The sequence below is a fragment of the Saccostrea echinata genome, unplaced genomic scaffold, assembly GCF_033153115.1.
Source record: "Saccostrea echinata isolate AGI-Se365-2 ecotype Australia unplaced genomic scaffold, CSIRO_AGI_Sech_v1 ptg000054l, whole genome shotgun sequence".
Classification (NCBI taxonomy): Eukaryota; Metazoa; Mollusca; class Bivalvia; order Ostreida; family Ostreidae; genus Saccostrea; species Saccostrea echinata.
The window spans coordinates 7836670-7894698 of record NW_026889803.1 but is presented as its reverse complement, the minus strand read 5'-3'; the positions used below and the strand labels follow the sequence as shown (position 1 = coordinate 7894698).

Genomic DNA, 58029 nt, shown 5'->3' with positions numbered 1-58029 from the left:
AACAGCTGTTATATTATTTCCCATACTAACAACCAAAGAAAGCATTTTATTGTTCAACTTAATACACAGCACGCACAGATTTTTAACCCCCCAACTCCCCACACTCTTGCACGCACTGCTTATTTGAGGGTAGACAGATCCGTAGCAACGGTTTCAAATTACATGTAACTGTCTAAATCCTGGAATTTGTCAGTGCTCGACCTTACAGCAACAAATATTGGGGGGGGGGGGGGGGGCAACCAGCATCTATAGGAAAATTTACTATAGCAAAATACTAAATACTATACTCCGAAAAATTGACCCCTCCCGCGTTCAACGGGCCTGGTAGGTAGGAACGAACTGAAATGCATATTCTTAAAAGCTTCTTGGGAGCCGCCCTGAGGGCCTTAGTAGGTCCCAAAGGTAGATCATCGGAAAACTCAGGGATTATGGCGATTTAAACCTTCTTAAATTAGAAAAGAAATCGAAGAAAATATGATTTTTTTTGCCCCGATTTTAATCATGACAATAATTTTGAATTCCAGTCAGAGAGAAATACACTCCTATTTATCTCATATTTGTAACAATCAAATAAATTATATTCTGTTTAATCTAATACTTACTCCACACTACACTAGAAATGGACAATCTTTCTTATAAAGTAATTTATTACATTTTTCAACGGTGAAATATATATATTAGGGATGTCAATTTTGTCAATAATTCATATTCGAATATTCAATGAAAGTATTCGAATATATTCGAATATGCGATAAAATAAATAAAATCTGTTTTATTTTAAATATGCATCATCCTACTCTCATGAGAGGGTTAGCCTAGGTATACTTATATTGGAAGTAAAATTGTATGAAGACTTTTGTAGGTGTACAATAAGAAATTCCATTTGATATTTGTCAATGTTTGAAATAAATAATTGATTTAAATGTAGAAAAGTATAATTTTAACAAATTAAATGTGTATTTTTAGTAGCTCCAACTGAGGAACCAGTCGTCTTACAAAAGGCAAGATAGTCGTAACGGTATACTGTTCAGATTTCAATACGTGTCGTAATAAATTACAATTATCTGCCTAATATAAGAGATATGATTATAATCTTTGACACATTGTAAACAGATATTTCCATAGACAATTTTCGTAGGTAATTAACTAATTTCCCAATAATGAATATAAAATTCAGGATTATGTACAACCCGAGATAATAAAGTAATTTACACATTGTTCTGAAATTAAGCCCTTTACAGTATTAATTACAGATTAATTCTATCGGACATTCATTCAATGTTCAATTAATTTTTTTTTTTATAAGTATAGTTACTCTTCACGCCTTTTGGACATTCTTAGATTTCATTTGTTGTCCTCGATTCTAGATCCGATCGTATCTAACTAATAAAAACTATGAAAGTACGTTTTGTATTATACATAAAGCATTATTGTACAATTCTTTAACACCTTACTCAAAACAAAATACATGTAATTTAGTAGATTTATAAGATAAGAAAGTAGTAAAAGAAATTAGGCGATCGAAATTGATGGCTTGTAAATTAAACAGAGATAATTCCAGCACTGTTCTAATCAAAATTTATTAATCACAGTACTTCTTTTTATGAAATCTAAAAAACACAGTATATTCGAATCTTAAATTCATATTCGAATATCAACTCATCGAATGAATATTCGAATGTTCGAATATTCGTTGCCATCCCTAATATATATATATCTATATCTATATATATATATAAATATATATATATATATATATATATATATATATATATATATATATATATATATATATATATATATATATATATATATTATATTATATTATATTATATTATATTATATACTCACACACACACCGAATTAAAATGATATAAAAAATGATAAAACAGTTATATTACAGAAAAATGCTCAAGTATTAACATTAAAGAAAAAAATACAAACGAGTTAACTTTATGAATTGATAAAAAACAAAAACAGTAGTTGAGAAATTAAAAAAAAAACCAAGATGCTCAAGGGCCTTAACGGTCACCTGAGTATAAAACAACAATCCATAGAGGATCCATAGAGTATAAAATGAACTGATAGAAGAAGCTTTTGTAAATCTTTGATCGTCCATTGTGACCACACCCTATCCTCAGAGTCATTATTTGAACAAACTTGCATCTATACTACCTGAGGATGTCCCCATGTGAATATAACCAATCATGGCTTTGCTGTTCTTGAGAAAAAAAAATTTCACGATTTTTTTCTATGTATTCCAATGTAGAACTTTCATTGTCCATTGTGGCCCCACCCTACCCCCTGGGATCATGATTCTAATAAACTTGAATCTTCACTACCAGAAGATGTTTCCACATAAGTTTCATCTTTCTTGGCCCAGTGGCTCTGGAGAAGGTTTTTCCAATGTTTTCCCATGTAAAACCATTGTGGCCCCGCCCTACCCCTGGGGGTCATGATTTGAACAAACTTGAATCTACACTATCCGAGGATGTTTCCACATAAGTTTAATCTTTCTTGGCCCAGTGGTTCTGGAGAAGAAGATTTTAAAGGTTTTTTCCTGTGTATTTCTATTTAAAACTTTGATCGTCCATTGTAGCCCCATCCTACCCCTGGGTGTTATGATTTTAACAAACTTGAGTCTACACTACTTGAGGATGTTTCCATATAAGTTTCATATTACCTGGTCCAGTGGTTCTTGATAAGAAGATTTTTAAAGATACCATTTATTTTTCACTAATTCTTAATTATCTCCCCTTGAAAGAAGGCTTGGCCCTTCATTTGAACAAACTTGAATCACCATTACCTAAGGATACTTTGTGGCAAGTTTGGTGGAAATTGGCCCAGTGGTTCCTGAGAAGAAATCGAAAATGTGAAAAAGTTTACGCACGACGCACACCCGCACGACGACGGACGAAAACAGATAGCAATAGTTCACCTGAGTGACTTAGGTGACCTAAGAATCAGAGGGGTTTAAAACTCAGGAAATGCAATGTTATAAAACATCAACATTTTGTGTAATTTTCACGTGTTGGAAGTTCATTCCACAAACTGACAGCCGCCCTACTAAAGTCTGTTCTCCAAAACTCAAGATTACAGCTCTTGCTCCTTGATATCTTCTCACAAGCTTTAAAACGAAACTGATAGATATATAGAAAATGTGATTTCTCTATGAAATAATTTGGTAGCGTGTCTTTTCTTTTCAGATTTTTTTTTAAGGTTAACAAATAATCACTGTAGCCAAACACAATGTAATGATCAATCCAACAAAAAAACCATCGTAAAAGAGTTTATCGTTCTGTTTTTCTTTCAAAGTTTACTTTGCCAACTAAAAATCTGCTACCATGCAGACTAAAAATGGAGAAATATATGCTAGTTCATAATTAATGAATAAAGGGGGGGGGGGGGGCAACATTCAACAATTTCCCTTGAAGTTACCAAAATAAAGTAAGTATTTCAAAGATTGCAGAACATTATAATGTATATTAAAAATGGAAAATGCGTGACGAACATTTACTATTTAGTTTATCTTTAAAGAAAAATGCGCAGGTCTTTAACTCACAATATTGCTAGATGTAAAATGCACATATCTCAACTTTTATTTATATATGTTATGATTAAAATCATTGAAATTTTCCAGAGATTGAATAGTGAGTTTTAAACACAAGTGAATTTTATCATCAGTGACTTTGATATTATAGCGGTTACTACACAGTATTAGGTTCCTTTTAATATGCTAAATTCGTATTATATTTTGCCGTTAATGCAATAAATTACTTTTAATGTAATAAAAACGCAACAGAAATACTTTTGCTAATAATTATTTTGTCAGATAAATAGGTTATATAAAAAAAGATAACATGTAAAAGTTCAGTGGCAGTCAGGTCTAGATCACGCTCGTCTTTACTTCCACAAAGTTTCATCTCCAAGCAAGAATGGAATGAACTCACTTGTAAACGTCTATATAAAGATGTCCAAATACCTTGTTCAGTATTCCCCCTTGACGTCGCTCTGAAAAAATCAAGGTAAGTTAACTTACAATATACAGCGTATGGCCCGCAAGAATCAATTTCAGTTGGGGGGATGGGTTGGGCACAACCAAACATTTTCAGTTGGGGGGGGGGGGCACTACCAGAAAAAACCCAGACGTAATTATTGAGGGGGGGGGGGGGGCAGCATAAAGTAGTTATGTTTTCTATAGTGTATTATCCTAGGGCCATGCTTGTATACTCCGCAGCTTTTCAACAATCTAGTATTTGCGTTTATTTTTAACTTGCACCGAGAAAGACGCATTGTGTTTCATATTGAGATATTAGAAATTCAAAGGATCATGTTTTTCTTTCATTGTCACAAATAGAAATGGTTAACAGAGTGTAAAATCTAAGAGGAATATATGTATTTTTGGTGAAATAGCAACTTAGAAAAATATAACGTTCTGTTTTTCAAATCTTCAACAAAATAATGAATTTAGTTCACAATTTAAAACAATCAAAAGTTTAATTAATTTTCTGAAGTAAAAAAAAAAATATCATTAGAATTTATGTTTTTAGAAAACTTGTACAGTTAATAAACAACTTCAGTCTTTTTAGCTTTTATATGTATATTTATCTAGATTTGTGCTAAAAAAAAATCAGTAAACGATGTTCTCTCTTAGCTTATGCAATTACTCCAACATTTGTGAAATAAGACAAATATGAATAAAGAAGCATAGAAAAATGACTAATATTCCTTAAAATTTGAAGAAAATTAGAGGATATCGGGCTAGTCAATACATATGTATCTATTTTACTTAAATTATTTATCTCAATTTGGTAATGTTATCTGATAGAACTTATGTGCATGACATCCTCTCTCTATGGATATCGAAAAACATTTAATGATTTCAAATAGAAGTAGGCATCACATAATCAGCAACAGTCATTGTTTTGTCCTAAATATCAATGAAAAGAAAATGACCTTGACCTGTCCTTGCTTCTGAAACAAGACGGTCAAATTTCAATGTAACTGATATCATCACTTAGTGAAATTGTCGCCTCGAATCTATGATTTTTAAGTAAATTTCAAATTCAATAAATATGAGAAGACCCCCCCTTAATATAGATGAAAGTTCTTCAGAAAACTGATTTTTTAGAATAAGGTAAAGTTTTCTCCCCTCATTTCATGTTGTTTTGGATTATTGAAGATTGTCATCATATTGCGTTGTCTTACACAGTGTTACATAGAAAATAAAAAAGAAATGAAATTGTATTAGTACCTTACTTTTACCATTTTCCAACTTCTTCCTCTTAAATGGTTGCAGATGTGGTTACTGGTTTTGGGGATAACCTCGTTAGTATCGAGATCCGTATTTGCCATACAGCCAGCAACAGTAGAACTGTACAATGGCCACGGAATCAAATTCTCAATTCCAGGTTGGTTGGGGTGTTTCGGGCAGTCTTTGCACACTTATGATACTCCTAAATTTACACTTCAGGATATAGATTTACGTCTAGTTCTGCATTTACTGTATAACATCTACTTATATAATAATATGATAGAAGGAAGTTTTATCTTGGAAACCAATTCATGTATATTTTTTTTCTTGAAGATGATGGTAACTACGACTTTGTCGCAGTTCACTATTCCATCAATCAACCCATCGCCGGCGTAGGAGCTGGCCAGTGGGGCTATGACGTTCACAACAAAGAAGGTATTACTGGCATTTTTATGATATTCTGAATACATGGTGAAATTTCAACACAATATTCTCCAGTATCTGAGATAAAACAAAGGATAAAGATAATTTAGCTGTGACGGATGATAATAAGAAGGGCGAATCCCAACCAGTTTGCCGAAGTTTATATGTCATATGACAGAAAAACAACTTCCACAAGTATTTTATAAATAATAATTTTTTTTGAGTGAGTGAGTAACGTTGTAATAAAATTTTTATTACTTCTTCACTCACTCACTCAAAAAAAAAAAAATCTAAAATATTAAATACAATTAAGGGAAAAAGATATTTTCAAGTAATAACTGAATATACACTGATAATAAAATTGTAGGATCTTCGTTCGTCCACACCAATGATCTGCCTGGTATCCAAGTTCATAAAGGAGACACGGTTTACTATTGGTTACATGCTCAAAAGGGTGGGGCACCGAGTGAGTTACTGGGACAGTCTGCTGTAATTGGAGGTAAATATCCCAAGGTAACATCTCTTGTTTTCCTCAGAATCTAGTCTTCTTTTTTTTTTTTAAACGTAGACTAGTATATTGATCTATGCACATCGAATTAGCGCTTTTTTTGTTAAATAGCTAGGACTCTTACGATAAGCATGCCTTTAATACATGGAACATAATTATTGATATTATAACTTTCCTTCAATTTGATCCTATTCTCAGGGATATATATAACGTCCCAACTCTTCTCAGTTAAGTAACGATAGAGTCATCGTCGCAAACCACGGCCGAAATGTACGATCCTCTCCGATTCCATATGCGGACTCCGGACCGTGGCTTGAGACGATGCGATAGAGTACGAGATATTGAAAGCTTTAAAGTCAAATCTGAAAATTGCTAGTGGTCTATGGTTAGAAATGGTTAGGAAACTATTGACTGTCAACTCTTGTTGAAGATATGACAACGACCACTACATCAACTACAACCACCACAAAGGTCAGACCAGTGGTGACCTCTACCACCACTGCTGCTCCCTCTGGCGGAGGTCATGGCCACAATTCTGGTCATTCAGCAATGGGAGGGATTTTAACACAGACCATGATTGACACCCAGGGAGGAACATCAGGGGGACAGTCTCATAGTGGTAGCTCTGGAGGTTCATCTGCAGGATCTCAGCAAGGTATTTTTTTTTCTTATAACTTATATCGAATACGAAACTTTTTTTGTATTTATCGCAAATTATGATTCATGGGCCAGGAAAAAATATTACACTGTTTAATACAGTCTACTCCGGTACGGGATACACACAACACGGGCCGTCCCAGCAGACGTGCGCGTCGTATCCCTGTCTTATATTTGAGGACAACTTTGACTTCTTGAACTTTGAAACCTGGACACATGAAATTACAGCCAGTGGAGGCGGGGTTCGTATATATTATGAGAATTTTGGGAGGGAGACACAAGCCAGTCCTTAACTAAAAAGAGTTTCACTGGTGGTCTATCATAAAGGGTCATTTATATTTGTCGTAAAACTTTCGAATGTTTAATTAAGCATATTGTGACAAAACGTGGAAAGTTTGATTTGATTTGGAAACTATTAATAAATTTCAGAACTGGGAGTTCGAGTACTATACAAATAACCGAACAAACAGCTATACAAAAGACGGGAAACTATTTATCAAACCTGTAAGTACATTATATGATTCTACAGTAAAATGCTACGAAACGAGGATATATCCTATAGATATTCTTTAGGTTTTTTTTCCTACATAGACCCTAACAGCAGATAATTATGGAGAGAGATTCCTGTCATCGGGCACCCTCGATCTATGGGGTAAGACTTTAATTCACAATTATTGATATTTTCCTTAATAATCAATAATACTGTATGGTGTTTCTGAATTTGTAAAACAAACGAAAGCAGATTTTTTTTTCAAAGTAATTTTTCCAAATCTTAGGAGCGGAACCTAATTCCATGTGCACTAGTAATCAGTTTTATGGATGTAGTCGACAAGGAACTCCTGAACATATCATTAATCCCATTCAGTCCGCTAGACTCCGAAGTGACAAATCCTTTAACTTCAAGTACGGCAAAATGGAAGTTAGGGCAAAAATGCCAAAGGGAGACTGGATTTGGCCTGGTTTGTAAACTACATGTCGTGATGATTGAAGATTCAAGTATTTATGTTGACTTCTTACCTTTTTTATGCTGTGGTTTTACTTTTTTTCCAATAGCAATCTGGCTGCTTCCACACAGAAATGCCTACGGAGGATGGCCAGCTTCCGGTGAAATTGATATCGTAGAATCTAGAGGTAGGATTTTGAGAGAGAGAGAGAGAGAGAGAGAGAGGAGAGAGACTCATCTTTGATAAACCTTTGAAAGATTAATTTCCATATGCCTCTGTATTATAACATGTATCGTTCTGCTGTTTTATTCATTTGCCAAGGTTGTATGTTTGTCATGAATTTGTGTCTGAATCTTTTAAAATGCTTAAAAAAAGAAAGATGTACCTTGATTTTTTTTTCCGTTTCGCCTTTTTTAAAAACAATTTTCACCCCGAATCTCCATTTATTTACAAGTTTTCTTTACTTCTGAAATCATCCTGCTCAAATAGGCAACTTAAACTACCATGACGAGAAAGGTGGCAGTCAGGGTGTGGATAGCTTTGGGAGCACTCTTCATTTTGGGCCGGTGTACGGATATGATCCTTACGAAAAAGCTCACGCAGAAAAGTGGGTCTGACATTCAATGTTGCACATGTTTTTCATTATAATTAAGGTTAAAGAAACTGGGGGGATAAGCCGAGCCATATGCCTACATAACGATCGATAAAAAATCAATAAATTCATTTTACAAAAATTTCACTTTTTGTTGAATTAATTTAATGCTTATTACCATTTGCATATAAATTTGACAAAACCTGAATACTGTAACAGCGAAAATGATTCTGATTAACACAACAAAATGGCATCACGCTCAATTTTCACAGAAACTGACGTAAATTGGATTATATAACTACATTTTTTAAATAGAGTGGGTCATCGTACCATTTTTTTGAGAACGATTAATGAAAGGCAATGGAAAGATGTTGCTTTTTACACTTGCAAAAATTTGGTATGAAGACCCACTCTACATAAAAAATTAAGTTAACTTACTTAAATTTTCACCGTGGTCTTAAAAAATTCTGAGTCCAAAAACGCTTGCTAAATATAGAGAACTGTATGCTATTTAAATGGAATTGTTAGTGTGACTCCGTGGTCTAGTGGTTAGCGATGAGCTCTTTAAAGGGATGTTTACCGAGGAAAGTGTTCGAGTCATGCTCTGATTATTTTTTTTTTGTTGTTGATTTTTTTGGTTTTAATTTTGTTTTTCTTTATAAAAAATGTCTATAGGAATAACATATTTTTCACTGGAAATAAAATGTATACATGTAGTAATGAACTTATTTACAGTAAATTATTTAAAATGCCGGATAAAAATTATAATAGATATTTGAATACTTTTATTCCCGTTTTATTTATTTTAAATAAAAGCGCTTCTAGATCACCATTATCATTATATACGATGTTAACATTTTTATAATATCTCTCCACAATAAGTGTAAACACTCAATATGCAGATTAATTAATAGAAATCCTTACCCATGTTAGACATTTGTGACAGTAAATGAAAGTCAACTGTTTAGCTTGTTTAGAATATAAATATCATTTTGAAAACTACGGTAAACATTAAAATGCTTAAGTAAATTCGAACAATTGAGAGATTTTTTCCAATAAATGTTCTTGCATAGCCGAAAAATGGGCATGGGCACATGGCTCGTCTTATCCCCCCAGATTCTTTAACTATTCTGAACTGGTTCCGGTTGGTCACTTTGGTGCATATAATTTTACAGGACTCTTTCGAGTGGAACACTTAATGACGATTTCCATATATGGACATTAATATGGGACGAAGATCACATCCAGTAAGTTGCACGGTGACAGTAGTTTTCACTCCCGTACACTATCTACATGATTCCTTGTTTAAAAAAAGCTTATTAGCAAATAATTCGTTACAGTTTTCATTAGCATTTTGTTGCTAAAACGTTCCTGATACTTCACAGCATTGAGATTTCTAGGCAATTCACGATAAATAAGACGAATGCAATTATAAAGTCGGTACAATGCACATGCAGTTTAAAAAATGGAAAAGTCATAAATATATATATATATATATATATATATATATATATATATATATATATATATATATATATATATATATATATATATATATATATATATATATATATATACATTGTATATATATATATATATATATATATATATATATATATATATATATATATATATATATAGGCCGTCTTTATCAGCCCAACATTAATCTGTAATTTTTGCAATGCATACAGGGTTTCATTTGATGGACAGCAGATATTGAATGTAGTTCCACCCCCGGAAGGATTCTGGAAACTTGGAGAGTTGGAGAAGACTCATATAAACAACCCCTATAAATACACTACTAACAAAATGGCTCCGTTTGATCAAGAGGTAAGATTAAATTTTATATTTATAAAACTGACATATGAGAACATTTCATTTCAATAACATCCTCATCTTTAGCACTGAACGTCTGGTTAGGTATATACATTCGGGAGTTGCATTATAGAAAGTAACTAAAATGCAGGATAGAATATATTTAATTTGTATCCAGTACCAATCTCCTGACATAAATTCAGTTTTGTTCCTTAAAAATCGTGTTTCTTGCTTTTTAGTTTTTCATCATATTGAACGTTGCCGTTGGAGGTGTGGGATTCTTTCCAGATAAATTCAGAAACGCCCCCTCTCCAAAACCGTGGACAGACAAGTCCGAATTTACGGCGCGTGACTTCTGGAACCACAAAAATGACTGGTACCCTACGTGGAATCCTGATCAAAATGACGGCGAGCAGGCGGCCATGCAGGTGGACTATATCAGAGTTTGGAAACTGAAACCGTAGAGACAGTTTACTATAATAAAAGGATATTTAAATTATTTTCATGGATTTATTTTTTTTTTTCATTCAAATACTTGAGTCTGTTTCTCAAACTGTTACGTGGATAGATATGATAAGCCAGCGCAAGTTGCATCATAATAAGAAGTAAAGAGTACAACAATACATTAATTGACTGGGTTCTTTTTTTTTAACCGAACTGATGCAAACAGTTTTGTTCATGGGTCCGTCAAACCCTGTCAATAAATAAATCTGGTAAAATTTACACACAGTGTGGTTCAATTAAGAACAATATAACGATCTTCTGAACGTGATTAATTTTCTGCCCAGAGTGATATGATCAGGCAACGCTTTAAAAAAAAAGGGGGGGTCATGTATAAAAAAAAGTTGGACTAAACAACTTAAATACCACATGGGGAGGGGGTTGTTCAATCATATTCAACCGAAAAAAGTACAAAAATTGACACGAATAATACACATTAAAGGGAAGGGGGGGGGGGGCAACGTTTGACCGAAAATTTTCAAAGAAAATTAAAAGCGAAAGACTCTTTCTAAAAGTCTTAGGGGTCAGGGCCCCTTCCCTTTCTTAATACAGGCCTGTAGTTCTACAATTAATCCCAAAGAATATCTAAAAGTTGATTTTTACTGCATGTTTACTTGAAAATATAGCCCTGCTATTCAATTGAATTTTAAAATGTATTTTAACATTACATTCCTATGTAAATTTAAATCCCTATCCTTCCGATCTATAGACATGGATATAGCTGCAATTATGTAGCCCTCTCCAATATGTTTATCTGATGTTTTTGGGAGAGGAAAAAAAAAGTAGAGAGGGCTACATTATTGCAGCTAACATGGATATATTTTGAAAATACAATATAGAATTAAAGGTTTTACTAAAGTTTTGTCTTTTTTTGGAATCAGTGGTTCATCATCTGATTTTGAAATGACATCATCCTGTTTTTACTACCTATTTCATAATGGATCTCCTGCTAAGAAACGGTGTATACACTTGACCATTATCCAAGTAAGCTTTGTGGCAATATGATTTTAAAAATTAGACAAGTAGTTCCAGAGAAAATGAAAATGAAAAGGTTTTCCTTGACTTGATTCACTTGAGAGTTGAGCTGTACTAGGATGCTCTAAAACACCCTTAAACTAGAAACGGTGAATCATATACACACTGAAGACATGCTTGAAATTTGCACATATTCAGTCACTGTGATCAGCTGGTGATAAAGGAACCACATCGTTCACCTGAGTCAACTTGGCTCTGCCATCCTTCATTATATTTAACAAACTTAGATTTTCCCTGAAAATTTTTGCCTCCATAATATGACAGGCGTCGAGTAGTGACTTGTCCAAATTTCAATCCCCCCCCCCCCCCCCCCCCCCCCCCACATGGCGGTTCCGAATATCAGTACGACAAGTATGGAATTTCTGTTCTGGAGATTTTTAAAAAGATTTTCCCCTGTATACACGTGTATTATGTACAAACTGTTACTATATTTTAGTCCCACTCTAAGCCCAGAGTCCATAATTCAAAGAAACTCGAATCCACATGACATGCCATGGAAAATGTTTGTTTGTATGTTTGTTTATCGTCCTTTTCGATAGGGCTTCACACATATTGAGATGCCACCAGTTGCCGCTAGAGGGCTGCAATTTTTTTTTTACCTATACTCGGCACTCAAGGCCATTGAGCAGTGCGTGATCTTTTTCGTGCCAGCACCTACTGCAATACGACCTCGGGTTATACGGTCTCATCCGACGTCCCGCAGTGGGACTCGAACCCGCGACGTAACATGAAGCATTGTTCAACACTAATGAAAAACTGACTCTAAACCAGGAAATAATGATTCACTAAAAATCATTTCAGTTGATACATAATCTTTTTATGCTTAATAGCATTTAGTTACCATTTCATTCATAAGAATACAATTTTGTATGTATTTGTCTTTTTATTTATAGTATAATGCATAAATGAATATTCACAAGAGTAAAAAAAAATAATTTGAGAAAAACCTTAAAAAAGATGAGATTGCATCACTAGATTGCAATTGTCATTTTGCTATCAGACACTTGACTCTCTCTACAAATATTTATATATATACAGATATATATGGCACTAAGAACTGTACCCCGTCTGGTACAATTATGCAGAACAAGACATCCATAACAACTGAGCCTTATTTGATATCCTCTGTCCATTCTATAAATGGTACATGTGTTTGACATGATTCAAATTATACAACAGCTTTATTTACAGATTCCATCTCTACGTCATGTTCAAATCTTTCTCCTGCAATAAAAATTTACAATCAGAATATACAAACTCTGCACATCCCTATCATTTACAAATCTACATTATATTCCAGCAGAATTTAATTCAATTTAAAATTATCAAAAACCTAAATCTACATTCAGAAATTCAATCAATGTATATATATAAAAATATATAGGATCTTTCACGTTTTGTAATTGGGAAAGATTTTTACCTAATACCATGTGTGTTGTTTATCCCAGAGCCTTTGGCGTGAGGACAGAAAACACACCAGGAATTAGATAAAAAGCATATCGAATCACAGAAAATGAGAGATTCTTTTATCACATTTTTACCTACATTTGGATGTTTTTTTCCCTTTCCCTTTCTTGTCGGCTGCATTACGCTGTATAACAATGTAAACAATATTACATCGCTAAAAGTAGTGCATACTGACATCAAGGCAAAATGCCCTTTTTAAAGAAGTTGATTCTATAATTTCATTTATTATAAAAATTATATCATTAAAATAATTTTACTTTTATTCTAATGTTTACAAATGTAAACATTTTTTTTTTTAAAAATACTTAATTTGCTTTGATACTAGAATTTAAGAGGTACTGAAATGCAAAGTGTGGGATATAAAATATTAATGACTGTTTCCATTGAATAAAGGGGTAAATTTTATATAGGAAAATATATAAAAACACATTTAAAAAAAATATTATTATGAAATTTACAGTTTATAAAATTATAAATTTTATTTTGATCATGACCTCGTTTAAGAGGCTTCTTATCTGTCTTTAACTCATACTTTTTTTTACACCTCATATTCTTACCTCTTCTCCGTAATACATATCTAGGATGTGGTTAGCACTAGTCCTGATGGCATCATTGTTGTGGTACTCCAGTGCCTCTAACTTGGTTATTCCTTCACACTCCTTCTCAAATATTTCTTTGGCCTGCAGAAATTAACAAAATAATTATAAAGTTAGTGGGGGAGTCAATGACTCCTTCTCATACAAGAGAAAAAAATTTTAAAAATATATATATACATTTATCATGATACCAACTTCTTGGTAGTATTTGATACAATATAAAAATCTTTTATCTGGAATTACCCCATGTGTGATCTAAGTGTTATAATGTTATACATCACTGTTTCAGTTAAATCACACGCCTATTTGCTAATTTCTGGCATATTTGGTATTTTGTCATCAGCCACATGCATAAAAAGCATGGAAATATTTTAAAGAATGACTGAAATTATGTCTGTGCTGTGTAAAATATGTGAAATGGAATTAACACATGGATGGGACAACAAATATGCTAAACCACCTCAAACTGATCATGAATTTTATTTTGAAACCAGTTATGAAAAGGACATCCCGCAAAACAACCATTTATTACGAGTATTCAAGAACGAATTAAATTAGAAAATGTTGTTTGTAATTATAAATAAAATTCATATGCTGTAATGCAGTGCATTTGTGTTATGTATATACATGTACGGTATACAAATGATGAGATAAATATAGAAAGTATAACAATGTTATTTGATCTAAAAAAAATCCATCCCAGTAACCAGTTACTCTTTTGGAAAAGTAAGTGAGTAACCTGTTACTAAAAATTGTCCAATTTGACAAGACTACATAAAACTAATTAAAAAAATTTTAATCGAAAGTTGACATTAACAATTTGAATACAGATACTGTGGAAAAATATTACAAACCTCATTTCCTGCAGTATTTAAAAATTCTTATAAAAATAATGACTAACAGATCATGGGTTGAGTAAGATAAATTTTACTATGTTGTATCTAAATACCTTTGGGATCATTTTCAGTGTCATTTCACACATTGTCAGAGCCAAATTTAGGACTTCTACATCATGGGACTTTAGTGCAGGAGTCACACATTGTAACATTCCAGAGTTGACCAGCTGGGTACAGATGTCCTCACCATGGCAGGCAAGATTACACAATACATACAGAGCCTTAAAAAAATAGTGACACAATATATCTAAGAATCTAATATAAAAGGAATTGAAGATTGATGATAGCTAAGATACAAATACATTATACATATACCTGATCCAGGATTATAATTACATGGTACACAGTAATATCAACCTCCAAGTACAACCAAAATCACTGTTTCATTTATTAATTATTCTATGTCCAGTTAATAATTGGAAATCAATTTATTGTAATAAAAAAGTAAGGAACTCATTATAGAAATGAAAAGGCTTTCAATTATACTACTTCCTGTTGGGACTGGATATGACTGAATGAAATTCAAAAGCCCTCATTTTCATCACTACACCTGTTCTATGTTTCCCTCAGGCCCTGATTTAAAATGTTGTTGAGGAAACATATTCGAACATATTTGGCTTTTCTGTTACATGATGAGAGGTTCATCAGCTAGTCTACTTCACTTGTGAGATTTCTAAAGCTAATTTTTTATTACCTGGTAATCTTAATGTCAGCATGCATAAAATAAAAAATCTCTGAGAAATCATGCCCAGGGGACACAATGAGAAATAAATCGAGAAACAGCGCACTTTTTTGTGCGCAATAAATATACACTTTTTTCAATGGGTGGCACTGTAGCTCTCTGGTCGTCCATCCCAATTTTTTTCAGACCAGCGAGCTACAGATCTGCAGCTAGATTTGAACAAACCTGATTAAACACTACCTGAGGATACTTCCATATAAATATGACTAATCATGGGATTCCTGTTCTTGAGAAGATTTTTAAAGATTTTTCCTAAGTATAATGTAAAACTTTGATTGCCCATTGTAGCCCCACCTTACCCCCGGGGACCGTGATTTGAATAAACCTGAATAAACACTACCTGAGGATACTTCCATATAAATATGACTAATCATGGCTTTCCTCTTTTTTAAGAAGATTTTTAAAGATTTTTCCTATGTTTTCCCTACCCCCATGGGTAATGATTTCAACAAATTTTAATCTTCACAATGTTAGGAAATGTTCACACTATTTTCAACTTTTCTGGCACAGAGGTTTTTGAGAAGGAGATTTTAAAATCCAATTTTTGCTATTTCTTCATTATCTACCCTTGATAGAAAAAAAATTCTTGGGATATTATTCTCTATCATCTGTGAAGGTTTCAAAAAAATCCATAAAATCATCTCTGAGAAATCCTGCCAACAAAAAAAGGGGGGATAATAAAAATATTAATGAACAATACAATCAATAAATTAAGGTCTTCTGTCTGAAACAAAAAACCTTTAAAATGGTCTCTTAAAAAGGAGGTACATTTTGCTATATGTGTTTATATATTAGGGGTTCAGTGTACATTGTAAAATAAAACCAGAAGTCTCTGATGAGACTGTAGCTCTACTGGTTGTATTTATAAAGGAAGATAAAAGTAGCACTTGGACTTGAAACTTTGCAACAGCAATAAATAGAATAATGATCCTTGGTTTAGTCTCTTTTTGGCAAGATTTATTATTATATCAGACTAAAACTGTAGGAGGAGTAGCCTTTTAAAACAATTTTACTGAAATTTTGATTTAAGTAACCATGGCAACATCATTCAACAAAATCAAAAAACAATAACACCAATTATGTATCTCTGTAGTCTACTTGTATGCCACATTATACTGAAATAAGACAAAAAGTGTAGGAGGAGTAGCGTTTTGAAAGTATTTCAAGAAAATTTCTATTTTTAGTAACCATGGCAACACCGTTCATCGAAATCAGAAACTGGTACAGAGAATTATGTATCTTAGTGTAGTTTACTTGTATGCTAAGTAATACTAAAATCAGACCAAAACTGTAGGGGTAGCATTTTGAAGGTATTTCAAAGAAATTTCTATTTTTAGTAACCATGGCAACAATGTTCATCGAAATCAAAAACCGATACATAGAATTATGTATCTTAGTGTAGTCTACTTGTTTGCCAAGTTATATTGAAATCAGACCAAAACTGTAAGAGGAGTAGCATTTTGAAAGTATTTCACAGAAATTTCTATTTTTAGTAACCATGGCAACACCGTTCATTGAAATCAAAAACCGATAAACAGAATTATGTATCTTAGTGTAGTCTACTTGTGTGCCAAGTTATATTGAAATCAGACCAAAACTGTAAGAGGAGTAGCATTTTGAAAGTATTTCACAGAAATTTCTATTTTTAGTAACCATGGCAACACCGTTCATCGAAATCAAAAACCGATATACAGAATTATGCATCTTAGTATAGTCTACTTGTGAGACAAGTTATATTGAAATCAGATCAAAACTGTAGGAGGAGTAGCATTTTGAATGTTTTTCACAGAAATTTCTATTTTTAGTAACCATGGCAACACCGTTCATCGAAATCAAAAACCGATATAAAGAATTATGTATCTTAGTATAGTCTACTTGTGTGCCAAGTTATATTGAAATCAGATCAAAACTGTAAGAGGAGTAGCATTTTGAATGTTTTTCACAGAAATTTCTATTTTTAGTAACCATGGCAACACCGTTCATCGAAATCAAAAACCGATAAAGAGAATTATGCATCTTAGTGTAGTCTACTTGTGTGCCAAGTTATATTGAAATCAGATCAAAACTGTAGGAGGAGTAGCATTTTGAAAGTATTTCACAGAAATTTCTATTTTTAGTAACCATGGCAACACCGTTCATCGAAATCAAAAACCGATAAACAGAATTATGCATCTTAGTATAGTCTACTTGTGTGCCAAGTTATATTGAAATCAGACTAAAACTGTAGGAGGTGTAGCATTTTGAATGTTTTTCACAGAAATTTCTATTTTTAGTAACCATGGCAACACCGTTCATCGAAATCAAAAACCGATACACAGAATTATGTATTATATTGAAATCAGACCAAAACTGTAGGAGGAGTAGCATTTTGAAAAATTGTTTACAGACGGACGGACAGACAGACGGACGGACGACGGACACATTTCTATCACATAAGCTCTTCTGGTCTCTGACCAGTAGAGCTAAAAAACTAAAAAATTTTAAAAATGTGCATTGTATTCCCATTAACATGTACATCGTTAATCAAAAAAGATCACTAGATTCCAAAATTATAAATGTTTTATTACTTAAGTCAAAGAAATTTTATTTAATTCCCTTACCTCTGTTTTGATGTCAAATGCTGCAGGCACCTGCTCCAGGACATGGGGTAGGATTGGGCCAAATGCAACTTCCTTACACACTCCAAGATCACCTGATAACAAGGTAAATAGAAATGTTCTAATGAGTATTTCAAAGTTAGAAAAATTAATTCTTCTAATCTAAATCCCATATATTGTCCAAATGACAGTGACTTTTAGTCAACACAGACCATCTAGACAAGGGCATTCAGTGGTCAAGGATGACATTCCTTCTCTATGTACAAATAGAATTTACACTTCCAAATCATGTGACCTTGACCTGATCAATTCATCTTGATCTAGAATCACGGTACCCTAAGTAAGTATGATCTTCTAATGTTCCCCATTTATAAAACTATACCTAGACATGAAGTGGGACAGACAGACATGGAGATTCCTATCCACACCAAGATTCTGTTTGTATACAATTATTTATCAATAAAAATTTTTGTTTAAAATTTATCAATTGCGATAAATGCAGAAACAAACTCGTGACTAAAAGGATCCACAGTATACAAACATATATTCCACATTTTCACTTTAACTACAGTGAATATGTTAATGTATATGACATTTATGCAATTTACATGTATGACTTCCATTGTTTTCAAGTTTACAATTTATAACAGAGATTTGCAATTTTGTCATATCCAGTACACAATTATATCTTAACAATATAGGTTTACCTGTCATGTTGGAGAGAACCCACAAGGTTTCTTTGCGAACATGTCGAAGGTCAGAGGTCATGTATTTACAGAGACTTGGTAGCAACTCAGCATTCTGTTTGGCCTCAACAGTGTACTGATCTGGTCCACTGCATATGTTTCCAAGACAGCGAAGCAAAGGGGTCACGACCTGATGACCAAATATTTTTATGTTTTTATGAAAATGAGATCTTTTCTTTTTCTAATAGATATCAAAAAAATGAATGTAAAAGATGATGTGTCCCAGCATGTATTACAATGAATTCAAATTTTGATTTTCAATTTCTACCCTAAGGTCAACTTTGAATTTAAAGAGCAGCCATAAAGAAACTAATATTGTAAATGTGGTACATTAATATTAAATTACCGAGTTTTTCAATTTCTTCATTATAATAATCTCTTGAGTGAAAAACCTCAATGATCTACCTTTTTATGATACTGACAATTGAACACACTGATGATCATAGCCAATCATCATTTTCATCAATGGTTCTACATCAATGTATTCATACTGAAGTAACCCCTGCTACATTCTAACATAGTATCTTTGCAAATTATACAAAACCTAAAGTTTTAATGCAAGAGAAGCAGGCTCAATGAACTTTCTTCCCCATCCTACCTTTATATTATATAATAATATAACATTGTTTTATGTATATACACATATGTACACATTCATTACTATTTTTGATTCTTAACATTGTTAGAATTAATTAAATAACATTTCATGTTAACTTCATTAAACTGCATACAAGTGTCCCAGCTTCTGTGTTTATCATACCTGAGCTTTATGAGGCATTATGTCTGACAATGTCACCAATAAACTAACAGTTTTAGTTATTACACCATTTGATGACATTTCCTCCAAGAAGAGTCCACTTAAAAATAAAAAAAAAAATCCTTTGTAAAACATGCAGTTCATGTCCATCATTTAAATGAATCTCAATTTGACCTTAATTTTTATATTTTAAGTTAGAAAATCTGTGAGAAGAAGGTCAAACACAGATCATTCTTTTGCAAATAAATACATGTACATGTGTATATGGGATGAGGCAATATAGTAAGATAACACTTTTAAACAACCACATTTTTAAGTTACTGATGTCTTACCTAGTTGCAAGATAAGTGAAGACCCATGATACCTCTGCCAAAACATCTAGATTTTCTGGTGAGTAGGAGAAATGTCGAAGAAGATTAGGAATGACGGAGGCCTGAACCATCTCCCTAAATACAGATATCACAGAAAATGTACAGAAATAAATCATTCAGTCTAATGTATTCTGATAGGGTTTTATTTTACAAACTTAAGAGATTTTGGAGAGTGACTTACTTGCAGTCTTCCACTGATTCTTTTGCCAGATTTGATAGAGCAAATGCTGCAGACTGAACAACTGATGAATGTGGACTCTGTGTGAAAAAAGAAAAAAAAACATCAAGGAAGCTCTAAACACTGAAGAGTTTTAATTCTATGGTACATGTAATTTTATGTGATTTGAGTGATCGCCCTCTGATGTAAAATGGATTAAATCGAAATCTACAGTAAATGACATAATCTGAAATAAACTAGCGGTAGTGTGAGCACCGCACTCACAAAATGATACCCCTTACTCCCACATTCCTAGCCAATGTGTTCAGGTGAGAGATGTGGCCCATGGGCCTCTTGTTTGCTGTAGGAACCCCCAAATTTCTGTCCAATCGAAATGTAAAACATGAGAAGCACAATGGCACCAAGAAATAAAGATTCTGTGAAAGTTCCCCCCTCCCCAATTTTGTAGAAAGAATGGCATGTCCATGTTTTCATATGGAAAACCCCAAATTTCTGTAACATTAAAACCAAAAAGGTTTAATACCAAATGTGCTTGAGAGTAACAAGATTTTTCTTGAGCACAACAAACCCTCATCATGCAGGATCAGAGCAATATTCAACCTACTAATAAAGATCTACCATCCAATTTATAACGATAGTCTTACATATTATTCACAGTCTTTATCTGCATCTTCTCATATCCTTTTTTTATGACAAAGAATTTTTTCTAGGAGGGATTTGTATACGCTTACATATTTACTATTATACATAGAAAAAAAATAATGTAAAAAAAAATTTAGCCCTACCTAAATGAATGACAGTTAGCTTATAAAAATTAAAATAATTTACATGTAATACAATGTAGATATTAATACAGTTTCAGCACCACTTACCTGTAGGAGTTGTACTAGTGGTGGTATGACTCCTTGTTTCTGTAAAATCTCTCTACATTCCGCACTATCCCCTGCTAAATTCCCCAGAGCCCAGGCACTTTGGTCCTTCACAAAGGAAAATGTACTCATAAATCATCAACTTTATTAAAACTTTAAATATGTTTAAATTATCATTTAGCATTAGATACCAAACATTAATCAAAAAATTGTATTAAGTACTATTTTAGCAATGAATGTTTCACAATTAACCTGTAACTGATGGACACCACTGCTTAGATAGGTAATCAGGTATGGCGCCACATGTTTGCAGATGGCCATTTCATGTTCCGCAGTTCCTCCAGAGATGTTCGTAATACACCAAGCTGCCTCAAGTTGTTGTTCAGAGTCCTTTCCAGTGTAAATACCAACAAGAGTGTCCAAGGCATTTTCAACCCTTTCAGAAAAGGATCATAATTATGGAAATAACACAGAAAACATCCTAAAAAGGTTAAAATCTTATTTTCTAGTATAAAATTATACAATGTAGTTAAAACCTGATCCAGTTTAAAGTTTTAAAGTTCAATAAACAGCTTATGTGTGTTCTTCAGAATAGTGAGCACTCCCCCCTTGTGAATAATAAAACAAACCTTAATCCTTTGCTAGCACTTGCGTGCAATATCAGTCATAGATGTTAAGTTTTAAAGCAAAATTTTAAAGCAATGTTGAATGTACATTAGGGGTGAAAGGTACGCCTCATTCACTATATGATACATACTCAATAATTTTGTCTTGGTACAGTTATTTTCAATACGATATATTTTGATAATAGGAAACAAATTCAATGTAGTTTTATGTTTTCAATCACGAAATCTAGTCACATAATTTACTTGCAAATTGACTACAAGAAACTGATTAAAATGATTTGACTGTTAAAGATTAATTTACAAACCATCAGTCCTCAAAAATTTACGCTTATAATACTTAATTATGCCAAGTAACATGTTTTTACCTATGCTAAACTGACTGAATAACGATCCTGACCAAAAAATGAACTGAACTGAAAGTGGAGATTTAATTTGCACTGTGTATCAAACTGAGAAAAAATACCGCAGTGAATCGATACCGCGGTGAACCGTTTCACTCTTAATGTACATGTATTTGACATTCCGAGGCAATCTCATTTTTCTAACTCTTAGGGTTCTTGCTTTTGTTATGAGCTTTATTTTGCAATAGAGAGGAATATGAGTAAGAAGCTTGGTTAATATAGTATAATCCATCTATATCATGTACATACTCTCTATTATAATTATTAGGAGAAATGATTATTGGAAAAATAACACATTCAAGTCGGAAAAAGGGTACCTTTCTGAATTTGGAATGGGTCCTTTGAATGGCCCCATGCAATTATAGACATTTGACAGTCTTGAAGAATCTTTATTTTAAGCTTAACAACATACATGCCAACTTTTTAAAATCTCCTTGGGGGAGATTGCACGTAACGACATTTTTCAAAGGTCTAAATTCGCGGCATTTTGTCGTGAAAATAAGTATTTGTTGGGTTTTTTTTTTAATATTAGTCTAATACCTTGTATCATATATTATCACTACTTCAAAAAGTTTTTTTTCTCTATCAACTTCAACAAAAACACACTATTATTTGGAATTTAAAAAAGGAAAATTTTAATCAAAATTATTTAATATGTTAATATAAAGATCAACATTATCCCCCTGCCCTATGCAATGTCATACACATACAGATTATTACATGGATAGGGATGTTAAACTTAATTACAAATAAGCTAGAGCAAGTTACTAAAAGAGTTCATGCAGTAACTGTCTTTGTCTATCGGTAAATTACACATTTTATAAAGCTACTAAGTCATCACAGACACACAATTTGTATTTTTTTTTAATCAAAGGGAATACTAAGAAGAAGTCACTTTTAATGTTTTTCATACAAAGTCTGTAAAAGGCCTTCATTACTTTTTGTAAACCACTCCTGGAATTCTGCTAAGAAACTAACGGTTTGTACTTGCAGACGCATCTTTTCAAGTTGGATTTTGGCAGTGTCTTTTCCATGATCAATGACGTAGTTGTAATTATAGTGCGCAATGCCGTATTTCCTAAACTTGAAAACCTTTTATTAACAGCTTATATGTATATTGTCAAATTTTGCTGTGAAGTGTGAACTCGTCACAAGTTTGTATCCTGTCGTGTGTATTTCTAAAATTTCCACATCTGGCATGATTGTCTAGGTTAATATACACTGTTAATGAGAATCGTGAGCAATTAAAGCCACAGTAATGACTGGTAGCACAGTTGACACCTTGTTGATTACCTGTTATCAGCGGCAATAAACAGATATCTACCGATAAACATTCGAACTGCCATCTTTTTTCACAAGGAAATGCGGTATTATTCAAAGCGGATCGGTAAAAAATCCGGAATTCCTAAAAATCGGTAGAAATGGGATTAAAAAATAAATCGGTAGACAAGCGGTAGATGGGGTTAAAAATCGGTAGACTCCCGAAAAAATCGGGAAAGTTGGCATGTATGTAACAATAGTTACCAGTACTAAAGCTACAACTGAATTTACTTGAAAAATGTATCAATAAAAGCTGATCCCTGGGAAAATGCTTGTCGAAGTGTCTTCAGGTTTTCTAGTCTATGAGCTCCTGGTTTCTGCAGACTTTTTGTTGCCTTTGTGACCTGTAATGTTGAATTGGAATATAAACTGCTCATCAAAACAGCAATATTATCATACTAGTGTTTTCCACACCACTTTTAAAAGCTACCCTGTGACCTATCGTCAACATATTGGGATATTGGGAATAGTTTGCTGATCAAGCTACTTTATGGGATGGTTTCAGAAATTTCTGGTGTCAGTGTCTAATGTAATAGCTGCATGATGCTTTTAGCACAATATGATGATTTAATTTCAATGGGAAATTCTGACAGTTTGGGAAATTTTACATAGAAGGAATCAACCATGCACTGGTGGATTTAGAAGGGGGGAGGGGCAGCCTCCCTCCCCCCTTTTACACAAAAATATACATTAGATTAATAAATCCATTTTTTGGTGGGATATTGCAATAATTATACGTAAAATATAGCTAAAATAAGTCAAATAAAACTGTTCCCCAAAACACCTGAGAGCTTCTAGAGGATTCCCCCTTGTATCCCCACCCCAAGTCCCAAACTGGTTGGCCCCCAGGCCCTTTTCAAGAACTCTGGATCCACCTGTACTGCTACGCTTTGCTACACTGCAACTATATAGGATGTATTCTAACTGATGTGAGGGCTTGTACCAAGACACAGATTATTTTAACCAATTAAAACTTTACACACAAACTTACATCATCATGTGAGATTTCATCTGTCAGTTCATCACCATCAACATAGCGAAATCGTTTTGAACTAAGAAGTTTCTCTTTTCTGTCCTTTCGAAGGGCTGAAATACAAGAACACAACCATGCATCAATCAATTTGATGAACTGAATGAATAGCTTGAATAGCTAAATAAAGCTATATAGCTAAATCAAGAGATTGTGTCGGACCTGTTCAGTTGTTTATTTCTGCCCTAGGTTTAGATCTAGTCATAGAATATAAACACCACCTGCAGGGTAATTTGAAGGGAGAAAGCGTATGTGTCACCCCTATATTTTAAGTCTCCAAAACACTTACTTATTAATTATCTTACCTAATTCTTCTGCTTTATGTCTCTGTCTTATATTAGCCACATTCTTAGCTCTATTTTTGTACTGGGACTTTCGATCCATGCCGCTCATTATGATGCTGTTGATTTCGAGCCCGACACAATCTGGTGTCATTTAAAGGAAACATTAAAAGTACTTCAAAAATGCAGAAATATTTTATAAAAATTTAATGTTTTAAATATACACATTGTGAACCTAGTGCTATCCGAGCATATGAAACGCTGATATGTAGACTTATTTTCAATATTTATTTTTTAAATCGGGAACGGCATTTTTAAAAATGAAAGTAGACGAGGAAGAATAGCGCCAAATTCGAAGAAGTTCTGATCAATTAAAATATGGTATGATGGTAACAATGATGAAGTTATTCCCTGCAATATAAACAGAGTTTAAACTGTCTGTGCGAATTGCAAAAACTTACAGAAATTCGCAGATTTTTTTTTTCATTTTAGACAGATAAAAATTAACAGGTTATAAGTTACTGTTTGAGCAATTGAGAATATCAAAACATTCCTCTCAAAACTCTGCATGAGATCTTTAATAAATCAAGTACCATTTACTCCCATTGTTTTTATTTTAGTCTAAGAAGCGTGGATTAAGTGTGGAAGAGAAAAGAAGCAGAATGATGGATTTCTTTTATGAAAAAGTAAGTCAGTTGTGCCCTGTAGAAATAAACATCATTAAAAAAAATTCATCTTTAAAAGCTTGCATTATAATCTTCTAGGTAGCAATAAATATGTGAATTCTTATTCTCAAATTTGGCATAAACAGGTGTGGATCCAGGATTTTGCTTTAGAGGGGGAGCTATAGACGACTTTCACATTTACTAAAGTTATTTCCCTTTGCGGGGTCAATCTGGGATCAACCGGTGTAAAGACACTGTTTTCCCTCTGTAACATTACCAATTTTACGGGGCAATGTCTTATAAATGAATTTGTTCATTATTTTTTTTATGTTGCTCCATACTATGGCAATACAAGAATGGTATGGAGGGTAATTGTTTTCAACAATCCAGACTTGTAAGTTTGTAAATCCAAAGTTGCAATATTGTATCAGTTTCATAGATTACATTTATAGTATATAATATTCCAACATCCAAGCATGTAGTTTTGAAAATACAACTGTGTTAACTTTGAGTTTATACAATGAATGTGTGTAAATCGAAATTCGACAATTAAATGTGCAAACTTTACATTTGTAGACTTGTGAATTGTCTTTGTATTTCATTTAGAGCGCGGTGATACAGATTCCGGAAAACAAAGTTTACAATATAAAAAATACACACATTAATAGTATAAATCATGGCCAGTGATGATTCTGTTCTGATGTTAAAAAAACAGTTTAGCGGTTCCACTAATTTGAGTCCAAGAATCCGATAGTTAGGAGTGTTTTGTGATATTTCAGTACTTTCTATTTTGCTTTTATGCTAAAATAAAAATAATACCTTTGTTTCCCCTAACGCGACTGACCCGATTAAATTTCGCAGACTGAAAAGTTTTTTTGCTAAGATTATTCACATATTTTTTTAATATTTATATCAACTTTTATAAAATGCAATTTCATCAAAATCTGTTTTTATCAGAAAGGCTGATTTTGTTCTGGTGTGATTTTTCAAGTATTTGTTGGAAACAAAGTGGCTTCCACATGTGATCACAGAGTAGTTTTGTTATAAAACAACAGCAACGTATCAGCCTTATGCCTTTAGCTTATTAGAATCTGACACTCTTAAAACATTTCGTTAAGAAAATATACCATGGCTAATTAAAAGTGTTTCGGTGGTATTTACAAACTTGTCTTTTAAAATTACGGTACAGAGTAAGCATGGTAAAGTCTGTCTCACTAGCAGACAAGCTAGGGGCTGCAAATTTATATCTATACTTGGCATGCAGGGCGACTGAGCAGTAAGGGATCTTTTTCGTGCCAACACCTACTGCGACATGGGACCTCGGTTTACCAGTCTCAACGTCCTGCAATTGGATACGAATATGGAGCCTCGGTTTATATGGTCTCATCCGAAGGACCAGTCTCCATGTCCCGCAGTGGATTCAAACCCGAGACGTAAGGATCAGCTCCTTATTTCTCGACTCTTGAGCAGACGCTCTAACCAGTGCGCCACTCTGGTGAGCAGACGTCAAGTGTTTGGCTCTTGAAGATTTGCTGCTTCTTTAAACTGCGTTAAATTTTTGAAGGGCTCCAAACTTAGACTTGTACTTGGCAATATTTACATATACCACTGAGCAGTGAGGGATCTTTTTCGTGCCAGCATCTACTGTGACACTAGACCTAAGTTTTTACGTCCTCATTCAAAGTTGCTGTGAGAAAAAAATATTTACCTACCCAACTTGAGAATTTAGGGTCGGGTTAGGGGAAACAAAGATATTTTTGATGATGGCCTTATCTATTTACTATATGCATTTATAGCCAGGTCAGGATGCAAAAGCAGTTGAACAAACTGTCACACCTCAATTCTTAACACTCATTTAAACCTATTTTTGGCTTGCTAAAGCCCATATTTTGTCAGCTCCTAGACCTGCAACCAATTTGAGATATTTTGGCCAGTTCACAGAATCATCACTGATAAACTGAAAGTCAACAAAGTTGTATTTTCAAAACTACATGCTTGGATGTTGGAATATTGTCTACTTACAAATGTAACCTATGAAACTGATACGATTGCAAGTTTGGATTAGTCTGGATATTTGAACACGATTATCCTCCATAGAATGGATCAAAATTGTTTGATACAGTTTAAAGTTAAAAAATATTTACAGGTAATTTGCAAAGGATATAGTGAGAAAAATGAGTGTTATGCCGACAACAGGAGATATCTCTATGAATGTGAAATATATCTATTAGATAGTAGGGGTGTAATGATTGATATACATGTAACTGCTTACCACAATGCCCCAAATTACTGCACTGTATCACAGTATAAAAATTGTATACCTATGTTTCAGAATATATAAATTTTAAGCAAATTATGCTATTTATTTTTAATTTAACCTAATAAAAGTGATTTTCTTTATTTACTTATGCTGTTTATATTAGGTCACCTGAGTCACTCAGGTGATCTATTGCAATGTGTTTTTGTCCGTCAACGTGCATCATACGTCGGTTGTAAACTTTGAACATTTTCTGCTTCTTTTATACTGCTGAACCAATTTCAACCAATTTTGGTATAGAGCATCTTTGGGCAAAGGAGGACAAAAATTTTCAACATCATGGTTCCTTTGGAATATTCTGCTTATCATTATAAATCTTATTTTCCTCAAATGAAATATACTATGCTCTTGCATGGAAGTTGTTTAGTTGATACTATTTATTTCTTTGAATAGTTGTAAAGGACAATGATGTCATAATATGTATTGGCTATACCATGTCATGGGTACTTATTATGTATATTAAAAAGTAAGTTTAAACCTTCTCTGTATTGTAATAGAAAAACCTTTTATTATATTTTCAACAGTGAAATACTGTGATGTATTTACTTAGTATTGAATAAAAGTGATGTTCTCTCACAGTGTGAAAGGATATCAAAATGGTATTCTGTCATAGTGTGCAACAGACCCCTATTTCTCTATCCCCCAAACTTTGTTGTTAGATGACACATAAAGAGCAAGAGCCACTTAGGGCCTTTTTTGGCCCTGAGAATTTCTGAAAAATCGAAACTGCTCAGTTTTGGTTGAAAATGCAGTATTTATAACTTGGACCCTTGGTGACTTTGTATCTATTGAACATGACGTAATTTTCTCTCTAGTCAATGCATTATGACATCATAAAATGCGTCATTTTCCCCATTTCCTCTAAATTCCCTTTAAAATGGCCAAAGGTTGAGGTATTTTTTCAATATTTCATATACAGCACAACCTCTGATCCAAAATATGCAATTAAATAATGAAAGATCTGTTTCTTAAGATCACAAAACATGTTTTAATTTTTGGATCGTGGGCTGTGCTCATATTTTAATTCTTTGCTGGTGGTAGTCAAATACGCATGTTTTCTTCAAAATTCAAGAACATTGCATTTTCTCAAAGCCTGTTTTCCAATACCTGGATTCTCAAAAAAAAAAATTTTTTTATAGGAAATGAAAGCATTAAGACTCTACTTTATTTTGATATATGAAATGGGACAGAGGGTGATAGTAAATTAATTGATATAAGGACAGGGCCATTTTATGCATAAAGTGAACCTAGCTCTTTATGTCTTGTTTTGATACATATACATTGGTTTTATTCTTATTGTAGAATGGTGTAACTCTTCTCTTTTACTAATATAAGTACAAACTTCTGGTTATTGAAGGTTCTGCCATAATACACTAAAAAATAAAACTGTTTATAAATCTAAATTAAATGAGATGGCTGATAGTGCATAATGCACACAAAAGTATCAAGTCTTCACTCGTATATCTACATGCAGTCTCATCAAACTTTTTAAAAAGTACTGGGTAGTAACTAAGTTTTCAGACTACTAATACTACCGGTACTAATACTAATAAAATAAATATGATTATTTACTGTACTCTGGAATCATTTAAACTCATGGGGGTCAACGTAAACACCAAAATTTTATTGATTTGATGGAGAAGCAATTTCATTGATAACTTGCTTATACAGAAGATTCAGTGAATTGATACACTGAATGTTCAGGGGAAAGTAAATTTATGTTTAACAGTGATTGACCCATAAAATCCATGAATCCAGTAAATCGATATACTGAATGTTCAGGTGAAAGTAAGTTTATGTTTAAGGGTGATTGACTCATAAAATCCATGAACATTGGGCCTCCATGAAAAATGATGATTCCAAAGTATTAAGCAATATTAAACAAATCTATAATCTCTTAATCTAAATATATCTTTATAGAAGGACTTTTTCCAACTTAAGGAATTGGAGAGACTATGTCAAAAAGAGAAGGGGATCACTTCAATGTCTGTCAAAGAAATTCTCACCAGCCTAGTTGATGATGGAATGGTTGACACAGATAAAATAGGAACATCTGTGTATTTCTGGGCCTTTCCCAGTAAAGCGAGTCAAAATGTAAGTTTTGGTTGACACAGGTAAAATTGTAACATCTGTGTATTTCTGAGCTTGCCTCAGTAAAGCAAATCAAAATGTAAGTTTTGGTTGACACAGATAAAATTGGAAAATCTGTGTATTTCTGAGCCTTTCCCAGTAAAGGGAGTCAAAATGTAAGTTTTGGTTGACACAGGTAAAATTGTAACATCTGTGTATTTCTGGGCTTGCCTCAGTAAAGCAAATCAAAATGTAAGTTTTGGTTGACACAGATAAAATTGGAAAATCTGTGTATTTCTGGGCCTTTACCAGTAAAGGGAGTCAAAATTTAAGTTTTGGTTGACACAAAAAAAAATTATAATATCAGTGTATTTCTGGGCCAACCCCAGTACACCAAGTTAAAATGTAAATGATATGTTTTTTGAAATGATCTGAAAGAAAGTTTGTGCGTGGATCCTTTTTTTAATGAACAGTTTAAAAGTGGAGTTTTTATAATGCAGCTTTAATTTCATAGTTTTAACTGGTATTATTGTACTGCTTATTTAATTCCTTGTGACATGAATTCTACGTGTCCAGGGAAGGAAGTTCTCAATATATTATACAAGGAAGATCTTATATCATTGAAAATCTAGTTAGATAAAATTTATATCCATGTGTACTTATATTCCGTTCAACTAGATAGCACTTATAGCATACTTCTCTCAATTTGTCTTTTTAGAGACATATCCTCTGAAAATTTTAAGTTATTAAAGGGTTTTTTTTTTTTGGTGAAATTTTAAGTTCAGCCCATTCTTGTAAAATATTCATAGAATGGAAGAATCTATTACACTTTTATTGGGATTTGCAAATCTATAAATACATGAATTTTAAATTGTTTTACCATTCTTTCCTAAAGACACCCTTTAAAAAGCTTCATTTCATATTTCTTAATGTCAAACACCATGAACATTTGGCAGATTGAAATAAATTTAGATTTAATTTATTCTACCTTGCTCCAGAATGCACCTTTTCAAACAAAAAAAAAAGAAAAAAAAGAAATGAATTAAATTGAAATCCAAGTTATTTCTTGTGTACAGAATAGCAGGAGGACAGACGGATAGGCAATGTAGATGAAAATGTAACTTCCTCCAAATGTCATTAGTAGAGTTAGTATAGTAGCAAAATTATATGAATGAAATAATTTCCAAGACATTGTATTTCTTTTGTTATTGACTAGGTTTCACCACAAACATTTTAAACCTTAATTTATGTAAAATTTGCATGTCCAAATGAAAATTCACTTCAGTATTCCTTCTTGTAAATGCCTCAGTTTGATGGCCAGATCAGAATTATACATTATTCCATATTGAAGGAAATGACATTCTTTTGTACAGTTTTTTTAAGAAAGGTAAAATATGATACAAAGACAACTGTAAATGTCAAAAGAAAGTTATTTTGCTGACACTTGAAAAAAAAAACTTTTTTGGGTGGATGGATTTTTTTTTTTTTTTTTTTTTTTTTTTTTTTTTATACACATTTTTATTATGGGGTTGTTAATGGGTAGTATATTAAATATAGGTAGCAGTTTCCAGCTAAGAAACCTCAGTTTAAGTCTGTTATTTCCAGATTGAATTTGGAGGTCACTGAATTCTGGAACACAATTGGTGATGTTTTATCCACTTTGCTGATGATGCAAATGTTAAGTTAAACATGCCTAACTGAAATATTTGCAGAAGCAAATTGCATTTAAGCATAATGTTTATAATGTTTTAACTTTTTATGATAATATGTTCCTAGGTGACAAGGTTCCTTTTATTGCAACCAAAAGTTTCAGTGTCACAATTGAGAGTCATTTTCTCAGTAGTGCAAGCAATACCTTTCATGTTGTTTATGTATTTTTTTCCTAGCGAAAACGAAAACTTGATGATTTAACAAATAAGATTAAAGAATTGGATGAAAGAAAGCAGTTTTTGGAGGACAGTGTAAAGAAAGCCAAAGTTGGCAAAGAAGATTCTGTGAGTTTTTCTCAAGTTTATTTTGTCATTATGCATGTTTCAGTATAGTTGGTCATGATTTGTGACTTTATACATGTAGGGATAATTAATTTTGTAGCAGCCATTAATGTAAATTACTTTATATATTATAGGATAAAAGATCTGAAATACTCTCAGAGTTGGAGGAGAAAAAACAGGAAAAAGCCTCTTTACAGAAGGAAATTGAAAAATATCGGGAATGTGATCCTGAGGTGTTAGAAGCAGTAATCAAACAAACTGGCGAGGCTAAAGAGGCAGCTAATCGCTGGACAGGTATGACATAAAAAGTTAAAAAGATTCTCTTACACTAATGGATAGGAAGTTATGAATGCATGTTATGGAGACTTAAATTTACTTAAAAAATCCAAGTCCAAGCCTGTGGGTTGAGGCTAGGGCCCAACAGAATTATAAAATCTTCACAGGATATAAGGGGAAAAAATTTTGATGAAGAAAAAACATCAAAGTCAAATTATTATTCTATCAATTCTAATCAAATTCGATCAATACCTTGGGCTTAAAAAGGCAGTGACGTGCTTATATTTACATCACACTGAACAGTCAAACAGTGAGATAGGCTGTATATTTCATACAAGAACAAGCATTAGCAGAGGAAATTTCACCGAGTTTAGTTGGTGAAAACATTGCTTACTATGATCATTAAGTTAATTTTAGTCAAAATGAAGGGGAGAAGGACACTTGCTGAAAGTTTAAATTTCTGTGAAATATAATTGCTCACATTCTGTACTCTCTCTTGCAGATAATGTTTTCTCCATTAAGTCTTGGATTAAAAACAAATTCCAGTTTGAAGAAAGTGTGATTGATAAACAGTTTGGAATTCCAGATGATTTTGACTATATTGAATAATACTTCATATAAATAGATGATTGTTACTGTTATATTAAAAATGCTTGATGTGATATTTTTATGTTTGCTGTTTTTTTTTCAAATAAAACACTTCATGACAGAAAAACGAGTAATTCTACAATCGAGCAATAATTTGTTTGACCAGAACACCTGCATTTGTCAATTAATACATATGCAGTGAATTCCGATTTGATTAGATAAAGCAACATCAAAATTTTGAAAGAAAGAATATATAAAGCAACATCAAAGTTTTGAAAGAAAAATTCTACTTTTAAAATTTCTATCTAAATGAATGATAAAATGGATAGATATAAGTAATAAAATCTTTAATTTACACCTATGAATGTTATCATGAAACAAGTATCCCCCCCTTAGTTCAATAGCTATTATCACAGGCACTTGGGGTATGGATCCCCCCCCCCCTTTTACATTTTTTTTCCTTTTTAAATCTTGGGTCGAGGCACCTTTTTCCTATTTTTATATTCTAATATACACTATATGTTATGTTTGACGTCAGTGGGCGGGGACTATTGAAATTGACATGTGAGGGTAATTTAAATCTATTAGTCTACATTTTTAAAATCTAAATTTACAATTTTATTTCAAAATGAAATGGAAATATAAGGAATCACTGTCTAGTTAGTAGAGTATGCCAGGGACATCAACGATAGTTGGAAACGTGGGATAATTTGTGCATAACGGGCTTCGCCCGTTATGCAAAGGAGATGGGCGAACATAGCGTGCAGAAAGCCTATAGCTTCAGATATATAAAAATCATGTTCAGTTTGTGCATTTAGTATTTAGAGTAAAGTTCTCATTATTGAAATTTATGAAATTATGATAAACAAAACTTTTCTGAGGAAAACTTTCTCGGCAAAATTTATTCTTTTATTAAAAAAAATAAATGTGGTATTCGTGGGGTTCGAACCCTAGCAATAAAAATCCTGAGTATCATTTTCTTTCGAGACTAGCACGCTAACCACTAGACTACACAAGTACTGATTAAGGGTGGCATTTAAATCATGTTTGTGATATGATCCTTGACTTAATGGACTTAAGTATTTCTCGAAAAGATGCGAATGTTATGTCATAAAAGTATATTTTTAAGGTATAGTGGGTCATTGCTCCATATTTTTGGTAACCAAAAAATGTATATTTTCATGCAAACTTTGAGGATTAACTTTCAAAAAGGTGGAGCGAAGACCCACTCATATCGAAAAATAGTGTTATAGTATTAGAAAACGACTCTTTTTGCCCGCTTTAGTGTGTGTCTAATATTTCACAGGCAAATAATTTCAATCTTTGAGGGATTTTTGCAAATTGTAGAGATTTTACATAAAGTATATTTTAATGTTAGACGAAATATCAAGGAAAATTTTGATATAATTGAGATTTAATTTTTCATCTTCATGTTTGTCACACTATAGGCTTATCGCACGTCATGTTCACCCATCTCCTTATCCCACGTTTCCAACTATCGTTGATGCCCTGGCATACTCTACTAACTAGACAGTGATTCCTTATATATATATTTATTACATTTTCAACAGTGAAATACTGTGATTTATTTATTGAATAAAAGTGATATTCTCTCACAGTGTGAAAGGATACCAAAATGATATTCTCTCACAGTGTGAAAGGATATCAAAGTAAGTAAAAAATAATTTCTGGCCTGTCATAAGATAGAGATAGTACCTAAGCATCTTGATAGAGCTAAAACTGCAAATTTCTTCATAAATATGTTGCTAAAATCCGCACTATGTAATGTTTTCAATCACACAACTGCTAAACTATGACGTCTCAACCGCTCAACTATGACGTCAAGCCTATGACACTGTGTTAAGATAAGACAGAGGCAAAGGGAAAATCAAAGAAAATGTAATAAACAGAAAATTCAATGTTTTGTAGATGAATATGGAATTTATTTCACTCGTGAGACAGGGTTTTTTGATATTTTCACTCGTGCTTCGCACTCGTGAAAATATAAAAAAAATCCTGTCCCACTCGTGAAATAAATTCCATATTCATCTACAAAACATTGAATATCCTCTATATATATATATATATATATATATATATATATATATATATATATATATATATATATATATATATATATATATATATATATATATATATATATATATATATATATATATATATATATATATATAAAATTTACATTTCTTAAATTAAGATTATGAATTAATATAATATGTATCCTTACAGAATTGACTTGTAAATTTACAATGCAGAGGAAAAATCATAAATTTTATTGTTTGTTTTGTAAGTTTTTTTTTTTATTTTAAACTTTCCCCAAATTGTGTATTATATATTTAGTGGAGCCTCGTTAACTCGGATGCTTGTGTTCCCGAGCAAATCGTTCGGAATGATGAAGGGTCCGGATTAATGAAATATATCTTTTATAATTGGTAGATATAGAAATGTAAACTATGTTCGTTCGAAAGGCAAAGCGTCCGGATTATTGGTGTTCGATTTAACGAGACTTGACTGTACACAAATACATTAAGTAGTGTCCACCTATATCTCTTTAATAAACGCTCGATTTATGAATTTTAGCTCGACTGTAGAAGACAAAAAGGTTCTATGCCATGGTTACTTGTCCGTCCATTTGTCTAGTTGTCTGATTGTAAACAATTCATCCTAAGACTATTGGTCCGATTTCCATAAATTTTGGTACACATTTAAAGTAGACTACACCAAGATACATAATTCTCTTTATTAGTTTTTGTTGTACATGTATACGAGCGATGTTGCCATGGTTAAAAAAAATTCTGTGAAATTAGTTCAGTATCCTAGTCCTTTTTTTCTGAGTTTAGAGGGTTTCATTGTTTATTTATATTTTGCCCGTCAGACCCCCCCCCCCCCTCCCCAGCATGGAAATATTGAAATATCATACAGGAATCATTTGCTCGTTCTGTGTTTTAAAAGGAAAATTTTCCTACATTGATATTATTTATCAACAGATTGGCAGTTAATGAAAAATCCAGAGTATTCTGTATTTAATCTTTATTTAATTTGCATCCGGTATCAATAGATTATATTGATATAATGGTACAGCATGAACTTAGTTCACGTATTTCGACTAATAGCAATTAAAATATATGTATGTATATATACATGTATATATAACAATAAGGAAATAAAATTGTATTCAACAATCAAGTTAAGAATGCTATTTTTGATTAGGTTTATAACTGTATTTATTTAGTATCCTCTCGAAAAACATTTTCCGATCGACGGATGCTTACATAAAAGCACACAAAATATACACCAAAAGAACATGTCAGCGTAAAGATGGCAACGTCCTTAATACTGACTTTTCTAGCTCTGTTGTGTTACTCTTGGCAAGAAACCACTATTTCTTCGAGGAGTAACTGGTGCATGCATCCTGAGTAAGTAGCATTTTGTCGATCACTAATAATTCATAAAGCGTCTAGCCTCAAAGATATAACCTTCAACAGTGTATATTAACTTCTTAGATAGAGGGATAGATAGCTATTAATATATCTGCTGTTAAATTCCATGATTGAATTAATGTCATGGAAACATTTTTGTCCTTGTTATTTTTGCCATTAGAACTATAGATATTTACTATTTTGAAAATAAAGTGTACGCACATTACCTCTTCATTGAAAAGTATTACTTTATTCATGTATTAGCGCGGGAAATGTTCAAATCTTACATGTTGCCGCAGTGGCGTATCTTCCATATAGGCAAAAAGGCTGTAGCCTACACCTCACTTCTCAGGGACAAAAAAGGGGGAGAAGAGTTGATAATAAATCTCTTTTATAAATTTTATTTTGTTGCAAATGCCAAAAAAGCATTCTTAGCAACCCGCACTTTTATACCTATCCAACGTTTACAGTTTTACTTAATATTTAATGACAAAGCTATTCTTATAGTTGGCATTTTGTAAAGCCGAAATTCAAGTGTTATATTAAGTCTGTGTCAGAGAATTCAAAACCACCGACAGTAACAGAAGTCCATGATTAGTGCAGGAAATGATATTAATTACTGGAAATATTTTTGGTTAGTAGAAAATTAAACGTATTGTTCGTATTTGGATTACTCAATATTTTCGGAGCAGAGTAAAAGGATAAGTTTAGAGTTCTCAAGTGCCCTACATATCATGATAAGTGTTAAGTGGCCTACAAATTATAATATAATCTGAAAATATGTTTACAACATTATTTTCACTGGTAAAATGACAATAGTCGATGTATTCGAGTTCGCAAAAATGCTCCCTTCGCCTCCATTCCTTATTGAGAGGGGGGAACTCACTCCTTGCCTACACACACATTGCGTCGCAGGTTAGCATACACATTAGCAAAAAGGAATATACGCCACGGGTTTGAAAATGTATAGATAAATGTTAAACAGTTTAAATGATATCAATCTTGTAGTTGCATGCTTGTCCATAGATACAAGTCTAACTGATCCAAATTTTCACGGATGATGCCTCTCAAACTGCGTTCAGTCTGTCTTGTTTCCGATGCTGAACGCGGCTTCCTTGTCATGCTTGTGAGTGATCTGGTTATACACGTATCTCACTTCAGAGGTCGCTTCCAGGTAATAGTAATCATTATCTGGTGCAAACGTGTTCGAATAAAATCGTTACATGTTTGAATGTTTTAGAAAAGCCAGGTTTAAGCCAATGCCAAATGCATAACCTAACACATCTAAACTAGAAATGAAAGACATCATTGTCTGTCACATCTGTTTCATATTTGGATGTTTACTGACTATAAACGCCAACTTACACCTTAATTGTATGACAAACGAATTGACTTCAACCTTTTCATCGTCAACTTTCCTTATTTATGTAGAAATTTATATTCTGCTATTACGTGCATATAGAGTGTTAACGTCACCTAACTTATTCGATACTGAAGGGTATGCTCTGAGTACGATAAAATTTTATACCAAGGCAGGCTACTGACAGATAAGTTGATGTTACAGGGATTTCAACAACCTTGTTTAAATAAGCATTTCGTAAATTCCATATTCGTTATAATGACTTTGCGAGTAAATATAACCTATCATTGGGTCGTATTTCTGCCGTCATGTTTCATACCAATTCTTAGGCCTTTGTTTACGGAAAAACTTGTCACCTGATCAATTTATAGGGATCACGGCGGGTGTGTCCGGTCGACAAGGGATGCATACTCCTCCTAGGCATTTTTGTTATCATTTGTAAATATAATAAACAAAACAAAAATTCTATAATAACTGAAAATGGAGAGAGAGAGAGAAAGAAAGAAAGGCACCCGATCCCACCTCTGGAATTTCTGGGGTTCGTGTTTTGTGCCCTATTCACAGATTTGTATTTATTTATTTTTTTTGAGATTGAGCAATATTGTTTTCACTAAACACATCCTAGTCAAAGCATACAATGTATACCTTTGGCGCTGCGTGTGACCTATCTACCGGCACTGGGCTTTGCATCACTTACATAGTTCATATTTCTTTGAAGTGACCTACATATTGTGACTACTCATGTTAACATGTATACATGTAAATTGACAAAAGCAACTGAATATCAAGAGCAATTCTTAAGCATATGATTCATGAGATTTAAACACCAGATTACACCTGTTTTTATTTTTAAGCGGAACTATGTCCTGTTGCACCAGTTATTTTGAAGAGGATGGTGCTTGTTATGGTAGGCTGGACATCAATATATTTCATTTCCGTAAAAGTACACTGGAGATTTTGATTATTCAAGGCACTTTTGCCATCATAAAATTAAGAACAAAAGTCAATCACGGGTGATGTCATTTTTGGGATATTTTAATACTTTTACATGCTTAAAGAACCAAAATACGTAAATAAATATATAAATAAGATAAAAACATTATCTATCAACTAAAATTCTTAAACATTCCTTCACAAGCACTATAAATACCAAAACATTTTCTTCTCAGAATGTATTGGATCACATGGCCAAAATTGTTCCAGCCCGTGTCCTCAAAACTATTTTGGACCAAAATGCACAAGTCGATGCCAGTGTCTAGAATCTGAATGTGATAAAATCTATGGCTGTCCAAAAGGTATATGTTATCCATCTATCCATCCATCTGTATCTATCTAGTTATCTATATTCATCCATCCATCTATCTATCTATCATCTCTAATACACTGTATAATTTCAACAGACACAACTATCCCAATTCTTGAGACGAGTACTGCAAACATTTTTGACATCAGTCGAAGGAACCAAATTTCAGAAGTTTCAAAGAGTGCAGCATCAAAATTAGTATCCTTCATTAAAAATCTCCAACTTCGTCACTGGTTTATCATCTGTAGTATTTGTCTTCTGATAGTGTTCGTCTTCTTAGTTATTGCTGGGACCGTCAGACATAGAAACAAGGGGTAAAGATTTGGATAACTTGTCTATATGTATCATCATGATGTTCTGACAAATCTGCAAAAATCTCTCCATTAGATAAATAATATTTATATCTGTTAAGGCTGTGTATTGAGCAAAAAATGTCGATGCGATTTTTTATCGTTATTTTTATTTTAAGTGAACGAACTATTGTTATCATGTTAGTGAATAAAATTCTTTGCGTATCATTGATCTTGAATTAAAATTATTACTGAACAACGCTTTGATCAAAAGAACAAAGCCTCATGGTAACATTTAGCATGTTACCAGTAGATTCATTTTATAAAAAGGTAAAAATGAGCGGACAACGGAAATTTATATTTATATGCAAATAGATAATTATAATGTAAATATATCTCAATGTTTGATAAGAAATAACGTTTTCTCGAAATTGTGGGGGAAAAAAAGATTGAGAACTATGCATATTGATGTATGCATATTTTTATTTCGCAGAGTTCCTGGAATATGTATGAAAGAAATAACTCTCTACAAACAAGTTTGTTTCAAAAATCCTGATACGAAAATCAAAATATGCACTAAAGAAGATGGGCGTACTTGGCGTGCAATCTGCAGGAATCATGCGTACGAAACATTTGTGGTTTAAATGTCCACGATTTGGTCGGCTGACCAGAAGTGGACAGACTTTACAAAATTACGCACATAGGAAAATGTTTAGATTTACATTGAAATAGCTTTCGAATTTGAAATATTTTAGTCCTGTGATCTTAATAGTGACGACAAAGCAGTCAATTGATACTTCACGTAAATAAGAAACACCTAACAAGATAATAGGGTATGATATATGAAATGAAGTTTCAGTAGGTCTGAAAAATTGCTTTCGCTCCCCGTGCAACTGAAAGAACGAGGGCGCTTTTGATTGGCATTCGGCAGGAACCTGGGCGCACTTGAAAAGTGAAAATTTCATTGATCTGTCACATGGAATTTTAGCATTCTTTTGATGTATCGGGTTCCTGTGAAATAGGAAAGGGAAATATTTTCCCGATATTATATTTTGATTTGCTAAAAAAGAACTTGAAAGTTGGCTAGATGAGTCATTTGGTACAAAATGTTACATTTTTAAACACGTTTTTCTAAAGATTTACTATCTCTGGGTCATCTCTCCATGATTTTGAAACGTTATTTGTGTGCATTTTAATTCAAAGAAACTAACAAACATTTGTAAAAAATGGAGAGAAGACCCAGAGACGATAAAAAATGAACTTTTTCCAAAAAAAATTCCAATGTTTAAATGCGGTGCTTCATTGTCGCTTTAAAAACCTTAAAGTGTGTTTAGCGGTGATGGCTCAGTTGTATGCGTTACCCGTCCAGTGCAATAAAAAAAGAAATATTTTTGGTTCGATCCTCGCATGGAGCGTTAATAATTTTTTTTTGTACAAACAATCAATTCTTTTGTCAGTTTAATTTTATGAACTGATTTATTTTCAAATAGATAAATTCTGGTTCTGTTGCACCGAAAGCGAAAGCAATTCTTCCAACCTACTGATACTTTAATATATACAAGTATGTACTTGTAATTGGATTTAACTATACCCTATATGTGTTTATTATTTATGTGAAGCGTTACTAAGTTTTAGATGTAGTAATTATTAAGATAAGCGGACTGATATATTAAATTTGGCAAACTATTTCAAACTGAATGTAACATTTTCCCATGTGCGTAACTTTGTAAAGTATTTCCAGCTGTGGTCAACCGACCAAATCGTAGACATTTAAACTATAAATGTTTCGTACGCCTTATTCCTGCAGATCACACGCCAAACACGCCCATCTTCTTTATCTCTTTTAAAACTTATAAATCAGTAAATAAAACTCAAATGATAAACGACTTGATTGTTTGTATAAAAAATTAAAAAAAAAAAAATAAATAAATAAACTGCTCCATGCGAGGATCGAACCAAAAACTTCTCGATTCCTTAGTGCGCTGGACTGGTAATGCATACTACTGAGTTATCACTGCTACACAAACAATATGGAATTTAAAATGACAAAAAAGCAACGCATGTACACATTGGTATTTTTTTGGAAAAAGTTCATTTTTTATAGTCTCTGGGTCTTCTCTCCATTTTTTACAAATGTTTGTTCGTTTCTTTGAATACAAATGCACACAGATGTCTTTTTAAAATCGTGGAGAGATGACCCAGAGATAGCAAATTTTTTGAAAAACGTGTTTAAAAATGTAACATTTTGTACCAGAATGACTCATCTAACCATGTTTCAAGTTATTTTCAAGGAAATCAAAAACACACTACAGGGAAAACATTTTCCTTTCCTATTTCATGGGAACATAATACATCAAAGGAATGTTAAATTTTAATTTTACAGTTCAATAAAGTTTTCACTTTTCAAGTGCGCCCAGATTCCTGCCGAATGTCAATCAAAAGCGCCCTCCTTCTTTATATCATATAAGTTTTGTTTTGTTTGTTTGTGGTTTACCGCCCCCCTCGAGAGTTTTTCACTCATATGGAGACGCCACCACTCGCTGGTGGAAGGCTGCAAATTTTCAAGTCTCCCAAAAATGTCCTATAAAAAATAATAAAGAAAAGTATAGATTTGTAGGCGAACGTCAAAAAAAAAAAAAAAAAAAAAAAAAAAAAAAAAAAAAACAACAACAAAAAAAAAAAAAACAACAACAAAAAACAAAAAAAAAAAAAAAACGTGAATTTTGTTGAAAGGTAATCCACAATTTCTTAAATTCTAACCGAAAAATATATACCATCCATGCCTCCATTTTTTTGTTTGTAGAAAGAGTCTGTAACTTCGTGACAAATGACCAACTAATTAACGTAGGCATCGATTAAAAGAAATGCTACTCTTAGAGAAAGACTTTGTTTAAATCAATGTTTATTGCATTTTATATGTTCTCTATGTTGTAATTTCGAAGAAAGATAAATAAAAATTTATTTCTCAAGATTATTAATTGATGAGATACATTACATTGTGAACTTCCATTTTGATTTTGTAGGTTAGAGAAGTCCGTTCCTTAGCTTTTGAGCAGATTTTTGTCTTCACCTCCATTTAAAAAGATTCTGCATAATGTTTTAGTTCTTACTATAAATTTGGATTCTACAATACTAATTAAACTATATTCAATTAAAAACCCCATGATTAAATTCCACACCGAAAGCATTAAGTGAGGAACTATATTTTGTTGCGGAAGGGTTTTTTAAAGAAGAAAAATGGTCAATTAATATTTTTCTCTTTCGAAGTATTTACAATATTGTTATTAAGTATTTTTACATGCAGCCTGCACACAGATTTATTTTGTGCAGTGAAATGTTTGATGCTGGTCCTAAATTATATTTTGAATTAACTGTCTTTAATTCTTTCATTTTATTTGACAAATGTAGCAAATATATTGTATAACTCCAGAAAAAAAATTTACTTAATTTAAGCTTAAAATCAACACTATTTTAGTAATATCTAAAATTAACATCACAGATCTCCACTTTTAATTTTCTTTTCTTAAATATATAAGATAATTTTAACCATTCTGCTTAAATTCAGAAAAATGTCATTACTTTCAAATGAATGTTAAATTTTTAACACTGTTTAATGCCAGAAAAATGACATTTTGAGTGCAGAAAGGTCAAATAATTGACTATGCGAAGTAATTTGAAACTTTTTTGTTGACACAAATTTTAATGTGACTATTCAAGATGAAAAAAGTCTGCATGTGTTTGTTCCCATAATTTATTTGGATAAAAAATATTAGAGAAAAACTTTGAAAAAATTAATTGATGTGTTAGACTTAATTACAGTGCAAAAAGGTCATATTAAATACTCCGTAGCGCCAAAAGAAGCGCATTGACACCCATTTTTTGTTTTGATTTTTAATTAAGCTTTGTGTGTAGATTCTAAAAAAATACTTGATAAAAAAATTCTCAATACTTATGATAACCTCCTTAATATGAAATATCCGATATTTCAAAGATCATTACTCACTTTTTTTTAATAGGAAAAGAGAACGGAAAGAAAGATTAGACACTGGAGACAATGGTGATCTAGGAACGGGAATTACCCCTCACTCCTCAACAAACTTTCTACATGTTTCCTTCCAGTCAAGACCCATAGATGATATCTCTGGACAAATCTGAAAAAAAAAACATCTCGATAGGAAGACTTTTGAAACTTTGTAGAAAGTGTATGTTATTGATAAAATTAAGACATATAATGGTGTGGTTTTGTTTAGAAATTAAATGACGTAAGAATTTAAGGTATAACGACCCTATGATAAGAGAGATAACTTTCGGACAAAATAATCCATAAATATCCGAAAGTTCGTTTTATCAGGTTTTCGTTATGACCAGTTCAATAATTCCATATCATATTTGCATTTTAGAAATGATGAAAACATTGACTCCTCTTTTCTTTTGCCAATATTTTTGAGGAACTTTTCTTGCATTCGACCTAAAATTTTTGCGCACATTTTTTTTACTTGTTACAAATTAGAGTATATACATCTATCTCTTTCTTAAAAAAAAAAAACAAAAAAAAAAAAAAAAAAACTACAGATTTTTTTCCGACTTAGATAATGTATATTCTGATCTAAATATCACCGCTTCGTTATGTTTTCTAATTTGATTTTATTATGTTTGACATTAATTATTACCTTATATATACCTCCTATATTTAATTTTATGTTATGATAGTAAATTGCTGCTCTTTCAGCTCATTTTGTGAAAATGTTCTTTATTTCTTAGTTTGACATAAAATTCTTTTCTAAAAAGTTAGCACCGCTTCATAATTCAAACTATTTCCACTTGAATCTAATGCCACAGTTGTTGATGGAAATTTATGTTGGGAATTTTAAATATAAGATAATGAAATTCAGAACAGAGGGTCATTATACTTTAAATCATTCAGACTTGATTTTGATGCATGCTTCATAAATGTTCTTAGCTGAAAAGCAGAAATTTCACATACATTTAGATTTTTAATTTCCTTAATATAGTCTATTTTGGTAAATACAAAAATAAACAAATAAATAAACAAGGGTTTATTTCCCTAACACATCCCTAAACGCTTGATTAAAGTACTTGTGTTCCTAAGTCTTGCACTTTAAATAACATTATTGGTGTGAAATTCTTTGAAATACAGAGTATTACAACTGTTCAAAAGACAAATAAAATCATACAGTAAATGACATCAGGCATTTATGATCGATTTATTGAATTTTGTATTTGAATATATTACCTGCTGAACCTAATTTTGATGATTTAAAACAAAAACATTCAATATTCCTTTAAAAAGAAATATCAATCCAAAGTACATCCCGGTGACATTTATTTTATTATTTTTTTGTCTTTTGTTTTAAATTTAAACATTTAATGAATCAACTTTAAAGATAATTACTTCTTTATTTTGTTCAATATCTATCTAGAAATATAGGGGAATTTCCTTCATTCTTAAAAGACCATTGTATTAGTTCTGAGTGGTAACACAACACGGAACTTTTATTAAAGTAAAGATCAAGAAAATGTCTCAACACTATCTCTTATGTGTTGGATCCGTTATAAAGCCATCAATTTTCCCTGCACTTTACAGCTATAATTGAAATATGTAGAAAATGAAGCGTGATATTTTGAATCATGTTAAAAATATTCTGAATATTACGGAAGCCCTGGAGGGACACTGACTTACTTGTTATGACTTATTTGTTATAGCTTATCTGTTGTGACTTATTTGTTATGACATTTTTTTTTCTGGTTATGACTAAGTGTAACGTAGCTATGAATAACGTGTATCTTGACTTACGTTTCTTTGAAAATGATATGTTTAGTCCTAGTTTAACTATGTTTTTCTTAATTAATTAATTGTAGTTTAATGTCCAATACAGTTGTGATTACTTAATTCTTATCTGTTATATCTTGTCACTTAGTTGTTATAACTTAATGGTTATTTGTTAATTCTCATTTGTTATTTCTTGTTACTTAATAGATTTTTCTTAATTCTTTTTTGCAACTTCCAATGTGCATAATACGGAAGCCCTGGAGGGACACTTACTTACTTGTTTTGACTTATTTGTTATGACTTTTTTTGTTGCTGGTTACCACTAAGTGTAATGCAGCTATGGAGAAAGTGTATTTTGGCTAAAATTCATTATTAAAATATGTTTAGTCTTAGTTTAACTGTGGTTTTTGATTGATGAATTGTAGTTTAATTAATTCTTATCTGTTATGATACTTTGTCTCTAAGTTCTTATAACTTAATTGTTATTTGTTCATTCTTATTTGTTATTCTTTGTTACTTAATAGTTAATACTAAATTCTTATTTGTAACTTCCAGTGTGCATAATGATTGAACTCATGAACATAACTTATCTTGTCATTAGAAATAAATTCGAGGGCAAAATATTCCATTCTTCATTTGTGAAACTATACGTAGTCTTCATCTTGTACGTAGGAATATTTTGCCTTTGAATTTATTACTATTGACAAGATAATGAATATTAAGAAACAAGAAATACCAAATAAAGATGAACAAATAACAATTAAGTTAAAACATCTAAGTTACAAGATATATAACAGGTAAGGATTAAGTAATCATAAGTGTACTGGACGTTAAACTACCATTAATCAATCAAAAACAACATGTACAGTTAAACTAGGACTAAAACATATCATTTTAATAATAAACGTAAGCCAAGCTACATGTTCTCCATAGCTATGTGAAACTAAGTTATAACCAGCAACAAAAAAGTCACAACAAATAAGTCATAACAAGTAAGTCAGTGTCCCTCCAGAGCTTCCGTAGAATATACGTATTCTTTTAGCATTTTAAAGAAGAAATTTTAAAGACATATATTAGATACTGCTTTCTGAGAAACTGTAGGGAATCTGTATTTCATTTTTTTGGTATAAAAAAAACACCCTAGCATATCTCTACCCGTATATTTCTTAATTTTTCATTGAAAATGTCAGCTTGAAGGTAATTTTAATGTATTGACCTTACAATTACGCCCGATACATCTTATTTAACCAAGCTATAGTTATATAGTTATTGAGCATCCAAAAAAAAAAAAAAAAAAAAAAAAAAAAAAGAAAGAAAGAAAAGAAAAAAAAGGAATTCATTTATCAAAATTTAAAAAAAAAACAACCTATAGGACCCTTCGTTTGTAAGATCTTCACCTTAAAGTGAAATATTTTATGATAATAAAATATGTACATGTACATAGATACGAGTGTATGTTTTAAGAAACGAACATAAATCATTTCTTTAAAACGGGCAGTATAGTATAATTAGTGAATTCTTTTTTATAAACATGTATACCCCCCCCCCCCCGAAAAAAAACACTCAAGCTAATGTTCATAATTATAAAATATGTCTATAAACTTTGTTTTTGTTTTGTTTTATTTTAAGGCAGACTTATACGACCTTTCACAAAGATGTACATTCTTATTTTTTTTTGATTAAATTTTTACTCGCTAGAGGAGAAAAAAAATCAAGAAATGCACGAATTTTACGTCACATAAGTTTGAGCAAGTATTTTAAGAAAAAGAGTAGCTCCAAAGGTTTAGTTAATAACGTAAGTCATCCCATAGAAATTTTTTAAACAAAAAAGGGCTAACAGTTCTCTAGCCCTATCGGTCTTCAGTGACAGAAAGATGTGAAATGATTTAGATTAAATATGATTAATTAAGAAAAAACAAGTTGTACCGATATTGACTGCAATGTGTTTGTACATTAGGTAAATAATTTTAAAGGGTTTTTATCACGTTTCAAAATTTTTTGATATGACAAAGTTTACATGCTATTAAAATCATATATTTAAAAATCTTTGCTAGAAAATTAATATTTTTGATGTTTCAGCGATTCAAAGTTTGAATTTCTCAATATGCATATTTTGATCGCCAATGTTACGCGCCATTGCTCTGACGTCATAGGTGTCAATCCTGGTCAAGCGAAGTACTTATTGTGTATACAAAAGGGCTCATTTGTTGTGTCTTTTAAACCTGTTAGAAAATAATTAAGTGATAATTGAATAATTGATAACTTGTAAGGTATAATTTATGGCTTTATGGTGCACAAATGTGCACAAGAAAGGTTTTAGGAAGAATTTTTTCCCACATTTCCTGGACTTGGTCGAGAGATAAAAGGGGGGCCTTTCTCTGCAAATGCGATTGCGTTTATCTCCATTCAGAACAATCGTTTATGCCCGATCGATCACGATTTTTTTCTGTCCTATAAAATATTTTAAGGAAAGATACTTTTTAAAAAAAATAATAAATGAAAAACATGCATTTTTTAAAAGTTGCACAGAATCTAGTAGGAATGTTGTGAACTTCGTAATGGCGTACGGCGCTATTGAAGAAGTGTCATTTCTAGTACATGATATTCACTGCTAGAACAGATAGAAGATATACAGGATTTATTTATTTATAATTAATTAAAATAATAATGAAGATGAATTTAAAATTCCCATATTTATAAATGTTTACGAAGTTAAACTTTAGTAATTCGTTCTGTTTAGTTGAAGTCCCGAGTTATCAACGGCTTCGTCTTCGGTAACCTCTCTCCAATTGTCGGCATATTTTCGGGTTTTTTCTCTCTGTTAGACGTTCATACCTAAAATATTGACCGTCCATAATCAAAGGAATATAGTCTATGTCAAAATTTCAACCGGCCATACTGTGTATTCTATTTATTTAGCGTAAAAATCTATTCAATATATTTTTTCTTACGATAAGCTTTACGAGTTCTATTGACCATTGACACCTATGACGTTTCAGTACCACGTGACCCCTATCTAATTAGTGGAGATTTTTACTTCGAGGACCCTATATTACGGGCGTTTTATCGTCTAATTACGGCCGTTTTCAACATTTTTTCATAATTAAACGATAATAATATGTTTCAAGAACATAATAGTGTTTCATTTTTAAGAAATTTAGATGCGTGATAAAAACCCTTTAATATGTACACATAATTAATCTTATATTTACATGTACATTAATAATAGTAAGGTTGATGTTGATACAAATACTTGTGTGTTTGTATCATGGTCTGAACAAATCCCCCCCTCCCCCGCTTATTCTATCCGTATAATTACCGAAAGAAAAAACTTGTCTATAAATTTGTCTATTTTTTTCACTTTGAATTGCATGTCTAAAAGAGGTTGCATTTCTATGCATTACAAAACGAGTACAACTTTATTTTCATATTATGTTTTTTTTTATTAGTACTATGGTATTAAAGAAAAAAATATATTCAGTCTAGACTAAGATCGATGTTTTTTTCGATGTAGAGTTTTCTAAATACAGTTAGGTTCACTAGCTTTGAAATACTGTTGTTTTATGGCAAAAACTGAAGCAGCACTGCTGATCTCACCAAGACAATATTTATTTCAACATTCTATAATGTTTTTCTTTATTTAACAAAGTAGAATATCAGTAAGTTGTCTTTTCAAAAGCTGGATTTAAAATAATTACATTTATTATAAAAATAAATTTACTTAGAAGCTATGCTGTAAGTCCAAGTTTTACTTTTGAAATCAAACTCTTTTATAATATCTTAACATAATCACATGTTTGTTTAACGGATGGAAATCAGCACACTGTACACGTGAAATAAAATTCCCCCATAGCCAGCTCCCCCCCCCAGAAATTGTACACTAGAGTAGGATCTGGTGTGGGATTTCCGTTGGGGAAATCCTACTCTAGAGTCATCTTTCCTTGGGGGAAATCCTACCCTAGAGCCTATTTTCCGGGGAGGGGGGGAATCCTACTCTAGAGCCAGTTTTCCGGGGGGGATTTTAGAGGGGAAAGCCTACTCTACAAGACCTCAATGTTGGTTTACATGAAAGTGAGAGTGAAAACTTTGATACTATAATAAAATAGCACTATAGTTTACTTAACCTTTTGAAAATACTAAGCTGACACCAAAATACTTAGTAAAATGGAAATTTATAGATATAAGTATATGTTTAAAGTGCATTTTATTCCTCAATTTTTGCAATAAAATTGACATATCTCTTTAGTTTTTAAAATACCCAGAATCATATTTCAACATTCTAAACATGTATTTATATATTGTAACTAAAATGGGTTGGAACATTTTCCATATCCGTTGTTTCTAGAACAAAATAATCTAAAGAGCAAGGATATGATAAATTGTATTTATAATAATAAGGAAATTTTGTCTTGTCCAGTCAATAAAGCTTAGTTATATTAATTGGAATATTGGAGTTCATATGGTACCTTATATAATGAAGCTATGCTTTATCATAAATTCCCTTAGGATTTCCTAACGTTTCAAGGAATACGTAAAACTGTAAATCTTCTTTGAAGGACTTGTAGGACAGAAATATGGTACCAAATTTAGTTTTGCTCATTTCAATTCTACTTAATATCTGTTCCTTTCTGCAAGCCACAACCGTATCTCTCAAGGATAACAAGTGTTTGCAAAAAGAGTAAGTTTTAAGTTTATTAACTGATACATTTATTTGAATATCAAACAGTTTAATTAAGTCAAGACAAGTTTTCATTTTATATTTCTTTACAGTGGAACAAGACAATGCTGCACAAGTTTTTATGAGGAAAATAATACATGTCATGGTAGGCCGCAGTTATATGTAACTTTTAATAAAGCAATGATTAATGACAAATGTTAATGGGGAACTTCAATACAAAAAAATGACTTCTATGATGAAGCCTAAGATGAAAGTAACACCAGAAATATGTATTTTTCTTAAATACAGTGTTTTTAGTATGTGTATGGTAGCTACTAGCTTCCACCTGTCTCTGTTCTTCCTCCCCCGAATAAGCAAATCCGCTGCAGATCTGATGTAATATTTTCAATTTACATTCCTCGTCCTTTCCCAAGTCCTTAAGCATACATGTTATACAGATATTTCATTTCTAAAGTGTTGTCCTGTAATTTCAGTTCATATTGTTGTTATAGCAACTGATTCATTTGTTGCCATCCATAATGTTGATAGATCTTTTAAAAAAGACGATGTCTTTACAAAAAGTTGAGGATCTTTCTTTACCTTCAATGTTTCTCTTTTTCACAGAGTTAAATATTTTTTTTTAACGCCAATGATTGTTTTGCTACCCTCATCCTTGTTTAATAGTTTTATCTTTTACAAATTGGCAGTAACAAAAGCAATATGTATCAGTCGATTCTTACACCATTAAACGTAGCTTCAGTTTGGTTTACCCTGAATTTTTTTTCGTCTACATTATTTCTACATTACTAGTATTACGTTTTAGTCACTTGCATACTTCATAAGAAAAATTGTTTAAGGTATAGCTATTTTCATTAAAAGCATCACTCTAAAAATACTTTGAATCAAATTTATGAAAGGAAAGACCGTTTGAAAAGATTGGAGGTACTTCTTGATAAAAATCAGCAGAATTTACTTGACCTGTGTATAATTGTCTTTCAGAATGTATAGGATCATATGGTGTTAATTGCTCACATCCTTGTAAGCCGGGGTTTTTTGGCCCAAAATGCGCTTTTGAATGTCCATGTTTGGAAAGCAACTGTGATAAAATACAAGGTTGTCTGGAAGGTAATTGAAAGATTTAAAATATATTAACACATGTCAATTTTTGTTTTGAATAAAATATAATTGTATATTACTATTACAGGAGTAACAGAAGGCCCGGTAAAAGAATTTGACTTCATCGGAAATCTTAAACTAAGTCACTGGATGGTTTTCTTTGTGGTTGTTATCTTTACATTAATCCTGCTCGTATGTTGTATTGTGACTGTCAAAAGTAGAAATATAAAGTAAGAATTCAAAATTAATATTTCATTTACTTGTGTCAAATTTTTAAAATTTTAGGATTAATTTATGAAACGTAATTAGACATTTGCAATATTTAAGTAATTTTCTTGAAAAACTTTACAGTCAATTATTCTTAATTTTTTTTAAAATATTTATCTTCGTGCAAGATGTTTGTTTTTGTGATACGGTATTTGAAATTAATGAAAGTGTACAATTCCAGGGAAAGACAACAAACCCCAAAAAATAACTACACAGTGCACATTATTCCTGATCAAGCAAGTAGTTATACAGAGATGGTTGGCACGCCATATGCATCAACCGAATATCTAAATGCCTCTTTCCAGTCACAGCCAATTGAAAATGTATCAATTTCTGTTTCACCTGGTGAATATCTAAGAATGGATGCCACACCACGTGCATCTACTGAATATCTGAATACTTCTTTTCAACCAAAGGCATTTGACAATGCTTCTGAATACATTTGAATAAAGAAAAAACAATAAGTTTTATTGTACTTTTAAAAGGACTTACAGACTGAAATCCCTGTCGCTTGTTTCAAAATTGTAAATTCCAGATTCAAATAACCAGAAATGTCATTGTTTTCATATGTTCTAATTGTCTTTTCTTCCACTTTTTCTTTCGTGTCAACTGTTCTATTAGTTTTACATTATTATTACATGTATAATAATAATTATTTTTTTTATATTTTAAAATTCCAATAAAAAAGTTCTTTGCATTATGGATTTTTATACCTTCTCCTCTTTTGTTATCATACCGGTCGCGGTAACCCTGTTGTAGGGCGCTCGCTTCGTGACTGGGAAGCACCAGGTTCGATTTTCGGCGTCTCGTCAAACCTAAGACGTTAACAAGAAGTTAACGTAGGTAGTGGCTGTTCCTTCGCCAAGCACCCAGTAGAGGTGAAAATCACGGGTCTTTCGATGAGAGCATATAAAATGAGGGCCCATGTCACGGTAGGCGTTGGCGCGAAAAAGAACCCTTACTGCCCAATGAACCTGAGTGACGAGTAAAGGTCTAAATTTGAAGCCCTTCACCAGCATATGATGACGTCTCGTATGAGTGAAAAATTCTTGCAAGGGACTTAAAATCACATAAATCATTCAATCATTTTTAATATAACAAGAACTGGTAATTGCTTTGATTAAACAGTTTCACAACTTTTGCTTTATTGTTTTTATTAGATTCAATATTGAAAATGCAAACTATCTGTTTTTAATGATTTACGACTTCATACATGTTTCTGTAGCAGAATTCATCTTTTTGTTATAATGAATTCTTTTGTCTTTTAAGTATAATTTGGCCTATAACCTGTATACATGCATTTCGGTTTGAATATCAATAAGGAAAGTAAATGGATGTATGTTTTCTGAGAGAGAGAGAGAGAGAGAGAGAGAGAGAGAGAGAGAGAGAGAGAGAGTTACTGTATGCATTATTCGCAATAAAAGTGACACCAGTCGCATTTATGAAGCATAGATATAGGAAGTGTATTTCTTCGATTTTTACTTTTTTAAAAATAATTACATATATATAAAAAACAAACTAAGAAAAAAAAATGATATGCTTTGTTTTCTTTTCAAAAGGGTTTTTATATTTTTAAATAAATTTCAATATTTTTGAAGAAATATCTCATGTAATGTATTTTATTGTATGTGAAGAAATGATACATGCATATACATCTCTCCTTGTCAGAGTTTCGATCTCTAATAATTTTGACCGTTAGTAACATTACAGACACAACAAGGCAATAAGACTGTCTAAATAATATCAGTTTTAAAAATCATCAATACTTAAAATGAATTCTAGAAATTTGAAAATTTCCTGAGATATATAATTTCATCCACACAGAAAGCAGAAAATGTTGTTCAAATAGAGACAAATAAAAGTGATAATGTACAAATTACCTACACACTGGTTTTGTTCTTTTGCTGAATGAACATTTTGTCATTTCAACATTATTTCATTTTTTTTTTAAATTTATATTGCTATTCTTTATAACACAATAAGAATGGTATCATTAATGATAGGATGACATAACATACTATTCAAATTGCAAGTACCAAAACAATTGCAAGATATCAACTGGAAACAACAATTTTAGAAGTGGATTGTATTGCTCATCATTGCTCTTATCTTCAATAAGTAAAAACTCTTGTACTCAGGTTTATGTAATAGTAACATAATGGAAACATAATTTTTCCCAAGTAAATAGTTATGATAAACAATGGCAAAGAAATTGAAACTAATTCTGAACCAAACAATGTACTCCTACATTATAAACAGCCAGAGTCCGAGGTGTGCAGAATGATGCAGAGTAAACTGCGGCTGACAGCTAAAATTTACTCGCATTGAGTCATGTTTTATTTCCGGTAATTAAGTACGCGTAAACTCTAGATGCTTAAGTTGAATAAACAATATGACATAAAGACAATAAAATACTTATATCTAATCTTGTTGTCATAAATTACTTTATTTTGTTCATAAAATCAATTTATCGGTCGATAGTCTAATTTTGCACATATATGATACTACTATATCAGAAACATATCACTTTAACTAACAGCATTTGAAAATATGGAATTTTGAACATGATTGCAGTTCCTTATCTTCACATTTATGTATTTAAAGCAAAAACCAAGTCGTAAGTTAATTGATAAAAATAAATCTTATGCTACCAATTTTGATACACCAGGTGCGCATTTTGACAAACTATCATGTCTCTGTTGCTCATGCCAAAACGTTGGAAATCCGAAATATTTTGAAAAAAGAACTTTGAAGACCTGAAAAAGGGTATGCAAAGACTAGAGCCAAATACGTCGACGGATCAGAGCTTTGCATGAGGGAGATAATCCTTAATTTTGAAAATTTCTAGATTTTACAGCAATCATATATGCATCCGTATTTTCAAGCTAGTACCAATCGTCGAATACTTACGTGAAAACACACATGGTAAAGCCGAAAAAAAGAAGTAATATTTGATATTATTGTTATATCTACATTATATATTTTTGATTTTATATATTGATAATAATATGCTCTTTTTTTCTCTTTGTCAAATTTTCTTTATATCATTGTTTGACTTAATCGTATGCTATTTTTGTTGATGAAAATCAATGTTGGGATTTTCAAAAAAATGAAATGCAGGGATTTCACAAAGGATATATTCGTTATAACAAAAGATTTGACCTATGGGAAAGAACTATTTTCCGGAAAAAGTCACATTTAAAAATCAATGTTCTTTAGTTGTTTTCTATCATATGTCTATTGTATATTTGTCTAAAATTTTTCAAATTTGCATTTTAAACGTAATTTTTATTATTTGCAACTTTGAAATTAACCTCCAAAGTTGGTCAAAACAGTATTTTGTCCGTTAAAGCACTAATTTTTGTGTGAATTTTGGCATAGAAGTCCTTCAAGGCAGGCCTGCCCCTAAATTAAATTATGAAATTTTGATAGATTTTGATCTAAAGAATGATTTAAAACGAGATTTTTTTAGGGGCACCCCTGCCTTAGGGTCGAAATTCGTGAAAAACCTACAAAAATGCGAAAAACCTAGTTCTATCATACTGGATTACATTTATGGAGTGCATTTTCATAGTCATTATAGGTCAGAGAGATAGACCGCAGTTTCTTACAATGACCTTTTTTATGTCCTGGTTCGAATCCACCTGTTGGCAAACTTTTATTTTTTTTTTTCAAATTTTACACCTGGATAAACACGAACTTAAATTTTTTATACAGGCTTTTGCATTTTACTTCCACTTTCTTCTTTAAATGTATGTTTGCTGTTGATATAAAAGACATTTATGGAAATGCAGATTATAAATTCTCTTTAACCAAACACAATCAACCGAAACTGTATACCTCAGTGTAAGCACACTTTGTTCGAGGACACGAATCATTCACTTTGTGTTACTCGATACTGCAGGTCTCACGAAAAAAAAAATCACGACGAGCAAAAATTGCTGTGTTTGTCTTTCAAGAACATCTCTGGTTAGTAGTAGTGTTGTGCCAGTGGGAGAGATACTGCGCTATGCAGAGTAGATGCAGTTCATTCCTCGGGAAAATTGAGTGCATTGGCGACATGTTATGTCAAAAATGCAGGAGGAAGGTTTACAGATTAGAAAAGAACGTGGTAAGGTCATTTAATGTTTTATGTCCCGTTGCCATTACCCAGGCATCAAGTAAGGATTCATACAAAGGATGTATATGTAAATACCGATGTAGGGTCATATGGACACACAGTTGACTAGAACTAAAACGATACATGAGAAACAAGAAACTACACGCATGTGGCCTAAAGTCAGCGACCGGAACGGATATCGATAAGCTTTTTCTAAAGAATGAAACCAATATCGGCCCTATAGGTCAACACATATATTTACCTAGAAGTGATCCTTTATATTTTTATTTCCCAATATATCTATTTTGATAAACACAAAAATACACAAATAAGCAAGGGTTTATTTCCCTAACATATTCCTTAACTCTTGATTAAAGTATTTGTTTTCCTACATCTTGTACTTTAAATAACATTATTGGTGTGAAATTCATTAAAATAAACTTATATAACAGTTCATAAGACTTTAGAGAAATCTTATTTAAAATCAAACATTTAATGGTATCACGCATTTATGAACAATTTATATTGTATTTTCACTATTTTGTATTTGAATAGATTAAACTTTTTTTGGAATTAAAATAAAACACTCAATTTTCTTTTTAAAAATTAAGAAATTATATCATCTAATTCGATACGCTAGAGTATGCTCTAGGTATGAACAATTTCTAAAACTAGGCAAAGTACTGTACACCAACTTTTATTCGCGTGCGAGAAATATCCGCGAGTTTCGCGACCTACTTTAACTCGCGAATTTTAATCGCTGCGAACCATTTATTTTGCTTTGTATTTAGAAAGAATGTTTCATCAGTCGCGAAAATTAATCGTTGTGGATTGATTTCAAACTGACGAATCGCGAATAAAAGATGACGCAAAAAATAGTTGGTTTACAGTATTGACAAATAAGTTAATGAAACAAGAGTATCAACTTTCTCGAATATTTCGCAAATTCTATGGTTGATACAATGCTTTTATCGGCAAATACAAGCTATCATTAAATCGAATATTGACTGATGTTTTTCATACATATACAAATTGTTAGGCCATTATTTTCACATTGAAATGTCTACGGATTTTTCAGTTTGCCCGATCAAGGAGCACACGTGACCAGTCAACAGGAGAACATTTCTCGTCGTGGGACATGATCATACATGTACTTCTGATGTTTCCAGAGATCCATGTTTGCTCTCCTTCAAATTTGTATTGTATAAAGGGACTTTTGAGCTTAATTACTGTTCGTTATCTTCATATCTCTCTCTGCATGTGTGTATGAGAGAGAGAGAGAGAGAGAGAGAGAGAGAGAGAGAGAGAATTCTTAATAACAGTGACACCAGTCACATCCTTGATGCACAGATAGGAATTTATTTTCTATTATTATTTTTTTAATTAATCATATCTTGAATAAAAAACAACTGAAACTCTATTTTAAAGGCATTAGAATTTTAGTGTTTCTTTTAAAAAGAGTTTTTTTTTATTTTAAAGAATTTCAAAATTTTTAAAGAAGAAATATTTCATGTAATTTATTTGTTTGGATGCGAAGATACATGTATATACATTTCACCCCGTTAAACTGTCTTTCCAATATTGCTGTCAGTAATATTACAGACACAGAGAGACAGGTAAAAGATTGTCTTAAATGTTATCAAATTTAAGAATTATGTATATAAAATCATTAACACTGAAAATAAATTCTAGAAATTTGAAAATTCCAGAGATATATTCATATTTAAGGTCATCATTTCATCCATTCAGAAAGCAGATATTGTTGCTCAAAAAGAGACAAATAAGGTAATGATAAACACAGTAACTACAACACTGGTTTTAGTCTTTTGTTGATTGAACATTTTGCCACTTCACCTTTATTTCATAATGTTTTATTTATATTATATTGGTAATGTCAATGATAGGGTGACAATGCATACATCTTTACACCAGCCTACTCGCCAATTCAACAGAGGAAGTTTCTATTCAGATTGCGACTGCCACAAACAATTGCAGGTTATCATTTGGCAACAACGTAAGAAGTGTATAGTATTGCCCATTATTGCTTCTATCTTCAGTGAATAATAACTCTTGTACTCAGCTGTATGTAAAAATGTTTTGTTTTTTTTTTAAAGTAAAACATAATTTTTAGCCTAGTTAACAATTGCTAAAAAACTGAAACTAATTCCGAAAATCCATTCTCGGTCAATATTCTGTTTGCATTACTTTAATTAAATAAGATTTAAAAATCTAAAATATAGACAGGGATTTGTGGTGCTCTGTCAATACTTATATTTATCCAATGTAGATAACCAATAGTGATCAATCTCATAAATCCAGTAAACAAAACGAATCGCAAACAGGGCAAAAACACGGACCCCTAGAAACACCAGAGGTGGGATCAGGTGACTAAGACGAATAACCATTCCCCTGTCGACCGGTGACACCCACCGTAAGCCTTATGTATTGATCAGGTAGACGGAATGATCCGTAGTTAAAAGCATAAAACAATGACCTACACTGTAAGAAATGGTATGAAACATGGCAGACAAAGTTCGAACCAACGATAGGTTGTAATAACAAACAAGGTCATAACGACCGTAGAATTTGCTACACGCTGATTTCAACGGGGTTGTTAAAACTCTTGTACCCTTACCATATGAGGGTGGTACAAGTTGTGGAATACTACTACACAAATTAGGAAAGTTGACGAGGGAAAATCTGAAGTCATTTCGTTTGTCATACAATTTAGTTGTTAGCTGTACCTTATCGTCTATAGACAATAAAACATCCAAATATTAAACAGATATTGCAGGCTCTGAGGTGTCTAATTTTGAGTTCACTTGGATACATCGAGTCGACATATAAATGGACGTAATTATTGTTAATTGATAAAATGTGGCCAATTTATCTGAATGTCCATTTGAAGGCCTCAGCAAGTGTTTCCTTCTTTTCATGTAGAAGTTTCTGAATAAATTCTGCTTCGTAGGAATATAAAAACAGGTTAGCTAATGAAGGAGAACAACAAGCAAATTCAAAGAATTATGGTCCCCCGCTTTCGGTGTCTTACTGGTTTGGATGCAATGATTTTATGGCATATTTTAACTGTCTTTTGTGTGTGTCCTTCAAACTTATAGATCAAGGTCATGAAGTCAAAAACTGATATACCTTTCTGAGAGGTGTTGTTATAGGTAATGTACATGTAAAATATGAA

General features: G+C 32.1%; 4 protein-coding genes and 1 long non-coding RNA gene across 6 annotated transcripts; 4 read left to right on the top strand and 1 right to left on the bottom strand.

The window, feature by feature from the left end:
- Positions 1–5291: 5291 nt before the first annotated feature.
- LOC133205501 (beta-1,3-glucan-binding protein-like) lies at positions 5292–10680 on the top strand. Its single transcript, XM_061341329.1, has 13 exons — positions 5292–5411; positions 5588–5689; positions 6045–6176; positions 6616–6840; positions 6945–7084; positions 7272–7346; positions 7434–7494; positions 7619–7801; positions 7896–7973; positions 8276–8393; positions 9554–9625; positions 10070–10208; positions 10433–10680. The coding sequence occupies exons 1-13, from the start codon at positions 5300–5302 to the stop codon at positions 10655–10657; spliced, it is 1662 nt and encodes a 553-aa protein (XP_061197313.1). The 5' UTR covers positions 5292–5299; the 3' UTR covers positions 10658–10680.
- A 1922-nt stretch (positions 10681–12602) lies between these two features.
- On the bottom strand, positions 12603–24744 carry LOC133172329 (uncharacterized). 2 transcript variants are annotated; one of them, XM_061307190.1, is made up of 14 exons: positions 24631–24744; positions 24287–24381; positions 23527–23639; positions 21201–21384; positions 20952–21056; positions 20083–20159; positions 19863–19976; positions 19534–19630; positions 18735–18903; positions 18031–18122; positions 14742–14909; positions 13754–13876; positions 13275–13320; positions 12603–12953 (listed from the first exon to the last, which is right to left on the bottom strand). In XM_061307190.1, coding segments are annotated over exons 1-14 (1473 nt in total). In that variant the 5' UTR covers positions 24719–24744; the 3' UTR covers positions 12603–12951. The 2 variants fall into 2 exon arrangements, with proteins under 2 accessions (XP_061163174.1, XP_061163175.1); XM_061307191.1 differs by lacking the exon at positions 13275–13320.
- A 199-nt stretch (positions 24745–24943) lies between these two features.
- On the top strand, positions 24944–32589 carry LOC133205941 (meiotic nuclear division protein 1 homolog). The gene is made up of 6 exons (XM_061341837.1): positions 24944–24987; positions 25227–25292; positions 29509–29682; positions 31545–31652; positions 31784–31943; positions 32428–32589. Exons 1-6 carry the CDS (start codon positions 24985–24987, stop codon positions 32532–32534), a joined length of 618 nt encoding a protein of 205 aa, XP_061197821.1. The 5' UTR covers positions 24944–24984; the 3' UTR covers positions 32535–32589.
- A 3262-nt stretch (positions 32590–35851) lies between these two features.
- On the top strand, positions 35852–43385 carry LOC133171678 (N-acetylglucosamine-1-phosphodiester alpha-N-acetylglucosaminidase-like). Its single transcript, XM_061306462.1, has 5 exons — positions 35852–35950; positions 38168–38220; positions 38483–38608; positions 38714–38930; positions 42923–43385. Exons 1-5 carry the CDS (start codon positions 35853–35855, stop codon positions 43059–43061), a joined length of 633 nt encoding a protein of 210 aa, XP_061162446.1. The 5' UTR covers position 35852; the 3' UTR covers positions 43062–43385.
- A 5896-nt stretch (positions 43386–49281) lies between these two features.
- Positions 49282–50473, top strand: LOC133171551 (uncharacterized). The gene is made up of 3 exons (XR_009718815.1): positions 49282–49375; positions 49468–49520; positions 50354–50473. It is a non-coding gene; the product is annotated as an uncharacterized LOC133171551 (long non-coding RNA).
- The last annotated feature ends 7556 nt before the right edge of the window (positions 50474–58029 follow it).

What these genes read in the sequence shown, in the direction of transcription:
- LOC133205501 (XM_061341329.1), top strand. Translation starts at nt 5,300, where the DNA reads ATGTGGTTACTGGTTTTGGGGATAACCTCGTTAGTATCGAGATCCGTA. An exon ending in GGAAACTATTTATCAAACCT is followed by an intron (nt 7,347 to 7,433) that starts GTAAGTACATTA and finishes TTTCCTACATAG; the next exon opens with ACCCTAACAGCAGATAATTA. An exon ending in GGGAGACTGGATTTGGCCTG is followed by an intron (nt 7,802 to 7,895) that starts GTTTGTAAACTA and finishes TTTTTCCAATAG; the next exon opens with CAATCTGGCTGCTTCCACAC.
- LOC133171678 (XM_061306462.1), top strand. Translation starts at nt 35,853, where the DNA reads ATGGCAACGTCCTTAATACTGACTTTTCTAGCTCTGTTGTGTTACTCT. An exon ending in AATCTATGGCTGTCCAAAAG is followed by an intron (nt 38,609 to 38,713) that starts GTATATGTTATC and finishes TAATTTCAACAG; the next exon opens with ACACAACTATCCCAATTCTT. An exon ending in GTCAGACATAGAAACAAGGG is followed by an intron (nt 38,931 to 42,922) that starts GTAAAGATTTGG and finishes TTTTTTTAATAG; the next exon opens with GAAAAGAGAACGGAAAGAAA.
- LOC133172329 (XM_061307190.1), bottom strand. Translation starts at nt 24,718, where the DNA reads ATGAGCGGCATGGATCGAAAGTCCCAGTACAAAAATAGAGCTAAGAAT. An exon ending in ACATAAAGCAGAAGAATTAG is followed by an intron (nt 24,382 to 24,630) that starts GTAAGATAATTA and finishes CTTGTATTTCAG; the next exon opens with CCCTTCGAAAGGACAGAAAA. An exon ending in GTGGTGTCCATCAGTTACAG is followed by an intron (nt 21,057 to 21,200) that starts GTTAATTGTGAA and finishes TCCTTTGTGAAG; the next exon opens with GACCAAAGTGCCTGGGCTCT.
- LOC133205941 (XM_061341837.1), top strand. An exon ending in CCAGTAAAGCGAGTCAAAAT is followed by an intron (nt 29,683 to 31,544) that starts GTAAGTTTTGGT and finishes TTTTTTTCCTAG; the next exon opens with CGAAAACGAAAACTTGATGA. An exon ending in GGCAGCTAATCGCTGGACAG is followed by an intron (nt 31,944 to 32,427) that starts GTATGACATAAA and finishes TCTCTCTTGCAG; the next exon opens with ATAATGTTTTCTCCATTAAG.